The sequence below is a fragment of the Lissotriton helveticus genome, chromosome 7, assembly GCF_964261635.1.
Source record: "Lissotriton helveticus chromosome 7, aLisHel1.1, whole genome shotgun sequence".
Classification (NCBI taxonomy): domain Eukaryota; kingdom Metazoa; phylum Chordata; class Amphibia; order Caudata; family Salamandridae; genus Lissotriton; species Lissotriton helveticus.
Window position 1 is genome coordinate 1,490,939,680 of NC_136068.1, and position 72,089 is coordinate 1,491,011,768.

Genomic DNA, 72,089 nt, shown 5'->3' on the forward strand with positions numbered 1-72,089 from the left:
CAGAACATCATTGGTTCAATGCTCATTTCATTTCAGAGCTTTGTGCTCAATATTGTTATTAGGGATTAATCTAGAAAATATGGTTCAAATTAATTGACTACTTCTAAAATGAGAGATATAGTGTTTGCCTATTGTTCTAAGGTGCGATTAGATGATGGGTAATTAAATTATGGGCTATGTTCCGTATATTAACATCATGAATTCTGTCTGAGAAACCTACTGGAACGATATGGCATGGGAATGTCTGCAATGACTTTGTTCGCTCTTAAGGTAGCCTAGTCATTTGAATATTTCTTTATGTGCCACAGTGTACCTCTTTAGGTGCTGACATGTGAGACATAGATACGCTTAAAAAAGATGCTAAACATGTGGCCTCCCCCGCCCCATTGGAGGCTCAAGAGAAGCTAGTGAGGAGGGGGAGAGGAAGAGGAAGGCAGAGGTTTTGGGCAAAACATCCCATGAATAACTAGAGACACCACAGTAGTAGATCTGTGGGGCAATTCAGGAGCTGTAATGGTACAACCCAGGGCACATTGGAGATACCGCAGAAGAGGGACTGTAGGTCCACCCAGAGGTGGCAGTCAGAGGCTGATTCCAAATGAGTGCCACATGCACCACAGTACTGGAACATGGAGTGTGTGGAAGTAGTTCTGGGAAGGAAATGGTGCTTGGATTTAAGGTGGTGAAGGTGAGGCATGGTGGCAATATGGAGTAAGGCGGGGGGTTTGGACAAAGGTCCTTCCCATCCTATGCACCTACAGCCGCAAACAGGAATGATGATACCGGAAGACATCATTAACCTCTCCACCTGTTACCTGGATGGCCTGAAAGGAGAGATTAAGTGGAGTTGTTTTCCTTAATGAAGTCAGTCAGTTTGACAGAGACCCCTCTCACATTCAGCTCATCCAGGAATAAGCCATTTAAAATTGCTCTATAGTCTGTAAAATGTTTGTAATCTGAGGGACAGCTCTGCAGCCTGTACTTAGACTCTGCATAAACAGAATAGTAGTGGAATCTGAAGAATAGTCCGGCAGAGCTAGCCTATGTTTGTGGTCCCAGTAGTGAAATAGCAGCAGGCGGCAGCGCAGAAGGTTAATGTGCCTGCTGCAAAAAACATGTACCTGATGCAGATCACAAAATGCATATGATGTAAATAGGTCAGTGAGTCACTGCTTTTGTCACAGAGATCCCAACTGCTGTGCAACTTCTTCTACTCTTAGAGCTGAGATTTTCATGAAAGTCTTATAGTCTGAATTCAGCACCTGAGAGTAAAAGGACGGAATGTATGAAGCTCTGTGGGTATACTGAATAAGCAGCTACCTATGTTATGCCATCTATTAATGTAATAACTGCACTTTCACAATTGCTTTATTAACCTTCCTGCTTTCTCAAATTTGCTTGAAAATGCACGATTTTTCTTCTTTTTTTTCAAAATGTTCTTGGGGGGGGGAGTCCCCCCAAACCCCCCTTTTGGGGTTCGGGCTCGCTCTCTGCGCTCGCTCGCTAGGGTGCTCTATGCAAATCACTTTGCGCCTCACCACTTTCAAATGTCACCCAACGCCCCTGCCCAGTTCTGAGTTCAGCACCGTAACGGTAGTTAAAACACCAACACGCAACAGGAAGGAGATGTATCTTCCTAGGAAAGGACATGTGAACCAGGGTGATATTGTTTATGGTAGAGATTTTAATATGTAATAGATAGATGACAATTCAGAGAAATGACTGTAATTCCCAGTGTTTAACAACGTACGAAATGAAGGCAATCTAAATGTTTTACCATGCAATGCGTTTCTCTTATGGAAATATTAATCGAAATATTTGACAGAGAAAAAAAACAAGACCCAAGAGTATAAGAGTGTTTTACAATGGACATTGCAAAATGCAATAGCAGCAAATAAAGTAGTGGTTACATCTTAGTCATCCCATTGGAAAACCAAAACAGTTGCATATCGGACTTTGAACGGATTGGGAGAGGTAGTGGTTAGTGCTCAAGTTATTTCTTCATCAGGAGTTTTAGGTTCCCTTCGAACAATTCAACCAGAGGGTTAGTGTGCATTTCAGGCACAATACATTTCCATATATTGGGAGAATTATCCGACACTGGTATGAGATAGTTCTTTAATTCATGAATCTTGGTGCTGCCAAGAGAAGTAATTCACAGTTTCTGAGGGGCTGGCTACCTACGCAGAGAACACATTTCTATGAAAATATTTTAGTACGCTGCAATGCAGAGCTCAATGGGTGATACAAACCACTTTGAAAATGATTCTAGTCTCTATGGGTAGACAGCTGAGTGTAAACAGCACTTGTGTGATGTGGTTGAAATGTCTTACTCCAGATACCATTCTTGCGGCCGCATTGAGGGTGACTCCACTACTAGGTGCATTTTTGGTGTTCTAATGAATAGCCCATTCTCTAGTTACTGACGATGACTAGTGATTGTACCACATTTCTGAAGATTTGTTCTGAAATTAATAATTGATAAGCTATCGAGTTTGAAATTGTAAGAATCTTCCTTAGCAGAAGCGTTTATAGGGGTGTGTGATTACAAACTCTTGTCCACAATGATCCCAAGGGATTTGGTACATTCAGTAAAGTTTGGCTTTCAAGTGATTTCCCTGAGGCAGTTTTGTGCCAAGAGGCTATGTAGGGGTCAGATGAGGAGGAATTCCATCTTCAGCGTATTCAGCTTCAGGTGGCTGAGGAACAACAACACTTGAATGTAGTTTAGAGTTTGATCCAGTACGAATACAACACTTTCAGATACAATTCTATATCATCAGCATGTAGATGGCAGGATCATTTTAACTGTTTTAGAACTGCTGCCAGGGGTTTCATGTACAAGTTGAAGAGGATTGGGGACTGTAAGGACCCTTGTAGGACTCCTTGCCTTACAGGAACCAGCTTGGATAGTGAGCCATAGAGTTCAATTTGTTGGGAGAGGTTATCCAAATAAAAGCAGACCCAATTTCGGACTGTTCTGATTACCCCCATTCCTTCTTTGAGAGTGGAGCAGGATATCGTGATTGCCTATGTTGAATGCCACTGATACGTTGACGAGTGTTATTAAACTAGTCTCCTTCATCGAAGAATTGGAGAGCATTGTCAACGATATTTAGCAAGGCTGTTTCTGTTCTACAGGCTGGTCTGAAGGGCAGATCGAAAGTCATCAAGTTGGTTGTAGTCTTTGATTATTTATGTTATCTGAGTAGAAACATAGGGGCATATTATCAAGGGATTTATCTCCACTTTTTTGGCTTTAAAAGCCAAGAAAGCAGAGATAAAATGATCTCCCTATCAGCAAAAGGGTGCTGACACGTAAATTCGCATGTTAGCACCCTTTTTCTCTACGCTTCCCCTTGCATCTCTAATGAGACTAATGAGATGCAAAGGGGGCGTTCCAGAGAAAAATAATAGGAGATGTTGTTAAGCGACATTTCTCCTATTATCAAGGATTTCGCTAGCCCTGTTAGTGATAAAAAAAGCAGCGCTAACAGCGGTTAGCAGTGCTTTTTTACACCTGGTATTTTCCTGACTTAGCCATGATATCCTATGGAAGGTGCATATCAGGGCTAAGTTTGTGAACCCCTATCATCAAGCTAACGGCAAACTTCGAGAGATTATCGTTGGTTTTCCAGCGATAATCTCTCATTTGGCAGTTAGCGCGAGGATTTTTATCACTTCTGAGATAAACCTTGCTAATAGCAAGTTATCTCTGCGATAATTTTCGGCGATGCTTAGCGTTAAAAATTCGTTGCTAAACATCATTAGCGATAAATATCGCTAATCGTTGGTAATATGCCCCCTAGTTTTCAAGGATATTTACAAGAAAATGGAAACTAGGCGAAGTTGTTCATATCTTCTTGGTCCATTTCGGTTTTTCAAGCATGGATAGGTTTGTCCTGTTTTCACTTACTTTGGAACTTTTCCCTGGATCAGCAGAGTTGATTAGCTTAGCCCTGCAAGGGGCAATTTGGGTATTGACCTTTTTAATTATTGAGGAGGGCATCAGATCTGAGAGATGCAATTTGTTAGCCAGTGCCTGGTGTGTGCCCTGAAAGTAGAAACCATAATTTTGAGGACAAAATATCGAAACCAAAATATCAACAGTTAAGTTTGGATTTTCTATACCTAACTCCACTGGCTATATAGTTAGGAGCTAGAAATAGTAAATCTAGACTTCCGTATATGCACTTATCTTTCAATTAAGTCCTTTGACATTCTGTCAATGATATTTTAATAGGTCGATATACTAGGGGTCCATATTCAGTAGCATGACCCTACTGTTTAAATACATTCTCTTTCATCAATCATTTTTAACTTACTCCAGTTTGCATTGTTTTTTGGGAAATAAAGAAATGTAAGGTTCCCAGTTGAGTTTATCAGGAACAAAATGTTGATCTCTTTCACCTTCCTAAACAAGAAATCTGATAGTGCTTTGCATCTCCATTACTGGATCAACTCTGTTTATTGTTTTTCATTTGAGTCAAATACAAGACCAACAAAAAAACACCCACAACCTGGAGAATGGCAAGTGGTAAACCCCCCTTCCCCTTCCCCAACCCCCCTTCCCCAATCCTCCTCGACCCCTACATACACAGAACAAAGTTAACTAATGCATGGGAAGGGCCCAGGTGGCGCCGTTCTTGAAAACTAAGCATCCTGTTTCAGGACCCAATCACTGGGCACTATCAAACTGGTGACCCGCTCATTCAACAATCCGTAGAACCTTCAGGTAGTTTGAGCATGAGAGTTCCCTGAATTCAGATGAAAGATATTTTATGAATGGTGTGCATATCTCCTGGAAAGTCTCTTCCTTTTTTCCGAGGTCATTGGTAGCTATTCTATCCTTGAAGGTTCCAGATCTTTCAGAGCCAGTCCCTATGATCTGGGATTTTGTTCGAGCCCCAAAGTGCCAAAATAGTTTGGTGTACCGCACAGAGGGCAAATACGATCTGACAGCCCCTTAATGCAGTATAGTTGGAAGATGTGTGCGTTTGGCAGCCCTAGTACAATGCATGCTGGGCAGTGTGGGATTTCTGGTTTACAGATTTTCTTAATGTTGTCTAGCACTTGGGTCTAGTAGTGAGATAGTCCCTCCAAAGCAAGTGCGACAGGGACCTTGGGCTTCCACAGGCTTGTATCCTGGATAGAGTCAAGTACCATCACAAGGTGATCTTCACCACAGTTTCCCTCTCCACTGCTGACCTGGCTGTGGTAAGCGTTCCGTAAAGGATATCCCCCCACTCTTTATCTGAAAGGTTCTATTCTAGCTCGCATTCCCACCTCCTCTGCTCAGAGGACTTCTCTTTAGGAATAGCTTGTGCCAGAATGAGGTATACGTCAGCCAAAAAAGTATCAACTATTTTAGAAAGTAGACACTTCTCATATTTAGTCAGGTGTCTGCTCACCACAGGTTTCTGTGATTTGCCTAACAGACTGTATCTGATCTGGTTGTAAGGCACCCTTTCATGGTCTGAGAGGCCATAATCTGCCTTTAGTTGTTCGAAAGGGAAAATGTCTGTAGTGTCAGAACAGCTGCCCTGCCATCCTACTACCAACCTCCAAACATGCTCTGAATTCCTCTAGGTCAAGGGAATGGGAGGGTGAGGAGCCTGGGTGTCTGGAAAGCCAGATTTCGAGATAAATTAGGCTGGGGAACGGGAAGGAGGTGAACTTATTGTTAGCAGCCACTGCGTCCCAGACTGTCAGTGTAGTCATGGTCATTAGGGAGGAATACGTCCCCCATGGTCTATGCACTGTTGGTAACCACGGTGCCTTCCGTAAGTGAACACCTGCTACGATAGCCAAGGATGCCCCTATGTTTTTCATTTTCTTTCTACTCTAGTCAACCATACAACGCAGATGAGCATCTTGACAGTATTATTCCACATGGGGAACACCCAGTCCTCCCTCTCTCGACTATCGATAAGCTAAGTTGAGGTGCATTCTTGGGTTTGCCCGTTTCCAGGTATACTTATTGATCGACTGTAAGTGCTTTAAAATGTTAGAGGGTGGCTGAAGTGGCAGGTACTAGAAGACAAAGAGCATTTTCGTCAGTGTGTTAGATTTGATTGCAGCTATCCTGCCAAGCCATGAGAAATTATTTTGGGACCATTTGTCTAAATCTCGTCTGTTTTGCAAAAGTAATGCTTTATATTTAAGGGCTGATGTGGTGTGGAGTGAAGCTACTATGTCTAGGTCTAGTTATACTATAGATGGGGGAGCCCACTGGATAAGGAACTGTAGTGGAGAGGTGTGGCTCACTGGTTAGAGGCGGCAGACCTGTAAGCAGAGAACGGTCTGGGACCAGGATTCAATTCCCGATGCGGCAGGGTCTTGGACCAGGGTCAACGGACTCGATAATTCTCGCCTCAGTGCCTACTCTACCCAGGGAACACACTTGGTAACTCTGGGCATTAAGCTTGCCTCATCTCTACAACGGCCCCCCACAGACGCAGGGGATGCCTGGTTTCACCCTGGAGATACCCAGAAAGGGACCATCTCACAGGGAAAACCAGGACAGGTTCCCCAGCGGTCTACAGCGCCAGCACACTCGGGTAGAGTAACAGTGCGCTTTACAAGTATTTTACATTTACATTTAACAAGATGAATTATTATTGGATTACGGGAAGTTCTGATGATTTTTGTAGATTGAGTGGGAAGCCAAAGGATTTAATTTCATCTACTAAAGCAGGCAGCATCGCAATTGGATGCTCGAGCGTTGCAATGATGTAATCCGCATATAGGCAGAGTCTGTGTGGTCAGGGCCGGGGGAACCAAAACCGGTCCTGGCAAAGTGCTCGGCCGGCCCCCTCCCACCGGGGGTTGTGGGTGCGCCGAGCTCTTTTCGAGGGCCGGTTTTCATACGATTTTGTTACAGGGACGGCTCTGTAAAAAGCCGGACCCCCCCAGGTGCGGCGCACCAGGGGATTGCCCGGTCCCCGCTACGGCCAGCCCGGCCCTGTGTGTGGTGTATGACCCATCAAGGTCCTCTCTAGTGGCCAGGCGGCACCTCAAACACTGAAAAAGGGCTCCATATACAGCACAAAAAGTAGAAGCTATAGAAGGCAACCCTGTTTTGTGCCTTACTGCATGGGGAATGCCATTGAGGCGAGGCCGTTGACTTGCACACTGGCGATGGGCATGCCGTAGCTAAAAGAGATTTGCTGTCAGAATCTATCACAGAAGTTGAAGGCGCAGATTTACAAGGACTGGCGCTTCCCTGCATATCAGCAGGTATGTGCCAGTAGAGATGCGAAATGCAATTCTACCCTTGCGCCACCACAGATGCGCGCATTTATAATGCCTGTAACTGTCTTGATCCAAGGCAAAGACAACTGCCTCTCGCTCTTTGACAGCCTCTTCCCCTCCTTACTCCCTTCCTCTGCAACCGGGTTTCCCCCTGACTCCCCTTCCAGCTCCACGCATTACTCCCTTTCTCCTCCGCCGACCCCACCTCACTCCAATTGGCTGCTCTCTCGAGAAGCACAGGTCGGCCCCCTTCCCTCCCCCTTCTTTGTGACCTCCCCTCCTATTCCTCCCCCTCATAGTATGTCCCTTCACACATCACTTCAGCCTTACCACTAGCCAATACGCTCCTCGTCCCTTCTGCACCATCTCGATTCTCCAATCTCTTCTCCTCCCCCATATTCCTTCCCATCACCCCCCTTTTTAGTCCACCTCTCCTCCAACCCTCTCCCCCTGTGAACTTTCCCTATGCTCCCCTTATCCCTTCCATCCCTCCTCCTCACCCCCTCCTCCCCTTGTTATTCACCCCGTTCCCTCCACAATCCCACTGCATCTCTCTCCTCCCTCCTACTCCTCCAGTAATGCTGCACTACTCCCCTTCCCCGCCCAGTAACTCCTTCCATTTCCCTCCCTCGGGCCCAGCAGAACCACCTCCTTTCCTCAACTTCCCTTTCTCCCAACCCCCCTCACTCTGCCAGCTGCCCGTTCCCTCACAGTCACCTCTCCTAGCTGACAGGTCCTCCACAACCACCGCACCTCTTTTCCTCCCAAACCTCCTATATTCTCATGACTCCACACAGGCCTCCCCTCTCCTTCTACCCTACTGCCGTGTTCCGCACCCTTCTCCCCCTAAATTTGTCCTTAATTCCTCTCCCTCTTGCAACACCAACAAAGACTACTCTCCCTTAACCTCCGATTCACTAACTCCCGCTCTCAACCTCCACCCTTCCCCACTTATGAACCCCACACACCAAATTACCTCCTGTCCTGCCACCTCGCCCTGCCTTCCACCACCAATTCCATCCCCCCTTGTTTCAATCGAGCCACCCAACCTTCCGTGCTCTGCCAAAATTCTCACGGGAAAACACGCTAGGCTCTCTTATCACCTCCATCTCCCAGCTTACAGCTGCCATTTCACTTTTATGCTCTAAGATCGCCACCCCTTCTTGCACCGCTACTCCTTCCCAACTTCCCACGAGATGCACCTCGCCCCCTCACCCCAGTACAGCCAAGCTCAACCTGTCGTCTGAAATCTCTGTTAACTCACTCGAGCCCTTGAATGCCACCCTTCCTCAACCGGTATACCCTAGCAACCCCACTATCTACACCATTCCGACCATCACCTCTGTCAGAACAAAGCATCCACCTAAACCCACCCGAGCACCCCCACATAAGTACAATATCCCGATCACCCTTCAAAGCCCTAGTGCCCCCATCACCAAAACAGTCTTGACAGAGCTGCGCTGCATGCTGCACAACTGCAGATCGGCAGTAAAACACAAACTTGAAATCTCCGATATCATCACCCTTCACAATATTGACATGCTCTTCCTCACAGAGACCTGATTCAAAGATACATCTCACTCTATATTTGATCTCCTATTACCCACAGGTTATTCTTTATTTAGGAATGACAGAACTGACAACACGGGGGGAGGTGTTGCAGTCATCTTTAGAAACGCCCTCCAACTTAAGGCCTCTCCTAACAGCTCCTCCAAAACCTTTGAATGCCTTTCTCTTGAGCTTCAATTGCAACACCGTTCACCCCTAAGATTCCATGTCATTTACCGCCCGCCTCGTAGTGGCCCTTCGTTTATGGATGAACTCACCGACTTCATCAGCGACCAATACTCGCGAAGTGACAATCAGACCTTCATTGGTGACTTCAATCTCCATTGGGGTGTACCGCAAGACTCCTCTGCGAATTCACTGGCCACTTTCCTCTCTGCAAACAATCTTATCCAACACTGCACTGAATCAACACACTCTAAGGGCGCAATCCTGGACCTTGTTATTTCTAAAGCAGGCATGCTTTCTTTCACTACCCCAATTCATGTAGATTGGTCTGACCACCTCCTCATCCCATTCTCTCTTCAACTTTCACACTCTATAACTCTTGGCCAACCCAAGAGGGCCATCTCATGGTTCCGTGATGCCAAAAATATTGATTTCGGTCCCCTCTGTGAATCAGCTTTGTTATCACTTCCAAGGCTAGACCCGAACCTAGATGTTGACAAACTCACCTCCCAATGCCTCATAGTTCTATCAGCTGAAATTAATAACGTCGCTCCACTCAAAAGCAAAAGGTTAAGGCCCACTCCCTCAGCACCTTGGTTCAACAAATCCCTTTATGAGGAAAGGAAGCAGCTAAGATCCCTGGAGAAACAATGGAGGCAAAAGCCCTCCACCGACAATTTGGCCATGCTTCGCTCAGCAAGATCCAAGTACCACAAGCACATCTTCCTTGGGAAAGCGGCGCACTTCAAAACCCTCCTTGACTCCGCCAAAAATAGACCCAAAAAACTATTCGATCTCATCAAAATGCCTAACTTCTCTCCCCCAACCTCCAAGGTGGATGATTCTACAAAGAGAGCAGCGGATTTCTCTATTTTCTTCGATGAAAAAGTGAAATCACTTGTGGATCAGGTCGCTCATCCTACCCCTCCAGAGGAGCGCAAATCCTCAGCCATTTGGCAGAGCTTTGACCCCATATTTGAAGATGCCCTTCATAAGTGCATACGAGAAACGAAGCCCTCCAACCATTCTCTTGACCCTATCCCCAGTGCCATTGACATTGACTTCTATACCCATTCCCTCTCCTATTGGACCACTCTGATCAACCTCTCTCTCTGGCAAGGCTCCCTTCCTGCCTCCTTCAAAACTGGGCAGGTCACCCCTCTTCTTAAAAAACCCACTGCTGATGCGAATGACCTCAACAACTTCCGCCCCATCACTAACCTTCCCTTTCTTGCGAAGATCACAGAAAGATGTGTAGCAAAACAACTCTCTCGTCATATCAAGGACAATGATCTTCTTGACAATTGTCAGTCCGGCTTCATCCAAAACTGCAGCACTGAAACAGCCCTACTGCAAGTGGTTGATGACGCGTTGAGGATACTCGATTCAGGGGGGTCCTGTCTTCTAATTCTCCTTGACCTTTCCGCAGCCTTTGACACTGTCAATCACAACACCCTCCTTAATATTCTTCAACAGAGAATGGGCATGGAGGGCACTGTGCTTAAATGGTTTGAATCCTTCCTTTCTGGCAGATCCCAAATGATCAAAATAGCGAACAGTCTTTCACCTCCTGTGGCGGTAGGTCAAGGTGTTCCCCAAGGCTCGATACTTGCTCCCACATTGTTCAATCTCTATTTAGAACCACTGGGAAATCTCCTAAGTAAATCGGGGATTCACTATCATCTCTATGCTGACGACACTCAACTCTACCTTAAGATTGCCTCTACTCACGATCTCTCCATTCTAAGCTACACTCTCGACTCCATTCAAAACTGGATGTCAACTCATCAACTGATTCTGAATCCCTCCAAAACTGAATTCCTCCTCTTCTCCTCCTCACTCTCTCCTCCCCCGGTTCAATCATGGATGGATCAGATGAATCTACTAAACAATAAACCCATCATTATCGACAGCGCCAAATCCCTTGGTGTCATACTAGACAAAAAACTCAATCTAATTCCCCACATCAATTCCATTGCAAAATCTGCTCGATACCAACTGCGCCTTCTTTGGGGAATCCGTCGCTTCTTCCCGGAGCGGGACCTTATAACCCTGGTGCAATCACTGGTCCTCTCCAGACTCGACTACTGCAATTCTCTTCTTACTGGCGTCCCCAAATCCCACTTGTCCCCACTTAAGTCTGTTTTCCACTCAGCAGCTCGCTTCATTTATGGGGCCAAAAGAAGCGATCACATCACACCGATGTTATCTACCCTCCGCTGGCTTCCCTTTGAGGCTAGAGCTATCTACAAGACCGCTTGTATCACCCACAAAGTCTTGCACTCCTCCTCTCCTCACTACCTGGCGAATAAACTGAAACTCTCTGGAGGCTCTATACCTCACGCAATGCGGAGAATCTACTGCTTGAACCTCCAACTTTCCAGAAGGAAAGAACGATGGCCCAATCCTTTTCAGGCAACGCAGTGAGAATCTGGAACTCATTCCCGCCTCAGCTCTGGACCACCGCCTCCTCCCAGGCCTTTAAAAGGGACCTCAAAGTTCTCCTCCTCCAGAGACACCTCCAAAAGTAACTCATGTCCTCTCTTTTACCTGAAGGTAGACCTCCACTGAAAGGTAGACCACTACTGAAAATGTCTACTTTCCATGACCATGGAAGTGCCTTCCCAGTGTGTTCTTGTGGTTAGAGTGTTTGCCTTTTATTGCAGTATTATCCATGTACTTGTGTTTGGTACCCTCTTGCAACTTGCACTCGCCACTTTGCCCCTGTAACACACGGTTTGCTTCCTCTCACATGTTTTTACCTTTGATACTTTCACAAGTGCCACCTTTGCCTACGTAACGTTTGTTTTTGTGCATGAGTGTCTAGCATATATTGCAGTATTATACCTCAAATTATACTTTGTTTTCTCTTATAGCCTGCACACTTGTCACTTTTTCCTCCTGTGCACTTTTTACTACCTCATGTATTTTTGGTTGCTCACAATTTTTTACTACCTCATGTATTTTTGTTTGGTCACAATTATCACTTTACGGTATGTAACGTAACGTTTGCTTTTGCAATCTGTTGTTCGTGTAATGTTCTCAGTTTGTATCATTTCTGTTCCTATTGTGAAGCGCTCTGACGCCTTCGGGTAAAGTCCGCGCTATATAAAATTGCATAAATAAATAAATAAATAAAACTGTGGTGCAGGTATAGCCAGATGCGTGTTGCATCTGATGGCGTAAGGGTGTCGCATTGCTGGAGTCGTGCGGCAAGCACGACACAACTCCAGCAATGCTCGGGTGTACCCTATGCCTAAAAAGCTGCGTCACTCCTTATGCCTGCTTCAAGCAGGTGCAGGGTTTTGATGCAACATGGACGTAAAAGTGACTCCGTGAAATCTTGTTGATTTCCCAGCATCACTTTTACGGGGCTTCCTTACGACGGAACGCCCACCCTGCACACATTAAACCTGACGCAGGTTTAATGTGGCGCAGGGCTTTACAACAGGACGCATCTCCCTAGATGCGTCACCTTGTAAATAAGTCAGAACGTGGCACATGGTTTATGCCACCGCTGCGTCACAGAAGTAACACAACAGCGGCATTAATGTGTCGTAAGGGGTTTGTAAATCTGCCCCTAAGTGTCTGATCATCTCGAACATGTACGGCCAGTGGAATCTGTTGTACGCCTTTTCAGCATCAAAACTACGAATAAGTGCTGCCAATCATGCCCTCTGAGCTTTATCAATAAGGTGGAGAAGGCGCCTGGTGTTACATGCTCACTTCCTTTCTAACACAAAGCCTGTTTGGTCAGAATCTATCATAACTTGCAATAAGGTTTTGAGTCTGGCTGCCAGGATGCCAGTGAAGAGTTTGGCATCAATGTTTAATAAGAAAATAGGCCTCTAAGACACACACATTGATTTGTCCTTGTATGGTTTAGGAATTAGCGTTATGGAGGCTTCCAACATCGAGGGTTGTCCATCAGTGGCAAAATAATTAAATAGGTGGGCCACAATAGGATCCAATGTTGAGCTAAAGATTTTATAGAAAATAGAATAGAATCCCTTTGGGCCTGGGGATTTATTAGGTTTTAGTCTAACGATAGCTACAGCTACGTCATGTGGAGGGGAACCAGCGTTTACAACGCTGTCATTACATCGCAGTACTATTACAATGCGGTCGTTACAACAACTGCGTTGTTAGTACCGTATGCATTTACATCGCAAACCATCACAACAACTTCCAGTAAGGGGCGCTAAGGTATAGGAAATGAAATCCAACACCTTACCTACTGTTACGCAAACTGGAGTAGGAATAGTAAATAATACTATTCCTAAGTCCAGCGCGTCCCCTACTGGAAGTCGTTGTAATGGTTTGCGATGTAAATGCATTGCGTACTAACAACGTGGCCGTTGTAACGACCGCATTGTAAAAGCAAGGGATGTAATGCATTGCGTAGTAATGTGTTATATTCATGTGGAGAGATCGAGCTATCAAGGCGCTCTACTTGATGTGGGTCTAGGGAGGGCAAAGGGATCTGCGTGAAGAAAGTCTCCACCATGTTATGCAGCAGGTACTGAGATTCAAAATGTTTCTGGTAAAACTTCCCAAACACTGCAGCTCCTCTCCTTGTGTGCTCAGGATGAGTCTTATCTTTAGAGGCCTGATGTCTAAGTCTATAGGCCAGTAGTATCCCATTTTTATTGCCCTCCTTATAATATCTATGATGTAGGCAAACCAGTGATTATGCTGCCTTATCCAGAACAAGTTTTTGTAGCTGGCGGTGTTATGTTGACACCAAACTCTACAGGGCTGCATGGATTTGTAATGAGTTGTAATTCCAGTTAGGGCTTATCCAGTTTTGTCTATTTTCTCGTCTGATTCTATTGTCATTGGTTGCTATGGCAATCAAGTCACCCCTCACCACTGCCTTTAGGGCGTCCCATAAAGTGGATGGGGAAACTGAACCTATATCATTCACTTACATTTAGCAGTCAAGGTCAGTATCGATAGCTGCACGGTGGGTGGGTGTCTGAAGCATGCTGTTTCAGAGTCTTCAGACCGGTGCATGGTCAGAGAGGGAGATCACCCGAATATCTTCCTCATGAACGTTCTTTTAATCGGGGGAAAGGGTTACCTAGAAAGAAGTTTATGTGACCATAGGTTTTGAGAAGGTGTAGTCTTTTTGTATAATGTGAGTTGATCTCCACAGATCCTCTAGATTATTATCTTGAAACCAATCCAGGCTTAGTTTAGTAAGGGCCCCAGATTGGCCGTAGCGCCGCCCTGACCTCTCTAGAGTGTTGACTAGAACCACGTTAAAGTCCCACTCCCCATCCAAGAGAATAACATTGTCAGGAGTGAATCATTTCTGATATTGCAGTTCTTAGAAAATAGTGCTGCCTAGAATTGGGGGTGTAGATTGTTGCCATGGTGAAGGATACATTTTTCACTCTTATTCTGTAGATGAGCAAATGTTAATTTCGGGACTCTTGTCCTCTACTACCCCTTGGAAAGGACAGGAGTTGAAAGTTCCCACACCCTCCTTCCTAAATGGTCTGAAGTTAGGTATTGCCGGGGGAAACCAGCAAGATCTGAGCCTGTGCCTATCTTTGGGAATCAACTGGGTCTCTCGAAGTATGCAAATGTCGTAATCCAGGTGTTTATTCATGAACAGTACGTAGCTAAATGCTTTGCTGGATTATTGAGGCCTCTTGCGTTAAAGCTATTTTGAGTGCGGTGGGGATATGATGGGGCAGATTTACAAGGAAGTGCTGCAGCGCGCCAACGCAAGCCCTTTGGCTGCGCCACGCTGCGGCACTTCCAAAGCACAGGAATGCAACATATTTCCAATAATAAGTTGCATTCCTGTGCTTTCCCCTGCAATGGCGCACAAACTGCTGCCATGCGCCAGCGCAGGCAACCTTGCACCATGGTGCAAGGATGCCTACGTCATGGGAAGATTGTTTTTGTGCACGAAAGGGCACCTTCCTGCATAAAAACAATCACTACAGGCATTTTCGTCTTTCAATGTGTGCTGTACAATGCAGCACACATTGAAAGAGGAAAAAATGAGGAGAAATTAAAACATTTCTCCTCGTTGCGCCTCCCAACACCACCCCTAAGGTGGTGTCGCATTCAGACGCATTTACAGATTTACGATTTCTCGTAAATCTGGAAATGTGTCTTGTTCCATGGGTGTTGCATTGGAACACCCTCAGCAACACCCATGGAACGCCCATTTCACGCAAAGTGTTGCGTGTAAAGGGGCCATATTTACAAGAACAGGAAAAGCCATGCAGGGTAGCTTTTCCTGTCCTGTAAATATGGAGTAACATGAGCCACTAGTACATTACAAAAAGTGATGTACTGGTGGTGCAGGGGCCTTGTAAATCTGCCCCGATATGTTTTGTGGTGATAGAATACACCTCTGCCATACGTTCTCTCATGTGAATAATAGGGACCGCCGTTCCACCTTCCCTTCTATCTGTACAGGTAAACAGGCCCAGGCAGCAGTGTGCCTTATGCCGAATATGCATATCAGTCAAGGTCGGAGTTGAGTCTGCCTCGTTTTCCACCAACTCTCCTTCATTTACTTGCTCTAGTGGAGGGGGACGAGCAGAAGAGGCGAGAACAGGGCAGGGGTGAGTTTTGTTTGTTCGAGGCATCCACGTCATTCCGATTTGCTATTCCGAGAAGTTGCTTAGCTTTGGGAAGGGCCTTAATCTATATTATTCTGTATCAGTTGTTCTTGCCACCTGAAGATGAGCCAGAAAGGATGGACACAGCCATATCTCTATGCGTTTTTCTCAAAATAAATCCACGATTGGCTTGATTTCCCTTTGCTACTGTATGATGAAAGGTCTTCATATAGGGAGATTCTCTCCATGAGGTATGTTGTAGTAGTGCCTGTTTCTCGTGACCGGTAGGATCCTTTCTTTTTGTCTGTAGTCATGGAGACAGGCGCAGATGACAGAGGGTGGCTTATTATGACCACTGCGATAGCCATTCTGTTGACCATATCTATTTTGGATGTCTTATAGGAGAAAGGGGTGGATCCGTTTTTAGGTTTCGCCTGGGGCACGGAGCTTTACCTCCGCACCCAGGAGAAATCTTTAGTTTTCAGTATGGGGGACTTGAATACACCCTCTGTTCCATTGGCTAGCTCCATAAATGGAGGCTAGCCATTGGAACAGAGATCTGTCCGTCAAGGCCGGACCAGATTCGTGGGCGTTCCCACGATTTTTTCGCTCTTCGCCTCTGCGATGTCGTCATTGCAGCGGTGGGCGTTTCCTTTTTTTTTTTTGGGTCGCCATGTTTTTCTCATTCTGAATTGGCTTTTGCAGGAGTCGGCTGGAGCACCGGAGGAAGTCCAGGTGAGTGCTTGCTGTTTAGTGTTTTTTACTTTCACGGGGAGGTATTCCTGCCACCCCCCCGTCCCGCTGTTCGTGTTCCCGCCCCCCTCCCGCTGTCCGTTCCCCGCCCGCAGCTCTCCTCCGTCACTCCCGCATCTTGTTCCCTGCCATGTCTTTTTCCCGCCGTGAAGATCACCGCCGCCAGTCTGGGGATCCTGTAAGGCGCTGTCCCGCCCCCCCAACCCTGCCGTGCCTTTTTCCCGCCTTGAAGATCACCGCCGCCAGCCTGGGGATCCTGTAAGGCGCTGTCCCGCCCCCCCAACCCAGGGCCGCGCTGTCCCGCCCCCCCAACCCAGGGCTGCGCTGCTATTGGCCGCAGCCGTGACCCCGGAAGTCAGGCAGACCGGGGGCGGGACGACAAGACACCCGGAAGTGACCTCTCCACAGTAGCAGAGTCCTGCAGCCGGCGCTGCAGAGAGGTGAGCCTGCGCTGTTTCTGCTTCCCCCAGGCGGGAGGAAGCTGTCTTCAATCTCGCCATCAGTCCTCCCCATCTCCGGGCCCAGGAGAGGACCGGACAAGAGGACAGCACCAAGCGGGGGCTCTCCTGTGTGAAGAAGAGCCCCGCTCCATGCCGCAGCACCAGAGAAGAGCCCCGACACAGAAGACCCGGTGAGTGTGGGCGTCTTGACTCCGGGGGCATTGCTTGTTTTTTTAAGAGAGGGGCTGGGCCCAGAGCGACGCCGAATCCCCACGTCTGAGGAGGCCAAAGGACGTGCCCGGAGACCACCCAGCCCATCGTCCAAGGAGCCACTGGAAGGCCCGAAATCAAGATATCTGGGCAGAGTGGAGACATTGTTCACAAGTGACCCACGTCAGAGCTGAGGCTATCGTCGCATCTTTGAGCCTGGACGGTCAGAGAGCATTTACTGTTCCCCAGTGACCTCCGACGTCATCACTGCAGCTATCGTCATATCTCTGAGTCCAGCCTGCCTCACTGAGGGGGTGCATTGTTCTCCAGTGACCCTAGCTCACAACTGAGGCTATCACCACATCTCCATGTATAGAGTGGGGTCAAGCCGTAAACATTGTCCACGTGCAATCCCTACGTCAGCACTTAGCTTGTTTAATTTGGGCTATCTCAATAGAGTGAACCCTGGTAAATGATGAAGCTGTAAATGTCATTTTACCCCAAGATAAGAACATCATTCTGATACAGCCAAAAATGTAATTTTAAACTCTCGATCACATATATCACTGTGATGAAATTGTGCAACTATTATTTCCAGTATTGAACTAGGCTTGTGCCTTCAGCAAGCTTGTAATTTTGCTAGACTTTTCTTCCATTGCAGCCTAGTAGATATCCTGGTTTGGAACAAGTCCGTTGCTAGCGCAGCCTATGCCTGTTCTTCTCAATCTTTCTATGCGGTTACATCATCTTAGAAGAAACGGAATCCCTCGTGGTTCAGAGTTTCCTGATTCAAATGTAATGGGTTTAGAGAATCTGATTTGTACAACATTTTTCTAAAGCATTATTGCCGGTGACTGGTGCTAGTTACTAGCAGAAGGGATCTGCAAATGGCCGCTTTATTGAGACTTTTGTGTATTTTCCTGAATGCTTCCTGTGTCTGGTAGCTTCATTGTGGATGATTAAGGCTATTGAACAGCGATTAAACTCTTTGCCTCAAATGTCTTCAGGGCAGCAGATTCCCTCTCCATAAACTGCCTTTAAACTGTTTGTCAGCCCTAAATAAGACTTTTTTTTCCTAGGTTGCTTCTCTCAGTTACTACTGTTTCTTAACCAGACTCGACCTAGGTTGGTATCATCGCCAGCTTAGAGTAATGAATTGCATCTACAAAAATACCCCCAGTCATCAATAATGATGTTGTTAGTTAAATGGATTCCAAAGTAATTTTAACCTAATTCTGATCCAGATATCTTTACATGCAGGACCTAAAGTTGAAATAATAATTTGCATTGAAGGTGCTGGCAACTCTCCTGATTAGTCTGAGGCACCTGTTATTAAAGCAGTTTTGATTGTACGTCATCCCTTGCTGTCATTCTTGGTGTATGCTCTTTATTAGACTTGGGAAGGATGGGAAATCGAGTGAACTTGTGGGTGTTTGAACTACTTATCTTTATAATCACACAAACACCAGTATATTGAAGAGACAAGAGAAAGGATGGGGGTGAAAGTGTGGGGATACATGTATAGCGACCGGCACGTGGGAAGGCCTGTGCAGTCAAAACAGTTTGCCCGTCTGTAAGATTTGTCCTGTAGGTATAGGCAAACACAAGTAAAGTGAGGACCAGGTCAAATGAGCTGGTGGGGAATTGGGGCCTTCAGAACCAGTGAGGTTTCCTTCCAAAGGGTAGCAGTGAGATGTAAGCTGTGAGGTCAGTGATAGTTTCATCCTGAATCTGGCGTACTGGATGTACAAGGCCTGTTTGTTTGCTTAATTGTGTTTTGTAACCATCTGTATCTCAAGCTTCGCTGGGGAGGTGCTTTGGATAGAGTTGAGCTCTTCCGACCCTCCAATTTTAATTCCCCCACGCTAATTAGAGCTAAAAATGTTTCTCAAGTTTATTGGAACCAATACACGAGGTAATTGGACGACCTTTTTTCATTGTTTGGCATCACCTATTTTCCAATAACATACACATGAGCAATTATTTGTTCTGGAGCAGGAACATGTGTGTATAGCCTACTCTTACTATACACTTGAAGCTCCCACATATCCCCCAGTACCCTCAAAGTACCTGTGGAAGGGGTTCCCATTTATCGAGAGGCATGCTTTTTGTTGATACCGGACATATTCTCACAGTGAATCACGTCCCAGATCCAGTCTTTGCAGATGGGATTTTCCTATCTCATCCTCACTCTGTGCTTGGTGATCATTAGACCATGGGTTACATATTTACAAGCTGGTCTTTCACTATGCCTGGTAAGGCTATCGGTGTGAAGGTGTGACTCCATGCACTGTCCTCTCCAACAGTGCTTGAACAAAATATGCCTGCCTAGTATGTGAGAAGCATGAGACCGGTCCAAGTCAAGTATATTTAACTTGATAATGGGTGCCCACATCTTACTCAACTTCTATCCACATCAGATCCAAAATATTTCAATGTATTTGTTGTGTAGTAAAGTGTATGCACATTTTTACAGTTCAGCAGTCTGTGCTTATTATTGTAAGTTATGGCATATATGCGAGTATCTAGCCAGCAAGACTCGCACCACTTTTAAATTCTGAGTATGATTGTATGTACAAACAACGAATTGTCGTGTGTCAGCAGATCCAATCACACCTCAGAGAATGGGTATTTCTGGAGGTGTCACCTGTGTTTTACCTCTATTTTCTACATTGTATTGTGCATTCTAAAATAAAGGAAGTGTGTTGGGTGGCCAGGCAGTGCCATGTTCCGCATGGTGTGCATTGGCAGCTGATGCTTCTGATACTTCTTTCGGTGTAAGCCGGGGCGAGAATAGCTGTACTCGGACAGAGCTTGGTGTGCAGGACGGAGGTGGGTGGCAGAGCATGTAGTGTGAAGCTGGGCTTGTGTGATGTTGCTGCAAGCATTGCTGGCTGTGCGGGTTTTAACCCTGATCGTTTTAACACCTTCCCGTAATCCAAAACCTTTCTATGATAGCTTCACAGAGCTCAAAAGGTTGCTGCCAGAGCAATCACTGGCCTTAGATAAGGCGATTGTTTCCACAAGCCTTTAAATCTGTACACTAGTTACAAGAGGCAGATCATATCCAAGTAGTCTACCTCTCCTACAAATAATGTGAACACCTTGCCCCATCTTACCTTGCTTAAAGGTTTCAGCCATATGCGCCAACACATGGCATTTGATGCAAAAACGAAACACTACCACTGGTACCCAAATCCCGCTTTAATTCATGCAGCAAACACATCTCCTTCATTCAGGGCCCTCTAGTTTGGAATGCACTCCGATCTGAGGCTTGGCTCTCACTCTCATGCTCTTCACTCAGGAATGAGCAGAAGGCTAGTCTGTGTGACAAGGCTAGGTATGTAAGACCAGCAGCAAGAGACTCATCAAGGTAGTGGGCACTTTATTACTGATGTCAGTCCGTTAAATAATTTCCTAACAAAGGCTTATCCAGGTAAGCAAGCATTCATGCCTGTAATGCAATCAAATGGCAATAATGGTAAATTACGAGCAAAATATTTAAGAGCTATACAAATGTCTCACATTTGCAAGAGATTAAGCTATTGGCATTGTAAATGACAATGCCATTTATTTATCTGTTTTCAAAACCAACACATAAATAAAAAGTTTGTCATTTACAATGCCAATAGCTCTAACTTTTCCGAAGGCGAAACCGTTGCATTGTAAATGCTTTTTGTACAAAGGCTTCAACGTCATTGCCTTTGTTGTTCATGGGGAGACACTCATTCATACATTTTCAAAAGCAGTTTCTCAAATCTTCTGTGTGTAGCTGGAGATCATGTAAGCCTCCCTCTCAGCGTCAGTATTTTTAGGCGCAGCAGTTCCACTTCTTCATCCTGAGAGAGACCCTAATCCTTGACAATGTTCTGCATTCTGTCCATCACCTGTTGTTTTTGCCCTAGTCCTTCAGGGTCACCACTCTATTGCCAATGTCAGCGAGGTTTTGCCAGATGTCTTGACGTTTACAGCTCTTGGCGTACCCCGTATGATGTTTTAACCCCTTCGGCACTTGAGCTCGTCATGAGTTCTGCCGCTCGCACGCTCATGACCAGCTCAGCTCGTCATGTAACGCGGCTTTTTGAAAAAAGCCACGTAGCGCAAAAATAGCCGCCGCACGCATGCGGTTAATACATTCTCCTCCAATAACCAACTTCATGGCTTCCCATACAAGAGCTCACGTCAAGGTGGTCCCCCAGTTTACAGCAAAGTATCGTTGTAGGGCAGCCAGTAGTGTGGCCGCAAATGGAGCGTCTGATAGGGCTTCAGTCCTAAGCTTCCACAGGGGTATGGCAGAGCGGGCTCTCGTCCCTAAGTCAGTGGAGAGGAACCAATAGTCTAATCGACTAAAGGTTACAGACAAAGGAGAATAGCAGGGAAACTGTCGGGCTGTCTGGTGCTGCTGGCGCCATATAGTCATCAAATGCATGCTATCTATAGTGTCCCCTAGCATCTCGGTCATCCGGGGTTTAGTGCAAGGTCTTGGGGGCTCACGATGCGTGGTGCGGTCCAGAACACAATGAACCTCCCCTACCAGCAGAACAGACGCTCCCAGATAGGGGACTGCCACCCCCAACAGGTTAGGGAAGAAAGATGGACAGTCCTCATTTGGGGCATACACATTTATAATGCATGCTCCTTTGCCATCTAACTTGCCAAACAGGATGGCATACCTCCCCTCCGGGTCCACAGAGATATGTTGATGTTTGAAAGGGACCCCTGAAGCCACCTAGATGAGGACCCCCATGGCAAACCCAGAGTACGAGGTGGCATATAATTGCCCCCTCCATCGTTTCTTCAGGCAGCGTAGGGAATCCCCCCCAGACATGTATTTCCTGCAAACATGCTATGGCTATGTTATAGCACCTCAGATATTCAAATACCCTTCTGCATTTGTCAAAGGTGGCTATTCCACGTACAATCCATGTGATCAGCTTTTTCACGGGGGTTGCCATACCAAGTACGTTCCCTTTCCACCCTTGTTTTGCGACCATGCATTACCATATTTTGCTTGTAGCTAGTGATACTTTGGCATGATGTTATATTCAGTGACTCCATGAGAAGCCGGAAAAAGCAACCCCAACCAAACCCCATCAACAAAAAAAAAAAAAAACACCCCTTGGGTAGTGTTGCACCCCCCACCCTCCAGTCACAGAAGAGACAAGGTAAAGTTGTGTCTTTGCCGACCCATTCCCCTCCAAACATAAAGCATATAGAAACAATTCAACTGTAATATGCCATCTGCATCTTAACTTTCCAAGTGCCTACACTCCCTGTATTAGGCAAGCAGAACTTTCCAACATTTTTCCACAATGCAAGTGGTAGACTCGCTAGCTGGGTGCGAGGGCACACCTGCATTCCCCCACTTACTTAGTTGTCCACCTCTTGGGGGTTAGCCCCCATCAGGCACCTATATCGTGAGGCAAGATTGCTCATTTCCCTATACCAATAACATCATAAGTACTATTACCCTCCTACATGTGATAGGAGAGAGTCTCTGTCATTCCAATCAAAAAGCAGCCATATACTTATCTAGACCAACCATCTATCCGCTGTCTTATTTGTGTGGATGGGATATTCTTTCTTAGTTATCGTCCTCTTCATGTAGATCAGTACTCAGCAGCTATGCTTGGGAGGAATTCCCTGAGTCACGGATGGTGTCCGATATCTGTAGTGTGCCATCCTGACACACCCGTATTTTTCATGGGCTACTCAATCTGGCGCTGGGCTGTCATGTGTTCTGTGTTCCTTTGTCCCTTGGGGAGCATCTTGAACTGACAGCCCGGGATGAGTTCGTTGAGGGAGCTACATCCTTCCCCGGGTGTCCCTGGGAATCCAGCCATTCACTGGCATCCGGAGCCAAAAAGAAAAACAGGGCTTTCCCATTGCTTTCCACCCTAAGTTTAGCTGGAAACAGGAGGCTGTATTTGAGATTTAAATCCCTGAGGCATCGTTTTACCACTAAAAAGCAGTTCCTTTGATCCTGCACCCGTTGTGTGTAGTTTGCGTAGAATTAAATTTTATGTCCTTCAAACAGCAGTGGGCCTTGAGTACGTGTCATTTTCAGGATAGCGTCACGGTCCCTAAAGTTGAAGAGTCTAGCAATAATGGCTCTTGGTGGTGTGCCTGGCTTGGGCGGGGGCATGAGTGTCCTGTGTGCACTCTCAACAGTGAAGAACATAGATAACTTTTTTTGGGCTACTGTGGAGGTGAGCAATTCTTCCAAAAAGAGTTTGGCAGATGGTCCCTCCGCTTTTTCAGGAAATCCTATAAAATGTAAATTATTCCTCCTTGACCTCCATTCTAAGTTCCGATCATCCAGGCCGACCAACTTTTTTTTAAAAATCAATGACCGTATCCCTCAAGATGTGAAACCCCTTCTGCAAGGTGTGCACTGTTTGTTCGTTACTGGTGACTCTGTCCGCGACTTTGCGGAGGTCACAGCGGAGTTGGTTGATCTCGATGGCGATCGTGTCTATTTATGTACCATTTCATCACTAATGGTATGTATAGCTTCCAACACATCTGCTATAGAAGGGGCTGGATTTTCCAGATCTTGCATGTTCTCTTGTTGTTCTGTTTAACACCTGGCGGAGAACTCCGCTCCACCCGCGGAGTGTGTAGAGATTTGCCTCCTCCGCATTCCGTGGAGAACGCGGAGAAGGCAAATCCAAGGAGCGGAGTTGACTAGTACCCGCCGCCACCACCACCCCATTATAAAAAGTTATTAAACATTAATAAAAAATAAATGAACGGGTGCGTGCGCATTCGCAGTTTTCACAAGGATAAGCGAGACGGCGAAAAAGAGTAGGGGGACAGCCCGGGGATCAATGTTTAATTGCTTTTTAGGTCTCACCTACGCTGCATAGGCAAAAGTCCTTTAGCAATTGCTTCGGCTTTTCAGCCAAAAACGTGCACGCGTTCCATTGCCTTCCATGGCAACGCGTGCACATTTAGGGATTCCCTTGCGGGAGAGAGCAGCTAGCGCCATATGTTATCAACTATCGCGCCTTGCTGCTCGCTTCCGCAAGGGAATAGCGCAGGCCCCCTCCTCTCTCGCCTCGCTTGTTAATCTCGCTGCCACACAGCCCCTCCCCAAAACACAAAACTGCACTATTGCAAACTATCAGTCCTGATATCACATGTATAACACCCAACTTTATTAGAGAAACAAATCCAAATTTTCCAGCCAAAAGCTTTAATGTTGTTTTTCATTTCTTTCCACCTTTTCTTCTTAAAACAGAGGCACGGTAATAGCGAAAGGGCATATTAAATGTTCATGTATCTATCTCAAATTGTCTTTTTAAGTACTCCCAGCTGTTGGCACCCATGTAAAAATATAGTGACCGAAAAGTCAGGTGCCATTTAGTCTCATCGGTCAGAACCCTCGCCATCAATCCTCCTCTTCAGCTTCCCCTTTGTTTTCTCGTCACCCTGCATTTCACTCCCTTCCGTTTTCTGCACCTCATACTGTGACGCCCCCTGGGGAGATCCACAGGCACGTCCTGTCAGTTGTCCCTTCCTTATCCAGGGCATTCTTTCATTCCACAGCTTCCCGCCGCATCCACTCACCGACTGGTACGCGTGGTTCGGCTGCACTCTGATGTCGGTTCTCCACACAGCTAACATATCAACCCCTAAACCCTGTGCCTGGCCTGTACTGTACTGCCTGCACAAGCCTCCCTCCTCGGCTGGGTCGCTCCTTTGTTCCTTAGTAACAGGCCGGTGTTCTATAGAGCTCTGTACCCTATCGAGCTCTGTACCCCCACCCGTTTGGCGCATGCGCAAGAATGGTGCGCATGCGCACATTACGGCACATGACGTCCCACGCCCACCATCATTCCGTGTACCGTGTACGTTTTGCATTTGCGCATGCTCTATTCAAACATGCTCTGGCATTGTGTGCTGTGGGTGCAGCTGCGCCGCTGTTCTGCAGAGCCCGCCTCGTGCCCGATGGAAAGTTCAAGGTGCCAGTAAGTTCAAGGTGCCACTGATGAGCTCGGCGCACTGATTCCTAGCACGTGCAGCACGTGCAGCGCGAGCTGCGGAGGCACGGTGTGCAGACCCGCCTGGGACACCCTGGGCTCCTGCATCACTCTGTGCCAAAAAATGCATTTGCGGGTGCTGTAGACGGACGTCCGAGCATTTGGAAACGCACCAAGAAGGTTTTAAAACAGCTATACAAAAACATTTTACTTTGTTATTATTGACAATGGAGGACACACATTGAGGCATCTAACTCTTGTCAGTATCACTCTTTCCTCCTGCCTGAGCATGCTCCGTGGACAGCTCACTTATTTTCCATTCTGAACCTACGGCTTCGATCTGGCTGTTCTCCCTAGGCTTGCCTGCTCTTTTTCTCTTCCCTGCTGCTGCTACGGGGGCTGCAAACCTCGATGGGGGAACGGCGGCAGATAGACCGAACCTGTGGAAATCTCTGAGGTGACAGTGTTGAGCAGCACCCCCGGCGGAAGGGAAGAAACACTACCACTGGTCCATACCTGAAAGACTTTTACGCTTCACGTGCACTTCCGGGAAGCATAGAAGAAGAGGGGAGTGAAGGCTACAGCAACATGTCCACAAGTTCTAAGCTTCCGGACGTTAGTTTAGGTCTCCATTTTAGTCATTTGCAAAATAGCTTTTACGGTAGTTGTATTTTCAGACCTTCTCACCCATGTGGTCAAAGAGGAGTAAAAAAAAAGTAGGGGCACTATGGGCAGAGAATCAGAGGGCGGGAATAGTCCCTGTGGATTGGGTCAGTGGGCGGAGTCAGAGGTGTGGCCAGAATGCGCAAAACATCCCAATTCTATCTAATAAATTGTTTGTAGCCCAAACGGTTTAAAAGTTACTAACAAGCATTGGCATAGAGAATAGGTCTCTCCTTTGGGACCTTATAAGTGTTTTGCCATGCAACAGTTGATGTTGTTGCACCAAGGATATAGTGCTGGATAACTAAACACTTATAAGATCCCAAGGCGAGACCTATTGGCTATGGCAATGCTTGTTATAATGGGGGTGGTTGAGGTGGGCGGCGTAGCGGAACGCAGTTCCATGGAGTTGTTTCCAACTCTGTCGACCATTACATAGCCCTGCTACGCACACCACGCCAGGGGGGTTAGTTCTGTCCCATGAGCCGATGGAAGAGGGTGTGCGTACTTTAAGATTTTGTTAGTTTGGCATGCACGGTTTCCCTTGACCATGCCGTCGGAATTCGCTCATCTTTGCAGTGCTGAGGCTTAGTTTTCCAGATTTTGTCTCACCAAGTGCGCATTGCTCCATACCAGCCAGAAGTACAAACTGAGGCTCCAGAGCCACTACACAACTCTTTTGGTGACCAGCTTGAGGGCATCGTACTGTTCAGATTCCCCTCACACCAATTACATGTTCCCCTATTTCAGTGGGATCTTGGTGAAGGTTCATTAATGCCAGCCACTGTTGGTGACCACTTTGTGGTTAGCATCCCGTTCAGCTTCCCTTCACAGCAAGTATGTGTTCCCCTATGTCAGTGGGGTCTGGATGTAGGTTCGTTAATGCCAGCCTTGGGCCTGTACTGTCTGTACTATTGGAGTATTATTGGGGTGCCACGTGTGCCACAAATACTCTTCTGCTGGCCTGGTGTCCTGTGTGCGTCTTCCTTCACCCAGGACCGCCTGCGGGGTCTCCAAGAATGTGGGGATACAACTCACCCTTCCTGGCTGATACTATGCCCGGAGTCCATAGGGAGCTGCTCAACCCCACCCAACTCCACCCTCCCAGTCTACCCCTTATATGCCCTTCGTGGGGGCCAGGAGCTCACCCAATGTACCTCGGTCATCGCACCCCATCTCCCGGATCGTTGTATGCGAGCCTGTCTGTCGATCGGGTTGATGCCAGCCCCAGGTCGGTCCCGCAGTCGGGCCGCCATCAGTGTCCTGTCACACCCAGGATGTGTGGACTGCACATTTATTCGGGCTTGCTTCCTGGGCTTTAGGTTCCAGCCGCGGACCCCTGGGGCACTTCACAGGTTTCCTCCATGGACCGCAGATTCATCCCTGCCCTCCGGGTTCACAGCAATGCCACACCGGCAGTCTCAGCCCCCGGCCCAATATCCTGGGTCCGCCTCTATGTGCCACACACTTGTGGGAGGTGCTTGTCTTCCAGCGGGCGGGAAGCCATGATGCCATCTCCACTGACATTATCCAGCGCGAGTCACTCTCCTCCCAGAGCCACTCCACAGCCTTCATCTGGGCCTAGTACGGAAGATGGCGGTTGGACCCAGTCTGTTTATTTATCGTCGCTGAGCTCTGCAATGGTTTGTGCATCGAGTCAGCAGGTGAGTGCTGGGGACAAAGCTAAAGGTTTCCTATTGATCAGAAGGGAGGTAATCACTCAAGAAAATCAGGATTTTGACAGATTAGTTATGGGTCTATGGGAGAGGCGAGACAAACGTCTACTTTGCAATATTGCCCGGCCATGACCCCAGAATCATAACTGTCATCGTCATATTAATCGCCTTGAGGATCTTTCTCATACGTGAAAAATAGTTCTTCCACTAAAAGTCTATGAGCCTCTCTTCTTGATCTATGAGGCATCATGGGAAAGCCCTCTGAATGAGGCTTTTATGAAGGTAGTGAGAAAGAATGAAGTGGAGGGAACACATTTTGTGGTATGCTGGTGTCAATGGACGCGGAGCCGGTGGAGTGTCCAGCAGTGCCGATGGAGTAGATTTCGGTGACTGAGAGACATTGGGTTCTGGCGCCGAAGTAGTCAGACTGGGACCTGAGCGGGAGTGGATTCACCCAAAAGACCTGTGGCATTGCGTTAAAAGTTGTGAACGGCATTGGCTTTCCTCCTATGGCATAGGACAGAAGCCCCTTGGACCAACACGCGCACCAGTAGATATCATTGTTCTATGAAACATAAATATAGTATTCAGAAAGGCTGATGAATCTGTCCCCAAAGCTGGGAGAGTCAGGGTATTGGGCTCCCGACTGGGGTCTTGGACACAGCGCTGCAGGAGGAACCTGATCCAAGGCAGGCCTCGGGCCCGATGGAGTAACAGCACCAGGTTTGTGGCAGCCGGTCTATCCTCTTCTTGCAGGAGGTGCTTGACGTCCAAGTCTGGACGAGGTGAAGTCACAGGTCTAGGAGATGGCAACTTGCTTTTCAAAGTTCACTACCAGGGATCCATGCCTACGCTTCTTCTTGTGTTTACTCTGAGACGATTTAGAAGATGGAGGATATGATGAGATTAATCTGGGGTGTGACTTTCTATGATCCTTTCTTTTATCTTGAGCCCTGGCCTCAATCATCTCGGCATTCCTTTCCTTAAGCGCCTTGGTATGCATTTTCTGAAAGGATCCACATTTGCTCACATCATGGTCCAAACCCAGGCACCTGAGGCAGATTTTCCGAGGGTCCGTGAGAGACCTTTATCTCTCACAATTTCTGCACAATTTGAAGCCAAAGCATTTCAGATGAGATGTTTTGACAAGAACTTCACCTAAATATGAACAAAAAAGAGTAAAATCGTCAAATTGTGATTCTCTTTTCCTGTAGAGAATAAGTCTGGGTCACGCCAATAGCAAGTAATCTAGACTAATAGTACTCCACCTGGGGCGCTTTATGACTCCAGTGACGTCACACGGTGCCACGTATGAGGCCGACTAGGAGCCAGTGCCCCTCCCCGTGTGGAAGAGCCAATAGAAAAAAGTTTCAGGATGAAGACTGGTACCTGGGATTTTCAAAAGGTGAGGAATCTGCAGTTAGATGCATCCATCAGAAAAGTCTATAGAGTAAAGGTTTCAAATATTGTGGTCTAATTTTTTAAGAGCTAGATCTAGATGCACAGCAAGCATAGGGGCACTCTGTGGAAGATTAAATGATAACCTTAAGAAGACATTCTCAGACTGTGTTGTAATGGTTAGTCTTGTTTGTCATTTCTTGCAAGAGGTATTTACCAATTTGGGAATGTGCCATCTGGGAGGATTACTATGCTGAGCTTTACGTATGTGCCTGAGATCAGTGAGAGAAAGGCATCTAGTTAGGGCCCTCAGCACACCTTTAAACCCGACCATCTATGGGGTGTTGGTTTTACTGTGTGGTGCTGTAATGGAGTGAATGATATGTTGTTTTATGAAGAGTGGGGTGTTGTTTTCAGGTTGTTATGCTACAACTATGTAGTATCTCCGAGTTGTGTGGAATGTGTGTGCATTGTACTGAATAATGTGTTCTGATAAGCGATTTATTGCTCATTATTATGGCTGGTAAAATTGTGAAATCAGTGACACACAATTATATGGTGCTTCTGAGTTGTACTAAATGTGTGCTTATTTTCCTTAAGATTGGGTTTTGTTTTATGTCAAGTCATGTCTACTATAGTCAGATAGCCTGCCTGTTCTGCAGAATGCGTTTCTCTGTACCATGCAAACACTAGAGACATCTTTGGATGGGATATTCCTTGTGGTGTCATGTGTTGTTAAAAGGACCTGCCATTGCACCATATCCCGTTCAGGCTGTGAACAGCCATTTCCCAACCTCTAGATGCTACCTGCTCTGTGGTCCATACACCAAAGGGCAAGCAGAGTGCTCACAAAACCCACCCTGTAAATGGTTTCACTGTGACTGGACTCGGTGTCACCCAAGTCCATCATGTCAGCTGACGTACAACTAGACTGCTAAATTTATACATTGATGAAAGGACAAACGTCTGGTAGCCACGGGCGCCATGCTGCTGGAATAAATGCTGTGGAATTCACAGCATTTCCTGTGAAGCAGACTGCAGGAAATTAGTGACATGTGGGTCTTTATAATGCTTTGTTCTGTCAAAGCACTTTTTAAAATCTGGTGTCGAATCACATAATGTGCATATGAGCAGTATTAATTTACTGCGTACAGTAAACCCTGTCTTCGAGTGCAAACCAATCATGTATAGTGTTACCTTATCTTCATTTTTAGTAAGGGTCATTTTAGCGCTACCTGCTACGCTAACGTCCAGGCATTGCAATATATTGTTAGCGCTACCGTTGCAGATATGTGGTTTTAAATCTGCATTTGTTAAATATAGATATCTCAAAATATTTTTAAAGCACACCTTGATTTTTAAAGATTAGCAAACAGTAACTACTCATTTTATTTATCTTGAGGTGGCCTCTATTTTAGAACATTCACACGACATTCTATGCTAACAGCACAACTAAATGTCTGAACATGTTTATGCTGGCCTGCATGCTATTTCACGTGGTTCCGATACATAGCTGAAGTAAACTACTTGTGCATTTATAATGTACCTGGGCAGTATGGTTGTAAATATCAAGGTTGTTTTTCTTCACCTAGCTTTGGGTTACCATTTTTTACATGTTTGTTTCCGTTTAATTTTTTCAATGATACTTTTGCTTTTAAGTGGAGAAGTGTGGCTCAATGGTTAAAGCAGGCAAACCTTGATGCAGAGCTCTGGCCAGGGACCAGGGTTCGATTCCCGCCTCGGCGGGTCTCCGGCTCATTAATTCCCCTGACTGGATATTCTCGCCTCAGTGCCTGTTCTGATCATGGGTCCCACGCTGCAACTCTGGGCAATAGCTTGCTTAGTCTCCACAACGGCCCCAAAAGCGCTGGGATACCTGGCTGCACCTGGGGGGTGCCCAGGAGTGGACATTTCCCAGGAAAGCCAGGAAGGGTTCCTAAGCGGTATACGGACAGCGCTGGGACACCTCCGGTGGAGGTAGCTGTGCGCTTTACAAATTCTGACATTTGACTTTTTTTTTTTTTAAGTACCTTTCGAAATGGCATTGCTTGTGAGTTCAGTGTTGGGTACTTCGGTTGTTTCTTTACCTAATAAAGTACTGCTGGTACCAATGAACAATATCTTACATGATGCAATATCTTGCTAGCATCGAGCATAATTTGCATCTATCGCATTATATTTCTTCCAACAGAAAAGTTAATCTAATCCTTACTGTACAGTATAATACGAACTTGCCACTGGTACAAAAACTGCTAAATTTGTTTTCACTATTGTTGGTAATCCCGTAGTAAGAAATAGAACACGTTGTAGTTACTATTTAATGTTGCTTGTAAAGTGTGGAATCGCTTATAAAAGAGTCTCTAATCACTTGAGTAAATATTTACAAGGGGATTACGCCACCGGAACTTCACTGTTTACAACGTTCCTGTGGTGCAATGCCCTGCACCATATTTACAAAGTGGCGTTAAGGCACTTTGTGTGGCTGAACGCAGCTTTGTAAATATGGTCCCCTTTCACACCGTTTTCTGCATAAAAGCAGAAGGCAATAGGTGTTGCTGTGTGCGTTCCACCGCAACACCCATTGCGTTTTGACGATACCCTAGATTTTCAAATGCCAAGCAAAGGCATGCACTAGATTAGTGCAACGAGAAGAATACTTTTATTTCTCCTCGCTTTTGTTTTTCTATTTGTGCTGCATTCTGCTGAGATCCAGAGGCGTGGGTCCTTAATCCGGAAATCTCTGCCACCCCAGGATTGTAAATTCAATTAAGAGAATGTGAACAAGTGGGAATGTGAGTATTTTAATGCTCAGGCTGGATGGTATGCCGTAAACTTATTTCATAAGATGGTAAGGGGATGCAATAAAAGGCCTTGTGCATGAAGCAGGCCGATTTGAACAGAATCAGTTTCCTGACAGGAAGCCTGTGGAGGGATTGACAGCAGATGGAATTTTAAGGTTGAAGATGAGACTGATGGCAATGTTTTGAAGACACTGTATTCTTTTAAGGTTGTTTTGAAGTAAGTGCAACTGAAGGCTTTATCGACATCAGTGAGACTCGATGAAAGGAAGGCATTAGCTACAGTGACTGCACAGAAAAGTGAGGAATGGAAAAATCATCCTTTTCTCAGCATATAAAAGCACAGTTTAAGAACCGTTGTGATCTGGGTATCCAAATCTTGTTTGGCTGGCCTAATATGAGGGGGCCATGGTGGGAGGTGGCATCCCTGGAAACTTGGGCCATAAAGATTGGCCCCACTTATTACTTTGCTCAAATGTGGGCCTTAAACTGTTAATACTGAAAATACGATATCAATGCACATCACAATATATGTACGTACAATAAAAAACTCGCATCACAGTTGCTGAATTCACCTGATATGACCTCTTCTTCAAACGCAAGTCAGAAGTATGTGGTCAGGCCGGCCCTGTGACCATAGAGTAGTGGTAAACATCACCCGGTATGAAACCAACACCACAGCACAACATCTTTTTTCCAAGCCTAGCAACATTCAAACTGAACTAGACAGCATGCGCAGCGCAGATGAGGCACTATAGAGGAGGACACCATTTGTCCCCAAGAGTTTCCGGAGAATAGTTTTTTTAAGGTAGCAAGGCCACGCACCAATGCCCAAACATGTCCGTTTCTGCCTCTTTCTGCGGTGCCAGGATGGCGCTTAGCATATCTGGGCAGTATTTGTTTATTAATAAATGGACACAGACATGGAGTTCGAGTGCAAAGCCATTCACCCAGATGATACAAGGTGAAATAATAAACAAAGAGGAATCCACTAGGTGGAAGGTGGTTGTTACCACAATGGTGGGGAGCAACCAGTGTTGTTAAAATACCCCTCACACACCAACAGGCCCCTTGGTGTCATGCTTCATCATCGGGGTCTTCGCAAACCTCTACGGGATGCGGCGTGCTACGACTTCACGACTACGCAGGAGCACTTTAATGGTGAACTATGTGTTTGGTGTGTGTGGGTAAACAAGTGGATTCCTCTTTGTTTATGATACTCGCTAGGGGAGACAGAATCCACTACTCCCTCTCCCTCCCTCTTATGTTAAGGATTACAAGGTGAAATAAGTCTAGAAGGGAAGGGTTAAATGCCAGTATAGATAACCCATGTCAGGAATCCGGGGACACTGAGATAGATAGATAGATACACGGGGCTAGAAGGGAAGGGGCAACTCCTAATTGTATGGAAACTTACACTGCATTCTTTATGCTTCAGATGCAAAGGAAGGATACCGCTTGGCATGAATAAGAATTGTGAAGCAATACTGCATGTACCCGATATGCAATGGGGCACCTCCGAATTGATGGATACCTACTGGCAATGTGGGGAGTTTGTCTACTCTCAGCTCATCCCCGGATGGCGGGACCTCTGTACCCTCGTAACCATGCACACCAAAACCCTGGTCATTGCTGGAGAAGATCTGTCTGAGTTGTTCCAACATCCGCTACAGAAGAAAACAACTCTATTGCAACAGGCTCGAGAAAAACAAACTGCTGATTACTTTGGTTGGGCTCACTGCAAGGACTTTTGAAAGAATTCAGACTGTTTTCTGAAACTAAAGAAAACGCAGGAGGGTCCATACCATTCTTCACCTTTCAAACAAAGGCAAACGCCCACTGGTGATCAACGATACTGAGTTCGGCCTAAACGCTATCAAAGAAGAACCAAGAGTCATCCACCTTATGGTGATGCAACATTGGTATGTGTTGGATTTGATGACTGCAATGGAGGGTGGGGTGTGTACTAAAATCGGTGCATCCTGATGTACTTTCATCACCAGAAAATACCTAGACAATGAGACACTAACCTCTGCCTTCCACCAACTACATCGTCTAGAAGCTGACATGAAGGAGGGAGGAGCCCCTGAGCAGAACAGCTTGATAGACTTATTTTCCTGGTTTCCCAGATGGGTGACCAGACTGCCTGTCATTGCTTCCAATTGCTCTTCTTGTGCTTTGTTTGTGTGGTTTCCTACAAATGGGGGTCTCCTGCTGTAAAAACGCAGACCTCAAGTTAGGTAGAATGCAATTTAATAGGGAATTAGTAATAGACACAACAAAAACACAGCAAACCTCGAATAATGTGACAGTCATGAAGTATGAGGTAACTGATGTAGTTGAAAATGCAATTAGAGGGGGAATATTAATTTTGAAAGATATTATATCAATGCACGCCACAATATATGTATGTATGTATAATAACAAACTGGCATCACTGTTGAATTCACCAATATGACCTCCCCCTCAAACCCCGAGTCAGAAGTACGTGGTAAGGCAGGCCCTGAGACCTAGGCCTGAAGCAGCTCATGGACAGATCACAGGTGTAGTGACACGTAACCCTTAGACGAACGTGCAAACAGAGAAATCCAGATCTATCCCACATATAGCAGGCAAAATGACAATGGTCTTAGGAGACTGTCCCTAATAAAACACATTTGGCCAGAGGAGCACACATTCCCAAAGCACCATGAAGTTAAATGCCACACCAAGTTAGGAGTCCTCAGCAAATAAGAACACAGCATGAACACTACACTCAGTGATCATGCACTTTCCAGGACGCACATCTGGACGTGTACCCACAGGACCCACATTGTGTCCTTGCTATATCCAGACACACCTGCAATTCTTATCAAATGACCAGATTTATGGCTCCGTGACTAGGTCCAGATTTCAGTCTCCAAAGGAATGTACAAATTACTTTATGAAGCTTCGTGTAATGTATAAAATGATGGCCGAAACCAATTTGCTTTGAGACAGACTTCATACCCCGACTCTGTTGCCTGCTCTCTTGGCCGCTGAGTTTAATTAAACCAACTGTTCCTGTTTTGTCAAATGCCACTTGTCTTTTATTTTGTCGAGGTAAATTCCCATTCAAGCAATATAACTTTAAGAAGTTAGCTTGCATTCATATTTGGGTTATTGATAAATACAGGTACCAGTGCTGAAGACACAGTTGGCTAGCATGGGAGGTGACAGACCAGTTGTGTATTGTCTGCATAAAAATACATTTAATGTTACATTTGTTTAAGAGAAATGCAAGGAACATGTAGCTCATTGAGGCACCCCCAAAGGAAGATCCCCGGATGGCGGGACCTCTGTACCCTCGTAACCATGCACACCAAAACCCTGGTCATTGCTGGAGAAGATCTGTCTGAGTTGTTCCAACATCCGCTACAGAAGAAAACAAGTCTATTGCAACAGGCTCGAGAAAAACAAACTGCTGATTACTTTGGTTGGGCTCACTGCAAGGACTTTTGAAAGAATTCAGACTGTTTTCTGAAACTAAAGAAAACGCAGGAGGGTCCATACCATTCTTCACCTTTCAAACAAAGGCAAACGCCCACTGGTGATCAACGATACTGAGTTCGGCCTAAACGCTATCAAAGAAGAACCAAGAGTCATCCACCTTATGGTGATGCAACATTGGTATGTGTTGGATTTGATGACTGCAATGGAGGGTGGGGTGTGTACTAAAATCGGTGCATCCTGATGTACTTTCATCACCAGAAAATACCTAGACAATGAGACACTAACCTCTGCCTTCCACCAACTACATCGTCTAGAAGCTGACATGAAGGAGGGAGGAGCCCCTGAGCAGAACAGCTTGATAGACTTATTTTCCTGGTTCCCCAGATGGGTGACCAGACTGCCTGTCATTGCTTCCAATTGCTCTTCTTGTGCTTTGTTTGTGTGGTTTCCTACAAATGGGGGTCTCCTGCTGTAAAAACGCAGACCTCAAGTTAGGTAGAATGCAATTTAATAGGGAATTAGTAATAGACACAACAAAAACACAGCAAACCTCGAATAATGTGACAGTCATGAAGTATGAGGTAACTGATGTAGTTGAAAATGCAATTAGAGGGGGAATATTAATTTTGAAAGATATTATATCAATGCACGCCACAATATATGTATGTATGTATAATAACAAACTGGCATCACTGTTGAATTCACCAATATGACCTCCCCCTCAAACCCCGAGTCAGAAGTACGTGGTAAGGCAGGCCCTGAGACCTAGGCCTGAAGCAGCTCATGGACAGATCACAGGTGTAGTGACACGTAACCCTTAGACGAACGTGCAAACAGAGAAATCCAGATCTATCCCACATATAGCAGGCAAAATGACAATGGTCTTAGGAGACTGTCCCTAATAAAACACATTTGGCCAGAGGAGCACACATTCCCAAAGCACCATGAAGTTAAATGCCACACCAAGTTAGGAGCCCTCAGCAAATAAGAACACAGCATGAACACTACACTCAGTGATCATGCACTTTCCAGGACGCACATCTGGACGTGTACCCACAGGACCCACATTGTGTCCTTGCTATATCCAGACACACCTGCAATTCTTATCAAATGACCAGATTTATGGCTCCGTGACTAGGTCCAGATTTCAGTCTCCAAAGGAATGTACAAATTACTTTATGAAGCTTCGTGTAATGTATAAAATGATGGCTGAAACCAATTTGCTTTGAGACAGACTTCATACCCCGACTCTGTTGCCTGCTCTCTTGGCCGCTGAGTTTAATTAAACCAACTGTTCCTGTTTTGTCAAATGCCACTTGTCTTTTATTTTGTCGAGGTAAATTCCCATTCAAGCAATATAACTTTAAGAAGTTAGCTTGCATTCATATTTGGGTTATTGTTAAATACAGGTACCAGTGCTGAAGACACAGTTGGCTAGCATGGGAGGTGACAGACCAGTTGTGTATTGTCTGCATAAAAATACATTTAATGTTACATTTGTTTAAGAGAAATGCAAGGAACATGTAGCTCATTGAGGCACCCCCAAAGGAAGATATTTGGTTTCAGGTAAGTAGAAGGCCAGTTGATTGACTTGTGGCCAGCCAGAGAGGAAGGAAGCAATACAAGCAAGGGCTGAACCACAATGGAAAAAAGCAAGACACTCTAATAAGCCTGAGTAAGCAGTAAGGTCCAATAAAATCAGTATGCCTCCAGCGCCCTTGGTCACCATGATTCTTCACAAACAACTTTTTTCATTTGTGGGGAGCCGTAGGATTTCAGACAATCTCAGTTTACATTGATAAGATTCAAGAAAAATTAATTTTTATATTTTTATTTGGATAAGCAAATTACTTCTATCAACAACAGTTTATTTAAAAACAACGTACATTCTGAACCAAAATCACTTTTAATACAAAGAATCACGAAGAACGTGATCCAAATACAAATCTTCCATCATACTCAATTAATTGATACTGAAGGTAAGATTTTTCAGTGCTGTCCAAGCAAATGATCTTGTGTAGTAATTTTCCTGCACATTTAAAACCACCATTGCTTATACAGTCTACATGCGTTTCGCTGTGGTGAACTCCTTCGTTAGTGCTGTAATAAAACATATATTACATAAACACAGTGCTTTAAGTGAGCTAGGTCCCTCCAGGTCTCAGGCTCAGTAGTTATTTAAAAAGGATATTGAAATGTGTCCCTTTTGGGCCTTGTATTCATGCACATTTAAAACCACCATTGCTAATACAGTCTACATGTGTTTCGCTGTGGTGAACTCCTTCGTTAGTGCTGTAATAAAACATATATTACATAAACACAGTGCTTTAAGTGAGCTAGGTCCCTCCAGGTCTCAGGCTCAGTAGTTATTTAAAAAGGATATTGAAACGTGTCCCTTTTGGGCATTGTATTCATGTCCTTAACTCTTCATGCAAAAACATTGATCGATTTCTGAACAATGAGTTTAAAAAACATTGAGGTAATCCATGTAGTTCCTGCTTATATTTACGATGCTTTGTTTATTCTTGCATTCCCTATGAGTATTTGCTTTTTCAGGAGGCTGTGTTATGTTTTATTTTCAGGCAGCATATTATTTTTGTCTAGTGCATAATTTGAACTGAGTTGCATTCAGGTGTTTACAGTGGGGCACAATTGAGTTGTGTTGCAGGCAGTGCGAGTTTTTCACAGTGCCTGTCAGAGGGGCAAATATTGTGTCAGAATACGTGGTCATCCGATCCATGGCCTGTTTGCAAAGCGCAAAAACAATGGTCACGTATGCCAGTTGCAGTTGTTGTGCTATGCAAACGTGTGGGTAAGTTGGCGCTCTACTTAAATGTTAGTGTATATGTTTAAGCAATGTCCTTAATTATATTTCGCCCAACCCTTTCAGGGACCTCACGCCCCATTTTTTCATTCCACTTGAAGCCCTGTATACAGATTAACGTTACAGAAACATCAATAACCTGAGTAACCTCACCTACGTAAATAAAACAACACACAAGTTCAACATTTCATAACTGATGTAGTTGGATATCAAAAATAAATGCTGAACAATTGTAAAAGAAAAAAATACATAATTCCATCTCTTATCACTTACGGTGCGCTAACTGTCCATAATGTACTAGGAACTCCCTCAATATTTAATCACTAAGGGCCTTATTCTAATGCAGTTAGGAAGGCCTCCTAACGGGATTTGCGCCGTCCAAATCAGACCGGGAATGTGTCTTTCCAACTGAGGGCCCGATTCTGATGCAATTTGGAAAGCTTCCCGACCTAATCGGTTTGGGAATGGTTTCTAACCTAATCGGTTTGGGAATGGTTTCTAACCTAATCGGATCGGGAGAGTCCAACTGACCGAGTACGATGCATCCGGATGCTTCCAGATACGATTTGGTTGGAATCTCGTTGACATCAATGGTAGCCTTTGTCTTGACCGAATGCATAGGCTCCCATTGAAGAAAGGGGTGGCTGGGGAAAATCGGACACCCTGTGGTGGGCACGCCCTGGTGCCTGCCACACTGTGCATGGCTGATAAGGGAATACCCATGAGTACCCCCACGGGCCCTTATTTTTCCAAGAACTGCAAAACACCTGCTGCGACATGAGCCTGGGCCAAGTGTCTACATATCACTATGTGTAGGTCAAATAAGAACACGTCCAGACATATAGTCAGAATAATGTAGTCTGAATTGATGTCCTCTTATGTCAGAGATTTCAAACTCTGATAAGAGTTACTATATAAGGACCACCATTTGACCACTTAATTGAGGTCTTTCACCCAGATTATCGCCTGAGATTCTGCCAGAAGATGATCTCACCTACTGCTCGCGCACACTTAAGATGCAACATCTTGCTCAGTGTTGATAGGGCCAAGTCCCAGAGGAAGGCTGCCTCCCCAGCAAGTGTGTACCCTTCGAGGTAACACTGCCTTCATGCCTTCTCTGAGTACAATAGCTAAAGTGAACAACAAAGAAGAAAGAAGAAGAATTTCTTGCCAATTATTTATGTTTGTACTTACTAAACACGTTACGTACCTGTGTTACTCTGAAAATTGATATATGTGTGCTAAGGAGTGTTATTCGTTTATGAGCTCTTTCAGGGCCGCCCCGCCCACCCGGGGAAGGGTGGGGGGAACAAGCAAAGGGCAAAATAGCCAAGGAAGGGCATGTTGGGAATAAAATAAAGGGCTGTGTACAAGGGAACTTTGTAAGTTCTGACATGAGTGCTCGAGGTGAGGTGGTAGACACGCATTTGATACCTGCTTTGGGACAGGTGGGACTGGTTACTCCACTGACTACGGAAAGCAACACAGGGCCATGGGCGGACAACAAGGGGTTGCACCAGGGCAACAACAGGGACAGGCCACAGGCTTTTGGTTAGGAAGAGGTGGGCAGGGATCTGGAGGGAAGTGCTTGCATGCAAAGACTCGCATTTTGGCTATCTTTCCATGACAACAAGGATGATGCTAGGCTACAGCTAAAAGGCTTTTCAGATGGTTTTAGACTGGGCTCGAAGGCCCAAGGGAGCGACGATGGGCACCGAATTTAAGTCCGCAAAGGAACATGGCCAAGTGATGAGGGAAAAGATAAACAAGGAGATTCTGGAAGGTAGGATGGTGGCCCCTTTGAGGACTGGCCTATGAAACACCTCATTGTGTCCCCAATCGGGGTGGTCCTCAAAAAGGAACAAGGACAGTTTAGGCTAATCCAACACTTGTTATGTCCGTGAATGACTTCAGTCCAGCTGAGCAAGTGTTAATGAAATATACATCTAGGGATGTGGCATTGGCATTAGTAGAGATTTGAGAAAGGGGCATCAAGTCTGCCTTATGTTTGCTGTGGTACACCCTGCTGACTTTCAGCTGCTGGGCACCCAATCTGAAGGACAATGGTAAATTGACATAGAGCTCCATTTCCTGCACATTATTCAAATGCTTTATCACATTTCTGGAGTGGCTCTTCATTTGGCACATAGAACACAACTTTATGACGCACTACTTAGACAATTTCTTCTTTGTAGGTGCTCCCGGTTCTGGAGACTGCCAGTGCTTGTTGGCCAACTTCCAGGAACTCCTGGATGACTTAGGCGTTCCATTAGCCCTAGAGAAGACAGTGGGCCCTCATGCGGTCTTGTCCTTTCTGGGTATTAAGATTGATCCAGAGGCCATGGAGGCACATTTACTTGAGGATAAGAAGCTTCATATGCAGAACTTGCTGAACACAATGCTGGGCAAGACAAAGGTGGTGCTTAAGGAGGTGCAGGTTTTGTTAGATCACTTTAACTTTGCATGCAGGGTAATGAGAGCAGGGAGAACCTTTTGTAGATGTCTATGATTGACACTCGCAGAGCTGCCCTCCCCTCATCATCATATCAGGCTGATGGCGGGTGTCAAGGAGGTTCTGCGACTGTGGAAGGCCTTCTTGCACTCCTTTAACAGGATCCCACCGGCAGCTTTGACTGACGTGGATTGGGATGCACAAATCTTCTCAGATGCAGTGGGAGGTTGTGGCTTTGACTCCTACTGGCAAGGTCATTGGTGTGCAGAAAACTGACCTGAGACATGTAAAGAAGGTAGTCATAGCATTGCCTTCTTAGCTTTTTCCCCTGGTAGTGGCACTGGTGCTATGGAGGGGATCAGCTGGCACACGAGAGTTCTTTTCCGGATAGACAATATGGCAGTCATCCATGTAGTAAACAGGCAGTCCGCCAGGGAGCTACAGCAGTGGCAACTGCTGAGAGTTTTTGTATTGCACTGCTTGAGACTAGATATTTTTAGAGCCTGTCACATGCCCAGTGTGGACAATGACATTCATGATGCTTTGTCTCATTCACAGGCTGGCCATGGAGGCGGACCATGGGAAGACACGGATGCCGCCGGAGCTGTGGGCCGTTGGAGAGAGAAGATGCTGCAATTGGTAGCTGAGTCCTTAGCTGTTTCCATGAGAAGGGCATATTTGCAGGCTTGGTTTGAGTTTTTAGTGGGGGGCAACATGGAGTCGGCGGGAATGGGAGAGAGTGGAGGATGCTGTACAGTTCACTTGATCCCTCAAAGCCAGACGGAAATAACCATTCTGGACAAGTTATCAGGCATTGCATTTAAGGGCAAGCTGTTCTGGGGCTCAGCTCCCGCAGCCAACAAACTGGGAAGGAGGATTTTGGAAGGTTGGGTAAGGGAAGCAGGACAGGGTGGCCACATTAGAAGGCCTCTGACACTGGTTATTCCGAATGACGTTCTCAAGTCACTGCACAGAGTTTGTTCTGACACAAGTGAGACAGTTCTATTCTCCACACTCATGTCATGGACGTTTTTTGGGGCATTTTATGTCTAGGAACTACTAGGGTGTACAGGAGTAGGAGTGTGCGGTGGGAAGAGGTGCGCTGGGGTGAAGAAGGTATGCAGGTTTGGCTGTATAAGTCTAAGACCGACCAAAGGAGAGAAGGAAGAAGTATCACACTAAGATGTTACCCTATGGTGGGAACTGCCCAGTTCATTTGGTTACTGCCCTCCAGCAAGAGTCAAGTATTGAGGGAAGAGTATTTAAGCACAAGGATGGTAGGCCAGTTACTCAATTTCAACTGTTGTCCATTCTGCGCAAGGTACTGGGGCTTATTGGATTAGATCCTAGCAGATTTGGGACACATTCATTTAGGATCAGTGTGGCTACAGAAGCAGGGTGGTGGAGTTGAAATCAAGGGAGAATCATGGATCTGGGTAGATAGTCGTCTAATTGTTTTCGGATATATATCAGGGGGCAGTTGATGAAGGGCAGTAGTGTGCAGTTTGTCAACTTTGTTTCTATTTCAGGTTCTGTTCCCAGACAGCAGACTTCAGGGTTGAAAATCGGGGACCACTCCTTTGTGACGTGGGTGGAGCGGCAGGCTAGGGCCAGCGGCCACGGTGCAAACCTGGGTTTTAACTCAGCATTTTATTCCATTACGTGGGTGGGGAAAGGAGGGAAGCATTGGAGGGAGCTTCTTCTGTGTCTGTATAGGCTTCTAGTGGGAGGGAAATGTGTGGATGTGCTTCTCCTTTACCTAGGGGAAATGGCTTAGTAGTTCAGAAAGGCCTGGGGCTTAGTAAAGCCATGAAGGAGGCCCTGAGAGAGATCCACAGGTTGTGGGTGGGTTGTCTCATACTTTGGACTGAGTTCATTCCCAGGAGAGTTTGGCGTGGAGTTGTCAAGCCATCAGCTATAGACAAGGCACAGAAGAATTCAAATAAAGAGATGTGGCATTTTGCAGGGACACAGGTATTGGTAGGGTAGAAAATCCAGGCCACATGTGTTTTAGAATGTTGCATTTTCTAGAGGACATGGTTTGTTTTATCCTTTATGGGAATGGAGATGTACTTGCTGCAGACAAAATTGGTCTTGGTAAAGGTACTGGGTCTTTAAGCTGGGGACACTTAGTTTAGGGGCATAGAAAATGTTACGGGTGGGGTGGTGGTAGAAAAAACGGGGCAGGGTATCATTCCTTCCTCTCCTCCTTTTTTCTGGGTGGCGGTGGGCTGAGAAGTTGCAGAGATTTACAGAAGTTTATTGTTTGTCAGAGGCAGTTCAGGCTAAAAGGGAACGGGTAGGCAAGTTTGCGCCTGGACGACATAGGAAGTTCAAGGTTAGGTAGGAAGTTGAATAGGTTCAAAGGTTATTAGCGGTTGGAAAGGGGAAGGTGTTTTAGAGGTCCCAGTTATAGTTGATCAGCTCTGATGAAATTATGTTATTGATGATTAAAGGTGTGGGGCGGGATATTTTAGGGGTGAGAGCAGATTTTAATATGTGAATAAAGATTTATAGTGAGATATACTTTTGTAAGGCAAAGGAGCAGGCTATGTTGTAATGTGCACCTGTTTCAATAAAGCAGCATTTTTCACACAAACCTGGTGTCAGTGGTATTTGCTTCCCCCCCTCTTCCCCAATTATCTCGCCTGACATGCTGTAGCCCACTGTGGCCTTCACTCCCTCTATGAACAGCCACAAATCAATCAATCAATCATGTCATTTGTATAGCGCACTACTCACCCGGGAGGGTCTCAAGGCGCTTGGGGGGAGGGGTATGCTACTGCTCGAACAGCCAGGTCTTGAGTTGTTTCCTGAAGGCGAGATGGTCCTGGGTCAGCCGAAGGTGGATGGGGAGGGAGTTCCAAGTCTTGGCAGCCAGGTAAGAGAAGGATCTTCCTCCGGCGGTGGCTCTTCGGATGCGTGGTACGGCTGCGAGGGCGAGGCTGGTGGACCGTAGCTGGCGGGTGGGCGTGTAGAAGGTCAGGCGGTCGTTGAGGTACTTGGGGCCCAGGTCGTGGAGAGACTTGTGTGCGTGGGTGAGGAGCCGGAACGTGATCCTCTTGTCGACGGGGAGCCAGTGCAGGTTCCTCAGGTGGCTGGAGATGTGGCTGCGTCGGGGGACATCCAGGATGAGTCGGGCGGAGGCGTTCTGGATGCGCTGGAGTCTTTTCTGTAGCTTGGCTGTGGTTCCGGCGTAGAGGGCGTTTCCGTAAAAAGAACCTAGGGGACACCAATGGCCTAAATCTGTGGTTTTTAACCCATGGGCTGCATATTCCTGTTGGACTGCAGCTTTTTAGAAGATTAAATAATAGTAGCAGATTATTCAGTACATACACATTAAAAAAAGAAATATTTAAATTTTTTAAACATTTTAAAATGGTAAGGAATTTGTAGCACAAAAAATAAGTTGGTATCAGCTTAGTTTGCAGAAGCAGCGCAAGTACAGCAAGCAATAGTATGGCTAATTGGTGGCTGCAATTGAATTACTTCTAGGCTCTGGCAAAAAGAGAGTATGTATTAGGAGCAAAAATGCCAAAGGGGTATGCTAAAATCTTGAATACTGATTTGTTAATATGGAGTACATTTCGAAAAACTCTAACCTTCTCATTATTCTTGAAATTCCGACTTTCGTATACATTTTTGTTGTGAATATTTTATAATTTGTGCATTTGTTTTATGAATAGTTGCTTAGGATGTTGTGTGTATTTTGTTGAGGTTCAAATTGTACATTTGTTTAAGAGGGGTTCCCCGGCTTCCACTAGTGATTCAGTGGGGTCCACTAATGTCAAAACTTAAAATGTTACGAACCTCTGGCCTAAACATCTTTTACTCAGGATGTAAACATTTGCCCTACTGTATCCACAATGTGGTTCTCATTGGATAGAACAGTCAAACTACTACACATTTCTCGAGTGCTTCATTCAGGAGCAGCATGATTAGAATGCATGAATGCATGATTGTAGCCACAGTTTGAGATTTACAGGGCATTCTGCATAGGAAAACATCATGAGATTCACATAAGTCACACCACCCTGTACTCCTCTGATTGTCTAGTCTTCAGAAATATCTAGGTTTGGTATGTTTCCATGGGCCCAAATATATAAATTCCTACACACATTGCCAAAATTAGTCGATTATGCCTCTATGTTGAATTGTGAGGTCTCTTGTGTCACGGAAACCAGGAACAGCCACACAACTGGAGTGCAGTTTTCACCGAGCAAAGTATAGGTACACAGAATACTAAAACATTTGTTATTATTTCCACAGACTTTCTCACCATTTTTGGCTACCAGATGTAAGCCAGTATGCAAGAAATAACGCATTTTGTTAAATCACACAATAGTAACAGTAACCCTAAATTTGGAGTTGTACAAATCACCACCATTCTTAAACTTAGTATTTTGGGCACATTTTAAAAATGCATAGGTTTCCTTCATACTCCTTTTACATACATGACTCCTGCATTTCTGGATTGATTTTCTTCTGCCCTCCTGTCGGAGTCAGAGGGATTGGACCTGCACCTGAACCCAGGACTCCCAGAGTGGCACCAAGTACTAGTCTGCTACCTTTCTGTGCAGAGCCACAGGGACATAACAGGCTCACAACCTAGATCCAGATTTTACCATGTGGATTGAACAATAGATGGTACACAAGGAAACATCATTATTAACTGCAGCTAAGTTGTTGGCTCTGGGTATCGCCTGTTTTTCGACAACCAACAAGTACTATTGTCCCTTTCTGGAAAGCAAGGGTTCTAATCCTGTGGTCCAGAGACCCCCGGGGGTCCGCAAAACCTACTTAGAGGGTCTGCAACAGCTTAGAAAATTGAACAGTATTAATAGACTAATAAAATGTATTTAAAAAAGTAAAATTTACAAGTGACATTTTTCAAACGTTCTGTAAAGGCAGAACCCACTTACTCCTGAGGCAAATTAGCCGGGAGCTCTGTTGTTTTACTGAATTTTTAAAAATTGTCACAAATACCTGTATTTCTAAAGCACGCCGCTCTTGGCAGTCAGGAAACCTTTAAGAAATCAAGCGCTGAACAGCTGACTGATCGCTGTTGCAGCACCTCGCTTTCCCTGACCACTCCGGCCGCCATCGACCGCGAGGCGACAGGCCACGCCCACTCAAGGCCACGCCCCCCTCCTAGCACTTAAAAGCGCTGAATCTCAAGCGCTAAAGGCAGAACCCACTTACTCCTGAGGCAAAATAGCCGAGAGCTCTGTTGTTTTACTGAATTTTTAAAAATTATCACAAATACCTGTATTTCTAAAGCACGCCGCTCTTGGCAGTCAGGAAACCTTTAAGAAATCAAGCGCTGAACAGCTGACTGATCGCTGTTGCAGCACCTCGCTTTCCCTGACCACTCCGGCCGCCATCGACCGCGAGGCGACAGGCCACGCCCACTCAAGGCCACGCCCCCCTCCTAGCACTTAAAAGCGCTGAATCTCAAGCGCTAAAGGCAGAACCCACTTACTCCTGAGGAAAAATAGCCGGGAGCTCTGTTGTTTTACTGAATTTTTAAAAATTGTCACAAATACCTGTATTTCTAAAGCACGCCGCTCTTGGCAGTCAGGAAACCTTTAAGAAATCAAGCGCTGAACAGCTGACTGATCGCTGTTGCAGCACCTCGCTTTCCCTGACCACTCCGGCCGCCATCGACCGCGAGGCGACAGGCCACGCCCACTCAAGGCCACGCCCCCCTCCTAGCACTTAAAAGCGCTGAATCTCAAGCGCTAAAGGCAGAACCCACTTACTCCTGAGGCAAAATAGCCGGGAGCTCTGTTGTTTTACTGAATTTTTAAAAATTGTCACAAATACCTGTATTTCTAAAGCACGCCACTCTTGGCAGTCAGGAAACCTTTAAGAAATCAAGCGCTGAACAGCTGACTGATCGCTGTTGCAGCACCTCGCTTTCCCTGACCACTCCGGCCGCCATCGACCGCGAGGCGACAGGCCACGCCCACTCAAGGCCACGCCCCCCTCCTAGCACTTAAAAGCGCCGAATCTCAAGCGCTAAAGGCAGAACCCACTTACTCCTGAGGCAAAATAGCCGGGAGCTCTGTTGTTTTACTGAATTTTAAAAAATTATCACAAATACCTGTATTTCTAAAGCACGCCGCTCTTGGCAGTCAGGAAAACTTTAAATAATCAAGCGCTGAACAGCTGACTGATCGCTGTTGCAGCACCTCGCTTTCCCTGACCACTCCGGCCGCCATCGACCGCGAGGCGACAGGCCACGCCCACTCAAGGCCACGCCCCCCTCCTAGCACTTAAAAGCGCTGAATCTCAAGCGCTAAAGGCAGAACCCACTTACTCCTGAGGCAAAATAGCCGGGAGCTCTGTTGTTTTACTGAATTTTTAAAAATTGTCACAAATACCTGTATTTCTAAAGCACGCCGCTCTTGGCAGTCAGGAAACCTTTAAGAAATCAAGCGCTGAACAGCTGACTGATCGCTGTTGCAGCACCTCGCTTTCCCTGACCACTCCGGCCGCCATCGACCGCGAGGCGACAGGCCACGCCCACTCAAGGCCACGCCCCCTAAACCTTGATCTCCCTGATAAAACATGTGCTTACACCGGACGCGCAGCGGACGGGCGCAGCGGGCGCGCCGTCAGCGCGCCGAAGGCGCGCCAAAGGCAAGCCCGTCCGGGCCCAGACGGCCTCAGGCCTAGATACTCTGCCCAACTCACAGGAACGTATCACTTACACTCGAGAAACACTGCTCGCCCGGAACCCTAAAAAACATCTCCAGTGCAAATACATCCTCAAGGAAGACACTCCCTTTGGAGGTTGTAGCCTCTGTAACAAACCTGAGGTAACGGAAGGTCACCAAGGACTTCGCCTTGGCCTTCTGAACTGCAGGTCCTTGGTAAAACACGCCCACGAAACTAACATTCTCGTCCAGGACCTGATGCTAGACATTTTGTTTCTGACCGAAACATGGCTGACCCCGCACAGTGACTTTGACATGGTCAATGCAACACCCCCCGGTTACCAAATATGCAGCCTAAATAGACCGAGCGGGAGAGGTGGTGGCCTAGCCATAATCCACAAAAACAATCTTAAGTGCAAAATGGAACGTGGATCCATCAGAGACTGTGAAAGTTGCAATTTCACTATTCAGATCTCTCCATCAATCTCCCTCTCGGGAGTTTTAGTGTACCGTCCGCCGGGCGCACTTGGAGAATTCACCAGTACCCTGATGGAGCACATCGCACTAAAAACTATTTCAGTCTCTAACTTCCTCCTCCTAGGGGACTTTAACCTGCACTTTCTGGATCATGCGGACAATGCAGCAGTTAATTTACTTGCTGATCTCACCACAGCCGACCTCCATCTTCAAAATAATAAAGCCACCCATGAGAAAGGCCAACTCTTGGATCCAATTTTCACCAACATTAAGAACCTGAATACCCAGGATCCCACCCCTCTGCCTTGGACAGACCATATGCTGATCCCTATGCATTGGTCACTCAAAACAACTTATGCTCCTAAACAGAAAACTAGGATACGTACCAGACGGTGGTATAAACTAGTACCAGAGGAATGGGAAGCTAAACTACGTGAAACCACTGGCCCTCTGCCCACGGACCCTAACTCCGCTGACAGAGAATTCAATGATTGGCTAGCTAATCCCCTAGACAGTCTTGTCCCTCTTACCAGTACATTAAAACACGTTAAAAGAACTAATCCCGCTCCCTGGTACACTCCCGCCCTCAATGCCCTTAAGAAGGAGTGCAAAAAGGCAGAACGCTCCTGGAGAAAAAGCAAGTTGACACCAGATAAAAATGCGTATCAGTCCGCTATGAAAGCATACAAACGAGCCCTTCACGCTGCAAAAAGTGCCTTCTACGAGGAAAAAATAAAAAGTTCCTCTTGTTCAGCCAAAGAGACCTTCTCCATCCTTAAAGAGCTCCTCCAAGTCCCTGACCCCCCACAGAAACCCATGGACCCCAAGGCAGCGGAAGAAAAATGCGTCAATCTGGCCACCTTCTTTGACGAAAAAATCAAAAAAATCATCACCTCCCTTCCTGCCTTTAATCCTAACACTATAATGAGAGCCAAGGAGTCGTCGTCTCCACTCAATAAGCCACAGCTAGCGGCGCTCGGTCCAGTTACAGAAGAGGAAGTGATGGCTACACTCATCTCAACTAAGAGTGGAGCCCCCAGTGACCCAGTTCCCATACGGTTCTTCAAAACCATCCCTCAGACCATAGTCCCTCAATTGACGGCCCTCATTAACATATCGCTGGCACTAGGAGAAGTCCCCTCAAACTGGAAGGAGGCCGTCGTTAAAGGGCTTCTCAAAAAACCATCGCTAGATCCGGCAGACCTATCCAACTACAGACCTATCTCCCTCCTCCCCTGGATAGGCAAGGTCGCCGAAAAATTAGCAAACAAAAAACTATCACATTTCCTGGAGTCAAACCATCTCCTTAACGACTCACAGACGGGCTTCAGACCAGGTCAGGGTACGGACACCGCCCTTCTAGCAGCAGTAGAAAAGACCAGGGAAATTATCGACACAGGAGGATCAGTGGCAGTGGTCCTCCTAGACCTGAGTGCGGCCTTTGACACGGTCAGTCACCAGGTCTTAATCCATCGTCTCGATAACATCGGGGTGAAAGACAAGGCGCTAAAATGGCTCTCGTCCTTTCTCTCCCGACGCTCCTTCCAAGTATGGGAAGGTGAAAGCCGCTCCCCCTCCATTCCCCTCCAGTGTGGTGTGCCACAGGGCTCATCCCTGAGCCCCACGCTGTTCAACGTGTACATGGCCCCACTGGAGGAACTGGTGTCCCCATTTGGTATCTCTATAGTTAGCTACGCCGACGACACACAGCTGGTGGTAACGCTTTCCCACCCCAAGCTAGAGCCCTCCAATCTCCACGACTGCCTAGCCAGTGTACATCAGTGGATGAGTGACTCTGCCCTGAAATTAAACGGCTCCAAAACAGAGATCCTGCTCCTAGGACATAACGGCCCGAACCTCCCCCCTAACATCTGGCCCGCTTGCATGGGTGAACCACCCACCCCCAAGACTGAGGTCAAAAGTCTTGGAGTATGGCTGGAGACCGATCTCACTTTCAGGACAAAGGCAAGAAAGACTGCCGGCATTTGCTATGGACTTCTGAGATCCTGCAGGAAGGTACTTCCTCTACTACCCTTCCAATCGCGTCTCTTGCTGATCCAAGGCCTAATCTTATCTAGGCTGGACTACAGCAACGCCATTTACCTAGGAGCTCCAGAATCCACCCTCCAAACGCTTCAAAAAGCCCAGAATGCCGCAGCCCGACTCCTAACAAACACCCCGGCCAGAACATCTGCCAAGCCCGCACTGAGGACGCTGCACTGGCTCCCCATTAGGGAAAGGGTAACTTTCAAGGCCCTCTGTCTGACCCACAAGGTACTGCACAATGTTGGCCCCCCTATCCTAGGTAAGTGGATTACACCGTACAGACCGACGAGAGCGCTCCGTTCCGAACATGGGAACTACATCACGATCCCCAAGGTGAAGAAGGCCCGGTTCGGTGGCCGTCGTTTTTCGGTCAACACGGGGAAAAAATGGAACACACTCCCCCTGAGCCTCAGAACAGAACCAAATCTCCTTCGGTTCAGGAAGTCCCTCAAAACCCTACTCTTTCCCTGAGCCATTCTCTCCCCCCCGGCTTTCTCCCCTTTGTGAGTAAGAGGTTCAGCGCTGGGATACCCTCTGGGTGACTACGCGCTTTAGAAATCTTTTAAATAAATAAATAAAATAAATAAATATGAAGGGGTTTATAATTGATGGATAAACAATAGTTAGTATTCTCAGATTGATTCATTAGAGCAGTGCAAGTGCATTAAACATAATCAAGTGTGGATGATGAGTGGCCTTAATTGAATTTAAAGAAGCTCCAATTTTCCTACTAAAATTTAACTTTGTTTTTTATCAACTTAAATTAAATATTTTATCATTTGTGTCATTTGTTTGATGAATGCTTGTTTCTGTATTTTTTTTGTATATCGTTTTATGGTTCAAAAAATTGACAATGGTTAGGCCAGGGGTCCTGGCATCCAGGAATGACTTAGGTAAAGTCCCCAGATTCTAATAATCTTACAGTGGGGAATCCCTGGGTTCCAGTAATGATTAAATGGGGGGTCCACAGAAGTCAAAAGGTTAAGAACCACTGTTGTAGATTCATCCCCAAACATTTTGACTTCACTCCTCCTATTTCTGCTGAAATCGGTTTGTTTGACCTTAGGACTCTGGCACTTTACCACTGCTAACCAGTCCCAAAGTGCTTGTGCTCTCGACTTAAAACATTGGGGAATTGGCTTATACCCAATTAACATATTTAATGTACTTGAATGTCCCTATTAAAGTGGCACTGCCTGTGCTTAGGAACTGTAAATTAAATGCTACTAGTGCACCTGCAGCACTGATTGTGTCACTCACTTGCGTAGCCCTTTAAGTATGTCTCAGGTGTGCCATTGCAGCCTGTGTGTGCAGTTTTAAACTGCCATTTCACCTGGCAAAAGACATTTTTTTTCAGGCCCAGACATTCCTTTTGAATACATATAAGTCACCCGTAGGGTAGATCCTTGACAGCCCAGAGGGAATGGTGCAGTCCATTAAAAAAAAGTTAGACATGTTCTTTTAAGTTTTACTTATGTCCTGGTAGTGAAAACCTCTTAATTTGTCTTTCACTACTACAAGGCCTATCTCTCCCATGGGATTCCATTGGAGTCACCTTATTACATTTATAAAGCTGCCCAGCCTGACTTCTGCCTTGCTGGGTTACTGTTCTGCTGCCCTCCTGCCTGAGTCAGAGGGATTGGACCTGCACCTGAACCCAGGACGCCCAGAGTGATTCCAATGGCTAGTCTGTTGGCCTCCTTTATACAGCCTCAGGGAAATGATAGGATTATATCCACCTGAATTAGCACCCAGATTAAGCTGGAGCAAGCCCCTGATGCCAAAGTGGTGCTCCTTAGACCCTAAACCCTTTGTGTGGCCTCAGAGCAGCAGAATGTAAGTTTTTGGGCTTTTTGTAACTACAATCAGGCCCACTGGCACCAGAACCTTGTTGTTCGCACAGCCTGCCAACTTCCGCCTGCTTGCACGACAACAGGATCATTGTGCTTCAACGACCCACATCTGCGACGCAAGGTCTGCTCTTTGGGCTACATCGAACATCCATGACGCTTTTCAGCCCCTCGCTGCCTCCGCCACCATCGACGGGACTCTCTGTGCTGGACTGAGAAGGTAACTTTTCAGCTGGGCTAACCTGGTCCCTGTATCCGACCTATGCTCCATCGCAGTTGGCCTGCACTTGTAACTTTCTCCCAATCTCACACAAACATATAGCCGTGAGTGGGGCTTTTTCCACAATTTTCACTTAAATCTTTAAAACTGCATATCTCCAGTTCTACTGATTGGAACATTTTGGTCTTGATTTATTTATGTATTACATTTTGCTCTATTTTTAGAATTTGGTGTGAGATTTTTCTTGTGTTGTACTTTCACTTTATTACTGTTTGAAGTGCTGCAAAAATACTTTACACATTGCCTCTAAGCTTAGCCTGACTACTCCGTGCCAAGCTACCTGAGGGTTGTGCACAAGTTAATTTGGAGTTTGCTTGTGCCTCACCCTCCCAAGGATTGTGGTTACTGTTTGAGTAGGGTTTCACCCCCCTCAACCAGTAACTCAATTTCTCACAACTGTACGTCCCAGTGACCAGAAGGATCAGATAGATGAAATAGGATATTACTCTAGCAAATTGCCTATTAGAGCAAAAACTTACAGATGAAAACGTTGTTAGCTATTTATATTTATTTCCTAATTTTATTTACATTATTTTTTATGTCATCAATTAGTTTCTTAGGGTGAATCATTGAGCGGTTTACACAAATGATCCCTTGCTGGATTCATACTTATGTCTAGTTCTTAGAAATATTTAAACTTTCTGAGTACCCCCAAAGGTTCCACCACAAAGAGCAAGAAGGTTTGAACCACAAAAATCGGAAAAATTGACTACCTTTTGAGACAATGCAAAACATTTGGGGCCAGATGTAGGTAATTCATATTTACCGACTCTTAAATACCGAATTTTAACGATTCGGTATTTAAGAGTCGGTAAATATGAAGGGGGGAGATGTAGGTATTACAGAATCTGTAAATACCGAATCTTTAAGATTCGGTATTTACCAATTCTGTAAATACCGAATCGGTATTGCCCATTGATTCCTAGGGGCCTTGAAGCCCATAGGAATCAATGGGCAATACTGATTCTGTAATTACAGAATCGGTAAATACCGATTTTAGCAAGGGTGCAGGGGGTGTCACTTTGACACCCTCTAGCACCCCAAAGACGGGCATGTTTGCCATGTGGCACACAGACATGCCCTAAGGGCATGTCTGTCTGTCACATGGCTAGGTGTGCATGCACACATGTGCATGCACACCTGGAATCGGTATTTTATGGGTGGTAAAATACAGATTCTGTAAGGCCTTAGGGACTCTGAAGAGTCCCACCTACATCTGAAAGGTACCGAATCGGTAAAAATACCGATTCGGTATTTTACAGATTCTGTAAATTTACCGATTCGGTAAATTTACAGAATCTGTAAAATATGGCCCCCTACATCTCAAGATGCCAAATACCGTTTGGAAACGGCCGAATTCGGCCGTTTCCGACCGGTATTTGCCATCTACATCGGGCCCCTAGATGCCAAAAAATAGTTCATTGTGCCTGAAAGCTTGAATGATAGTGATAATAGCACAACCAACCTTTTGTTGATGCAAATTTTAGAAATAAAAAGAAACCACAAGAAATGTGTACTCCTCCAGGCTCCCCTGTGGGCTCCCTCAGAACCAAAGCAGCGCGACACAACTTGGCACAGTGCAATGCAGGACTTTGCATTGCAGCCCCTCACAGCTCCTGATCGGTGGCCGCATCGGAACCAATGCCTCATGATGCAGCACCTTGTATCAAGGGCTGAAGGCACAATCGTCATTGGGACTAACCTGGTCTGTGACTCGGGCACGCACTCCTTTGCGTTCGGCATGAACTTGTGAATATCTCCTAGTCCAGCACAACCAGATAACCACAGATTTTGCTTTGTGCTTTTAGGTGCTATACTTACCTTAAGACTATGAAATTGTATATCTCTGCTTCTACTGATTGGATGTTTGACATTTTGGTCTCAAATAATTTATTACATTTTACTTAATTTTTCTAAATTGGTTTGGGATTTGTCTTGTGTTATGTTTTTACACTATTGCTGTTTGCGGTCTGCATAAATACTTTAAATACTGCTTCTAAGTTAAACCTGACTTCTTTTGTGGCAAGCTACCAGAGGGTCAAGCACAAGTTAATTTAGTGACTGGTGGTGGTTTACCCTGACAACGATTATAGCTGTTGCTTGAAAAGGGCTCATACCTCCTGCCACCAACAACCCAATTTCTCCCAGGGAACAATATCAAAAGGAGCCTGATCCCCAAAGGAATCATCATCCCTTGCTTAGTGATAGGAGTTGCCAAGTAGTCAATGACAGGAATCCCACCGGGACCCACTACATCAGAAACCCTTCAGAGTTTCAAGCTGACCTACTTCTACTTCTGAAGCATAGCTTGAGAGTCGTCACTCACAGAAGGTACTCAAAATTACTCAACCCTTGACAGTGTGATGCCTCTATATAATGGTTCATTTCAGCTGTACCTTTCTCACCTCTTGTTACACTAGGTGGTTGCCCATAGATTGCCACAGTACTCTGGCTGTTCTCTAACGGACACATGGTCAAAAAACGATATGCTGGTCAAATGGACCTGCAATGGCGATATCTCTGACGTCATGCATTGGGTGCATTGCAATGTTAGCTGCTGAAAAGACCACATTGTGAACATTAACTCTGGACATGAGGCCTAGGGATCTCTTGTCCTTTCAAAGGCTTGACGTCCTCCTTCTTTCCCAAAGGAGTCTGTAGAAGGCTGTGCAGAGCCCACTTTGGTCAGTCGCAAACTCTACTTATTCGAACTACTTTTATCTGTACCTTCCATATCACATCAACTGTTAAGCATAGATATGCTGCAATATGGTGAGCAGCTCTAATGAGGTCAAACAGAGGAAATAAAAACAAACCAAAACTTGCAAATTCACTTGGGAAGATTCAGATACATTTTACGGCTGAACGATCTTCAGTTATCCACCTCGTTTAAATTCTCAAATTATATAAATCCAACCAGCACTGAAATGTCCTACAATGAAACTATACAAATATTGTTTTGCAACTAAACCACATTACAATCAGAGAATCCACAACCCTGATGCTGGTCAAAATGCTTAAAATTCTGAGAAATCTATCTCCAAAGCTTCAACATTGCCGCCTCCTTTTTAAAAAGTGAAAGGCATGCATGAAGAGCAAAAAAAGCACGTCTCACACGCACACATAGGGTACAAACAACAGGTAGCCTCGAAGGCTAGGGAGCTGTCAGTGCTGCCACACCAGAGAAAAGCCCAATTACCTGTGCGTTTAACCGACCTGCAGAGGTTTCTGGCTGTGGTCAGAAACGGAAACGGTGCTGGCATTTCTAACGGACGTCTTCATAAGAGAGGGAATCCCCAAAGGGATCCTCAGCGACAATGGACCCCAATTCTCCTCAGAAAAATGGGCAGTGTTCATGGAAAGAAATGGCATAGTGGTCAGACACACCCCAGTATATCACCCGGCGTGCAACGGACTAGTCAAAAGATTTAACCGGGTGATCATGGGCTCCATTCAGGCAGCGATCAGCCAAGGGAAAGATTGGGAAAAAGAGCTGAAGCAACTGATGTGGGCATACCGTATAACACCGACAGCAATGGGGTACAGCCCTTTCAGGATATTGAGAGGGCGAGAACCATTCACAAAAGATAACGTTGCTTGGAAACGTCTAACTATTCAGAGTCAATGGTCACCAGCTGTAGTACGAAGGAACTTGGAGAGAGCCCAAGCAGTATACACCGAAAGTTACAATGGGAGGCATAACACCCACGAGACCAGTCTGAAGAAAGGAGAATGGGTGAGGATCAAACGACCAGTACTGAAGAAAAAGGGAGATAGCACATTCACCCCTCCACTCCGAGTCGTGGAACCTTACTCCCGTTCAGCGTTGCTCAGTGATGGGAAATATGGTCACAGGACCGTATGGCAAAATGTAATCGAGTAGAGAACTGGGAGGTGGCGAAAGCGAGTGAGCAAGGGACGCCCAGAGCTGGGAGGACAACGGGAAGTCCCACAGGAGACAAGGAGAAGATCGGACACGGAGGATCGCCAAGCGGGGAAAGGAGCGAAAGAGAAAAGGGAAGTCGGCGACCAGAGAGGCAGGAGCAAGAAGGAGAAGGATTGACAAATGTGGAGAGCAACGAGGCTATGCTCAGCCCGGGAACTGTGGGTGTATCGCCTGCCAGCATCCAGCTGGTACCGCAGACTCGGAGGGGCAGGAAGATCATGTTGCCCAGGAGGTTCGAAGAATTCGATATGGACAACAAGTAAGACTGTTCTTGTTATGTGTGATATGGTGTTGCGGTCTAGTTTTGTCACCGCGAGGGTGACGTAATCGGACGTCCGGCGGCGGCCATGTTTCGGCATTGGCACCCGGACGGAGCAACAGAGAGGAGCCTGTTCCGGCGCTCCCGAAGTTATCGTATTACCTAGTTATCGTTTATGCACAATAAAACCTTCACAAATATAGCGGTGATCTCGACTTTGCTTTATTCATAAAGGTGCAAGATCTATACCTTTACACCGGCGATGCGGAGTCATACAAAAGGCCATATATTGAGATTTCCCCTAGTGCACCACTACATGCATGAGGATGTGAATATACATGACAAGGTCTGTGTGTCTGAGTATATTAAGTAGCCTAGTAGGCTTTAGACTAAGGCCTACAAATGATTGTGTTTGACTCCTTGCTTTGGCGTGTGCATAGTAATAATAATTCTTTAGTTTATGTGTGCAAGAATGACACACCCATTAATTACCATTTCTACTCTGCTCAACAGTTAAGAGGTAAAACCTTTACTGACGAATGACATTTCAAAACGATGTTTTCTGCAATAATATGTTCCTAAATGTAATATGTAGTAATACTTGAGAATGCACCAAATGAAACAATTATTTTCAGCTAAATGTCGCTATTTACCTAACAAGTTCTGAGCGACAGGTCAGTGGCACCACAAGCTCCATACAGATGCAATGTTGATAAAGGTATATAAACGCTTTTCAATTGGGGAGAGATGAAAGAGAAACCAAATGCTGAAGAACATGATGCCCATCATGACCAAAGACTGAAAACCATGAGGTCCAAAACAGATATTCAAGGTTTATTTCCATGGCTCGGCAACTAGGCAGCTTAATAATGTAATGCCTAAAGTCATGCTCGGAGTTTCTTAAACTAATTGATTTGGGGTATCTGGTAACCAATGTTTGTAGTTTTTGTTTTATTATTTCTAATAATATTCATTATTGTCGAGGTATCTATTACTATGTTGATAGTTATAATTTATTTGATGTATATTCGATTAGGACATTAACATTCATTATTATAAAATAGCAAAGTTTGTATGTGAACTGTTTTGCCAGGATGGGAGAGGGCCAGGATGCAATTTCTTATTTATATATTGCAAGAACATTTCTAACAGGTATGTCAAATTTCAAATATCCCAATATTTCTATGAGTAAAGCCCAAAGGAGGAAGGCGGAAATAGCTGCAATTTTCTCCAGGGAGGACAAAGCTATGCAAATGTCTCTTGGGGCTAGGAATTCCAATAGGAAGGGTTCACAACACCTCTCAACACTAGAACATCTTCATGTAGCATCATACAGAAAAAGTCCTACACACTACTGAGGAATGCCACAGAAGCCCAGACATGGGGACACAGTGCAATGGGATAAAGTACAGGACGTATGTCAGAAAGCACATACCTTGTGATCAGATCCGCATCCACAGTCAACCAAACATAATTACAACATGTAGAATAACCATAAACACAAGGACAGCTAATGGGAACTATCTAAAGGCAAAAAGAACATTTAGATTCTGATCATCATAGTGCATTGCCTGTCCCTTTCTATGGAACTGATATACTTTAAAAAAAATCTCTATTTTTCAGATTTTGAGGTGGAACACTGGTAGTACTGAAAAGCGGAATTTAAATAATATCTCTGCAATCTACTTTAAACCACCTTGAGTTTAAACCCACTTTCTCTGTTGTTGTGAGTACATACTCCCAGCTGCTCTAATAAATTGAAGATTATATTTGACAAAATTGTAATGCAGCACATACTCAACAATATTATAGAGCTCATGTTGAATGTGCTGGATGTATCCCTTTCTGCAGATTTATTTCCAAACTTGTTGCCTTCACATTCCTGTATTCTGAACCAATTTTTGTTGGCTTTTAAGGCTCCATGCACTTTACCACTACTAGCCAGAGCTAAAGTGCTTGTGCTGTCTCCTTTAAACATGGATGAATTTGCTTATACCAATTGACCTATTTAATGTTCTTGTAAGTCCCTAGTAAAGTGGTACTACATAAGCCCAGGGCCTGTAAATGAAATGCGTGCAGCACCTATTGTGTCACCCACTAAAGTAGCCCTGAAGACATGTCTCACTCCTGCCAGTGCCATTTCACAAATTACTTTTCAGCCTGGCAAATTAAAGCTTTTGTCAGGCCCAACCCTTCCTTTTTAATACATATAGGTCCCCCCTAGGGTAGGTCTTGCCAGCCCAGATGGCATGGTGCAGTTCATTTAAAAAGTTTGACATGCATTTTTAAGTTTTACATACATTGGTAGTAAAAAAAAATCCTAAAGTCATTTTTCACTTCTGCAAAGCCTGCCCCTCTCAAATGATAACATTGGAGTTACCTTATTACATTTAATAGGCTGAAACTTCAAACTGGGCGCAGGTGAACAAGTCGAGTTTGGTGTCTAAAGAATTGTAATTAACCCCTTCGGCGCTGATGACAAAGCCAGCTCGTCATCAGCGTTACCTGCGCTGCGCGGATGACGAGCTGGCTTTGCCACGATCAAGCCATTTTTTAAATTCCCGCGCACAGCAGGAAAACGCGGTAGCGTGGTAGGGGTTAAAAGCCTTCTTTAATGGTAAATTTGGGTTTTCAGTCACAATTCTCAAAATGCCACTTTTAGAAAGTTGACATTAACTTGTCCCAACATTAGGTGCGTGCAGCCTGTTCCTGGGTCACGAGACTAGATGTAGCTGGCAGCTGGTCTTTGTGCATTTCTTCCAGACAGTGAGACAAAAGGAAGATAGGTGTTGGCAGGATGGCCACTCTGATTTCATGAGCACTCTTGCAAAGGGTTTGACACAGGTCTTTTGTGACCCCAGACAAGCTGAGGCCAGGGCAGGAAGGAAAGGGATACCTGACACCTCAGGGGGTGGAAACCTCTAGATGTTTCTTCTACTTCAAAGTGGGCACCAGGTCTAACAATTGGATCCTTACACCCAATTGTTTTCTACATATTTGGACCTGTGGACTCTGCCATGAAAAAGGACTGCCGTGCTGCTGAAAGGACAGCCACACTTTTGGACTGCTGCCCGAAGGACTGTAGCCCTGCTGTGCTGACCTATCGCCCTCTGGCCTAGGTAAGATGGACTGGGAAGGCTTTTCTAAGCCCAGGACATATGAGTCACTCCAAGGGCTAGCTGGCTGGCCTCATGATCAGGAGCGTTAGGGACAGAACAGAATTCCAACAACCTTGAACCCAGCACATGCACTCTTCTATCTGTGAGTCCTGCCCACATAAGTTGTGCCACCCCAGTCCTGGACCATTGGAAGCAGGCCTGAAGGTGCTCTGCCAGCCCATCTTTGGACTCAGGGAAGCAGACGCATATCCTACACAGCGCAACCTCTGCAGAACCGGTGCATCGTCTCTGCTGCTCGACGCATTGCCTCAGAACTGACTCATCACATCTGTTACGCAGACTTTGCCAATGCAAGGATTCCGCATCACCTACTATTGGAACAGCTCCTGTGAGATGCATCTCCATGCAAGGACATTGCCTCGCCAATCACAACACTATAGGAACCCCCGCTGTGGCATGCATCTCCACACAAGGACATTACTTTGTCCATCACAGCCCATCTGAACCGCCACTGTGCCGCACATCTCCACACAAGGACATCGCATTGCACTTTGCAGCTTCCCAGAACTGCTGCTGCGTGACGCATCTCCTCGCCCTGACCTCACATCTCAATCAATCAATTAGTGGTTTATAAAGTGCGCTACTCACCCGTGAGGGTTTCAAGGTGCTGGCAGGGGGGGGCAGAGGGGGCGGGTTAGGGAGCAGTTCTGGATCAGCCGAAAAGCCAGGTCTTGAGGTCCTTCCTGAACGTGTGCTGGGTTGGGGATTGTCTGATGTTCACGAGGAGCTTGTTCCAGGTCCTGGCTGCGATGTAGGCGAAGGATCTCCCACCAGTTTTGTTTCTGCGGATGCAGGGGACCTCTGCTAGGGCGAGGTCGGCAGAGCGGAGGTTCCTCTTGGATGCGTGTAAGGATACTCTCTCGTTGAGGTATTTGGGTCCGATGTTGAGGGATTTGTAGGTGTGGGTGAGGAGTATCAAGGTGATCGTCTTTTCGACGGGGAGCCAGTGGAGGTCTCGTAGGTGTTGGGTCATGTGTTCGTGGCGCCCAATACATCATCAACGCGGAACTCCGCATCTCTTCAAAACCTAGTTTAAGATACTGTGTTCAGCAGACCTAAGTGGGCGTCTGTGGCCGGTCAACCCTCCATCACAGTCAGCCTGTACTTGTGACTTTGTCTCGGTCCGCCACGACCAGATAATCACAATTGGCATTTTGAGGTTCTTGGTGCTATTTTCACTGACATATTTAAACTTGCATATCTCCAGTTCGACTGATTAGACGTTGGTTGTTTTGGTCTTGATTTGTTTATTAAACGTTACTCTATTTTTCTAATTTTGTATGGGATTTTTCTTGTGTTCTCTTTTCACTTTATTACTGTTCGAAGTGCTGCACACATAAATACTTAATACAATGCCTCTAAGTTAAGCCTGACTGCTTTGTGTCAAGCTACCAGAGGGTTAAATAAATGTTAATTTGGGTTTTGCTTGTGGTTGCTGCATGAGTAGGGTTTCACCCCCCTCAACCAGTAACACAGTTTCTTAAAGAATGCCAATTAATCTCTTAGATAAACATCACTATTAACTTTAATACATTATGGGGTCGATTGCGATCCGGTAAAATCTCCGCCCGTACAAATTGTATCGGGAGCCGTTTCCGTACGACTCGTACACACACCGTACAACTCGGCGAGTACGATCCAGACCGGGTGGTTAGGACGCTATTCGTATGGTCCACGTCAGGTAAGGGCGTTTCGTAAGGAAAAGCGCACAATCACATACACACCGTACGGCGTGTACCCCCCATGATCGCAGGGGTACGGCGCATACACCTGCGATCAGGGGGGGTACGTGCCGTACACCCAGCGTACATGGGGAACGCACCGTACACCCACCATACATGGGGTACGGTGCGTACCCCATGTACGCTGGGTGTACGACACGTACCCCCCATGATCGCAGGGGTACGCGCCGTACCCGTGCAATCATGGGGGGTACCTGGGGCGGTCGTTCCGTACCTGTTTCAGTGCGAACTCTGCGTTTACGACTGTTTTCATCTCCCATAGGAAAAGGGTCATACGGTGCGTACTCGACACGAATCGTACTTGCTGGGTCGTAAAAACCAGCCGCGAACCGTATTGATGTCGCGTACAGCGGGTTCCGAGTGAGACTCGTACGGAGATTTGAGTCGTACGGAGTCCTGTACGACTCGTACGGAGTTCGGCTCCTGGTACGGATCGTACTTCGTCATACGTACGGGACGTTTACGGGTACGATTCGTACGGGGAAAAAACGCTCCGTACGACGATTCGGAGCGCATTTTACCGGATCGGAATCGACCCCTATGTGAATTATGAATACTGCAAAATATTTTAATTTGAAAAACATCTGTGACAACATTTACAGGAGCCCCTAAGCCATTGGGCTTACTGGGGTCAGACTGTATCAACCAGATCTGTTTACCCCTGGCATCCAACGACTTTACCCTATTGCTGCACCTGGCTCTCAGTCAAAGGCTTTCTCAAGGAGACAGCGTGGGCCTAGAGGTTTTGCACTAAAATCGTCTAACAGTCAATAATATACAGTCCAGTCATTACCTAAGGTCAAGAAAATAAAAAGTACGTTGACATTACACACAAGTAACTTTTCATTCTGATGGATACATCCATCTACAGATTCCTCACCTGTAGCAGAATAGATTGCCAAGCGGTACTCTAACTTGGAGGAGGGTAGGTGGATAGTTATATAAGAAAATACAGTAAGACGGATTTGGGACAGTAGCCGTCTCAATGCGCTTCAGAATCCAGGCAATGATGCTTGGCAACGGTGTGCAGTGATGACCGCCTGGCTGCCTTGCATATGCCTGCAATTGGAACTCTTCTTGACAGAGAAGTACTAGTGGATTAAGCCCTTGTTGAATGGGCCCTGATTATTTCTGGAGGGTCCTTCTCCACCAAGGTATAGCGGGTGTTGATGCAGAGAATGATACACCTGGAAAGGGACAGTTTCTACACCATTTTGCCCTTATCACCACAGTATCCCACAAAGAGTTGGTCACCCAGTCCTATGTCCTTAGTGTGGCCCAAGTAGTAATTGACCAACTGCTTAGCATGCAGCCTATGCAAATGTTCCTCCTCATTTGTGTGATAAGGCAAAGGTTAAATGGTTGGAAGGGTAATCAACTTACCCAGGCATGAGGAAGTGACCACCTCTGGCAGGAAAGCAACCGTGGTTCACATCACTAACTTTCCAAAGGAAAAGGATAGTGAAGGGAGGAAAAAACTCAGAGCTTACAGCTCACTTAATCTTCTGGCTTAGGAAATGGGTACCAAAAAGACCGTTTTCAATATCAACATCCGTAAAGGGCAACTATAAATTTGCTCAAATGGGGAAACAATCTTTACAACGCAGTCATCACATCGCACAACATTTACAACGCGGTCATTACATCGCGACATCCTTTACAACGCATGTTACTACAACGCAGCCATTACATTGCATGTCACTACAACGCATGACACTACAACACATGTCACTACAATGCAGGCATTACATCGCATGTCATTACAACACATACCATTACAAAGCATAGTACCCCTACACTATCCAACACTTACCCTACTGTTGGACCCCCTGGAGTTAGAATAGTAATTTTTACCCCTACACTATCCAACACTTACCCTACTGTTGCACCCCCTGAAGTTAGAATAGTAATTTTTACCCCTACACTCTCCAACACTTACCTTCCTGTTGCACCCCCTGGAGTTACAATAGTAATTTTTACGCCTACACTATCCAACACTTACCTTAAATGCAATGTAATGGTATTCGTTGTAATGGTATGCGTTATAAAGGTATAATGCGATGTCTGGAATGCGTTGTAAATGTCGTTTTACAAAATTTGTTGTAATGGCATGCGATGTATATGTATGCGCTGTAAGGGATGTTGTGGTGTAAAAACTGTGTTGTAAAGGCATGCATTGTAACGTCGTACATTCCTCAAATGGAGTAACAATAAGAAAGGCTAAAACTAGATTAAGCTCCCACTAGGGCACCATAAAGGGAGTTGGAAGATACAGATTTGTCAACCCCTTTAAAAAGAAGAACAATTGCAGACTTAGAAAGTGATGCAAGTCTGGCAGACAGAGGAACGTAAACAGCACTGCTAAATATCCTTTGATAGTGTCCATAGCATAACCCTGCTGCGTAAGGAATAGGACCTACTAAAGAACCTGAGAAAACTAGGCCCGCAAGGTTTGAACCCTCTGTCCGCACACCACCCATCTGCCAGAGTAGACAGACATTGTGGAAGGGCGACGCGCTGAAAGAATGACCTCCATCTCCTCGGGTGGCAGTTGAATAGAGCTCCGATTTCTCTAGGTAAAGGGTTCAGAGACTGGGAAGCAGCACCATCCTTTCTGAATGGGAGAGGAGGTCTGGGCTGAGTGGCTGCTTGAGCGAGTACACGGGGAGAAAGGCCTAAGGTTTGCGTACCACACTCTTCTTGGCCTATCTGGGACAATGAGAATGACTTGGGCCCAGTCTTGGCGAATCTTCCTCAGAACCCGAGGAATCAGGCGTATATGGGGAAACAAGCAGTGCAGCTGAAAATTCCACCTCAACTTTAACACGTCCCCCAATGATCCCCTTAACAGATACATGAGGGCACAGAACTGCTGGCACTGAGCATTCTCATTCAAGCTGAACGAGTCCACTTGTTGGGATGCACCACTGGGTGCAGATGTGCTGGACTACCTCTGATAGAGGATACCACTCCTGGCTAGCAAGATAAGGGCATCTCAGACTGTTGACTCTGACATTTAAAGACTCTGATAGGTGATTGGTGGTGAACCATATCCATTGGTGGTGTGCCCAAAACCACAGTCTCAGTGCTTCCAGGTAAAGGAGGTGAGAACCTACCGCTTCTTGCTTGTTGATGTATCACAGTAGGGGCATTCCACTTGATCCCACCTTGCGATGGCGCTCTATTCGGGGGCATTTCGAGGCCGGGGTGTCTATTGAAAGGACGGGCCAGGACAACGCCTGAATTTAAGATGGTGCCTGCGCCCTGACTCTGTACAGCCCGCAGTCTTCTTTGGTTCTCTGGCGGCTGCCACTCCCAGACGCCGAACTTCCGGCTGATTGCACCTTGATAACACCGAAACAAAGATCCCTATTCTCACCTGGGTTTAGATCTGAATGTGGTTCTCATCTCTCCTTTTTCCCTAGTTTCAATTTGCCTTTTCCAGACTAATCTCTGTTCATTACCGTGATAGCGGAGTCCAACCAATATGGCTGATGCCCTGTGGAGCTGCCTAGACAGCTATAGAGGAGATCGGCCCTGGTTCACCCCCTCGACCGTCACCTACCCAGCCGGATATTGGACACAGCTTCTCCCCGTCTCACTGCGTTGTCTCCGTCCTCCCCCTACCCCCGGTGTATTTCAGTATCATTGTTTTTTTTGTCCTATGTTTTACCCTGATCTTTATCCTGACAGCAGATTTGGGGCAATATGGCCGATTCCCAGTGGAGCTACTTAGACAGTTATAGAATAGATCGGCCCTGGTTCACTCCCTCGGCCGTCATCTACCCAGCCAGACATTGGGCATAGTTCCTCCCGTCTCCCTGCTATGTCTACCCCCACCCCCCTCCGACGAAATACCGTAACTTTGCTTTTTTTGTCCTATGTTTGGCTATGCTAATGTAACAGATGTAACCTGTAACTTGTAACTCACTGATCCACATGTAAAGTGCTCTGATACTTCCAGGTCTACCCAGCGCTATATAAAGCTCTTCAAATAAATAAACATTGCTGTTGAGTTGTCCGTCAAGATCTGGACAGACCAGCACTGAAGGAAGGGAAGAAAGCCTTGAGCACCAGTCTACCTGCCCCCATTTCGCGCAGGTTAATGTGAGGAATATGCAAAAAATAATATGTCTCTCTACTCCGTCAAGGTATTTCAGCAAATAGGACAATATATCCTTAGTATACTTCTCTGTATTCAGATTCCAGTTTCCCAAATATGCATGAAGGAAAAAGTAAACAGTCTCTAGGATATCTATTAGAACTGCAATCAAGGTCCTGGATGCAGTGACAAAGTATATTGATTGCATAGTAAGGACACCCTGAATCAGAATGAAACGTATAAAACCTCAAAATGGCTACCACCATTTCCTAACAATGTGAGAGTTCAATGGTATAATAGAAATGTAGTTTCTGCCCAGAATGCCAAAGCATAGTGTGCCCAGAGATGTGAATCCATGTGCGAAGCAGCTCTGACAAGTTGTGGCCACGTTTAGCTTTTTTTTCCCATGAGTTATGTTATGTTATGTTATGTTATACTTGGTTTTGTATAGCGCACGGCTACTCAGAGAGTGTCCCGGCGCTTTGGTTTGCACACCTATCTCATAACATAACAAGAAAAGACAACAGAAAAACAAAGAATCCAGAAAGAAGAGAAAAAAAACCCCCAAAGAAGCAGCTAAGAAGTAAAAAGCCAAGTTTTGAGCCCCTTCCTGAAGGCCAGTAGGTTTGAAGTACTGCGCAAGGCCACTGGCAGCGCATTCCATAGCTGGGGAGCCAGCAATCTAAAAGAGCGGCCTCCAATACGCGCCCTTTTGACCCGAGGGACTGCGGCGAGGAACAAGGATCCTGACCTCAAGGGCCTGGCTGGATGGTAAAAAGCCAACCTTTTTTGAAGGTATTTCGCTCCGGAGGCATGCAAAGCTTTATGCGCCAAAGTCAAGGTCTTAAAGATAACCCGCTTCCGGACGGGAAGCCAGTGCAGTGCCTGCAGGAGGCCCGAGGCTCTGGCACGGCGAGATAGTCCAAAAATTGCCCGTGCTGCCGAGTTCTGGACCACCTGCAACCGTTGAAGCAGATATTCTGGCAGGCCGAGATAAAGAATGTTCGAGTAGTCAATTCTCGAGCCAATTATCGCCTGCACTGTAATCTTCCTGTGCTGCTCCGATAGTAAAGGGAGAAACTTACGCAGCATCCGGAGCAGGCCAAAACAAGTGCCAGTGAGGCCGATTATCTGAGAGCGCAGTGTTAGGCCGTTGTCAATTTTAATCCCTAGGTTTTTAGCCACCTGGGACGAACTTGCTGGTGGAAACATGTTCTCTGGCCACCACACCTTCCAGTCCGGATCTGAACTGCACCCGAAGAAGAGGACCTCGGATTTGTCCGAGTTGCACTTGAGGCTGTTATGTTGGAACCACTGAAAAACAGCCTCAAGGCAACCCCGGATCTTCCCTCCATCGAAGTCTGCACCACTCTCACAGGTGAAGAGGAGCTGGGTGTCATCAGCGTAGGAAACAATCTGAGCCCCGAAAGACTCCGCCAGAGCCGCCAGAGGGGTCATGAAGATGTTAAATAGAGTCGGGCTCAAAACTGAGCCCTGAGGGACTCCGACACCCAATGGCGACATCTCGGCGGAGCAAGCAGAGGCCCAGACCGTTTGTCGACGGTCCGCCAGGGACGAACGAAACCAGTTGAACACCGTCCCCCTCAGACCGATCTCAAAGAGTCTTACGAGGAGACCCTCGTGGGGGACGGTGTCGAAGGCCGCCGACAGATCTAACATCACCAGCATCGCCCTGCCACCTGAATCCAGCACCTCCTTAATAGCCTCCGAAACTTCCAGGAGTGCTGTTTCGGTGCTGAGATTAGAGCCGAATCCAGACTGAGTGGGGTGCAGTAAATCATGGGACTCCAGATAATCGGCGAGCACCTTATGCACATGTTTTTCAATAATCTTAGCGAAAGCAGGCAAAAGCGAAATAGGCCTGTAATTCGCCAGCACCTCCACGTCCGGGCTTTTTGAGCAGGGGAATAATCATCGCCTGCTTCCATGACTGAGGAACCACACCCTGTGCAAGAGAGCAGTTCAGCAGGGGGTTCACATATGGATTAATGGCTGCTGCCATTTTCGCCATAAACTTGGCGGGACAGGCATCCCGCGGGGAACCTGATTTTAGACAGGCCATCAAATCCAACGAAGAGGCCGTAGAGAGAGGAGGAAAAACTGCCAGAACCGGACCTGCACTAGACGGGATAGCCGAGACATTCTCCGCCAGGCAGGGCACCTCGGGCTCCTGCACAGGGAAAGAGTCCTGGATCAGTCGGATCTTAGAAGTAAAGAAATCAGCAATTGCGCTGACCCAAGGCTCAAGGGGGGGAGTCTGAGTCGACGCAGCGCGTGAAGTCGTAAACTCCCGCACAATGGCAAAAAGCTCCTTACAAGAGTTAGAAGCAGCTTTGATTTTCCTCGCGAAATATCCCTTCTTCTCAGAGAGGATATCTCGATGATAAGCTTTCACTAAAGACCTGTAAGCAAGTTTAGCCGTCGGGTCATATTTCGCGCGCCATACTCTCTCCGCTACCTTGCATTGTCGACGTGAAGCCACCAGCGCTTCGGTGAACCAAGGGGCAGAGGCACGTTTATCTAACTTGCGAGGGGGCCTCACAGGAGCAAGATCATCAAGCCTCTCCAGGAGCCATGCCTGCAACCGCTCTACATCCCCGTCTAGATCCCCTGTCAGAATACAGGGATGGGCCGCACATGCCTGTGCCAGTAATTCCGGGGTGACCCGATGGAGTGCCCTGAATCCCTGGGAAACCTGCCGAGGGGCACAGGGAGGTTTCCTGACCTCCAGAATAAAGAATTTAATCAGCCTGTGATCCGACCATAGCACCTGGATAGGTGCATGGATCTCTATGGGGGTTGTAGAGAAAGTCAGATCCAGGGTATGTCCCTTCTCATGGGTCGGTCCATCATGATAGGGCACCAGGCCAAGAGGGGCTGTAACATCCAACATTTTTATAGAGTCGACATCCATTTCGTCGTCCATGTGGACATTAAAGTCACCAGCGACTATACAATGCTCCGCCGTAAGTAGCAAAGACGAGATTACCGACTGGAACTCTTCAAAGAAAGTGCCAGTGGGCCCTGGGGGGCGATACACGAGAAGACCTTTCATAGATTGGTGCGGTGATAAAACGATAGAAAAGGCGAGGGATTCGCAACCCTTAATCGCGTCCGAGGGAAAGATGGTGCAAGTGGCAATTTTATTTACTATCAATGCCACCCCACCTCCGCGGCCCTTCAGTCTATCCTGCCTGAAGATGTTATAATTCGGAGGGATAGCTGCGGCAATATCTGGGTTTGAGGACTCGCCGAGCCAAGTCTCGGTGAGCATCAAAAACAACGGTTTTTCTATGTCCAGCAGATCATAAATGTCCAGTGCATGACAACCGAGAGATCTAGTATTAAGCAGCAAGCACAGGTGTTTGACACTAACTGCCTCCTTCCGCGGCACGCAGGCCAGATGTTTCTGCGGGCGCCAACCACACTCAGGGCAGCGACTCTTACCCTTGTGACGCGCAGGGAATACCGTGCGGCAGGAGCCACTAGTCTGTTGCCACGAGCGAAGCTCCTGACCCGAGTAGTGCAGCATGTTAATCAACACATTCGAGGGAGCGTGCTACCAGATCCCAGTCCGGCCCGTCACCTCGGACGCCTCCGGGACGCTGACGGGCGCAGACGGGCAGGACTCTGGCACGACTCAGGCACAGGGAGAGGCACGACCGCTGCGCGAAACCGCTGCGCTCCCCAGGGAGCTTTAAGTAGGCATCCCTCTGGCTGTACAGAGCGCTAGAGCGCTCGCAGCTGGCGTCCCCTACGCCTCAGCACCAGTCCAATATGGCGCCCAAAGTTCCCCACAACCACCCGTGAACCAAATCCGTCAAACCAGCGGTGCGGGAAACCAATTAGTATGCAGGTAAGGGGCCAGAAGTCTGTCCGTTAAAAACAAGGGCTAACAAAATAAAACAAAAGAAAATACCAAATAGGTACAGTTAAAATATAGCAGCGCGATGGTCAAGCGCCCAGCGCGATGTGGTGTGCAAATAAAAAAATGAGTTTGGAGTATGGTGCTCGCACATCTGCCAAGAACTGTATGGTGAGCCACAGACCATGTTCAAACACATAATATCTGGCGTTCTCGGGCACCACTCATCTATTTTGCATAGAACTGGTATAGGGGATACTTTTTATCTTCACCCAAACTCAGCAGCTCAATTATACAGTCTGACCTGGTCCTCTGTGCCCATATCTCTAATGTTTTTCAAAAAAGGAAATAAATTGTCAGTCAAGTCACTTATTAAAAAACATACCCTCTATATTTAAGTGTATGTATACCACAAAGAAAAATGTGTGGAGAAATGAGAAAGTACTTCATGTGCGCACCACCAGAGGAGCTACTGGCAGGTTCTCACCAGCTTGCCCACGTTTTTGTCTTCATCGGTAACTTTCTCATATAGAAAAGAAATTGTGTGTCCAGTGAAAAAGAAGGTGTCAAAAAATACAGTGTGATCAACATATCATTAAAGAAGACAAACAGAAAGTAGAGACCCCTTGAAAAAAGGGAAACAAAGTGTCTCAAATAAAATTGAGCTAAACTCACGTGTATAATTATACCCTTTTAATCCGAAGTGTGAGTTTGCTCAACATTAAAAACACAGCATGATGTAAACCACTTCAAGGACGGCCAACATGTTTCATTGCCTTTATATAATGGTGGCAAATTCGTCAGGGCAATCGAGGTCAGCAATCACTTCCCTGGACATCTAACATTAAATCAAGAGTGAGTAATGAGAGCAATGGGCCCACGTACCAGCTCCCACTCAGTTGCGAGGGTGTATATCTTTTACACTTTGATCTCTCTCAAACAGCACAGCCATTGCTTAAAGGTTCATCGCTACCCGGTGACCTTTGCGCGGAATCTCAACCAGACCATGACAGCGAAACACCACCGAAGAATACGGTGAATGCTTCAACAGAGTGTTGGAGTGCTCAGAGAGCCCCATGTTTCAAAATATCAAGAAAGCTGAACTGAAGCCCATTGTGAAATGTAGGCACATAAATATATATCACAGCATGTAGGAAAACTAATAAAGGCACCTATCTGCAAGAGCAGAAAAGAAGAGAAGATTTACAGGCATGGTGGAGTAGTTATAGGGTTGACTGCTCTTTTATGTGTGGACCTAAGATGACCTCACAAGGACGTGGAATACTAGAGTGTTGCAGTGGTTTTCTATGTACAACTTTAACATTAATGTTTGATGTATGTCTCAACGTTTTCTTTGCAGCTAGAGCCACTGTCTTATTTATTTAATTATAACATTTATAGAGCGCACTGTTACCAAACGGTGTCCTGGCGCTTGTATTGTAACAGAATCCAATACAACAGGAAGGCTGAGAAAAATAAATATAAAAGAGTAGCATGGCATTCATTCTATCATGTTAAAAAGAGGTCCTTAACTGGCAGTACTACAATGCAGCCTCCCTTAATTCCATTAAGTTCTAACAACACAGGTTCTTATTCCTACTCACATTAGTCAGACAAAACAAAACCCAAGCAGGCTATTGTACCGATGATCACTTGATATTCTCCAACAACTATTGACCAAGTCAGTGAAACGTGCTAACTTCAATTGCGTCCTTTATCCTTGTATGATGCAGAACTGGCACAGAACTGGATTTACGCCTATACAGTGCAAGGTCTTTCAATGTTCCTGCATACGTACCCACTACACTTTTAACAAACTTACCTCAACAGACGCTCTCCTGTTCCTTACCCCTCATACCAAATACCACATTTATATCTCCATCCTTTGGGGTCAAACAATATCTAATGTTGACTTTCCACACACATCTTTTCATAGCTTTATCGTATGTTCTTTCCATCTTTTGTTCCTTAGCATCTCGAAAACAAACTATTTCACTTTAGTTTTGCTATTAAATCTATGAACATTTGAGAAAAGACCCGCTGGAGTGTGCGGGGACGAAGGAAGCCCATATGCGAGCATAAATAAGGGACAAAAGGGTGGCAGATGATTTGCTTTCCTGGGGAGCTATAACGTAGGCGTAGGCGGCACCGTTTCAGGATGCTGCACCCGGCTAAATACATGCTGCCCAGCATTGTGCAGATCGTGTTCTCTTGGCCCGGCTGCAAGTGGTGCAGAACACTGCGGCCAGTATTATTTGTAATCTACCACTGTGGTCTCCACCTGCGCCCATCCTGGAAAAACTACACTGAGGCTGCCTATTAGGAAACGTACTCTTTTCAAACTGTGCTGCCTGACCCACAAGGCTTTCCACAGCTCAGTCGGCCCTGCTGTATTCCAGGCTGAGACACTACCAGGGTCTAGGCAGCTTCGGTCATCTAATAAGGTGCGTCTCCATCCATCGCATGTCCGTCCTGCCAGACATGGAGACAGATCTTTTTCCTACCTAGGCCGCTAGCATTGGAATGAACTTCCTTTTCAAACCTGCTCCTGCTCCAACTTCCAGATTTTTAAGAAGAGGTTGAAAACTTGACTGTTCAGATTCACCTGTGTCTGGCATCGCAAGCTCCGAGATACTCCTTGGAGTGAGTCCTTACACCATACCAAGTACGGAAAATAAATCAAATAAATGTGGTGGTGTCAAAAGGTGGAAGGGCCCTGTAGGCACAACTGTACCAAAAGCTACTATGATTGGGTTACATAATGGAAGTCCTATGGATGCATTAGAATAATGTTCCTGTATATGGGGACCAGTTCATGTATGGAAGCATGAGGGGAGGGAGAGGGTGAGAGGAGTTCCAATATGAATCTTAAAATGCCTATTATATTATTGGTGATCAATGATTGTTACTTCAACCCATTACCTGACAAATTATAATGTATTATTATGTCTGTAGTTGAAGCAGAGGTATGATGTATAATGTTTGGACTGTTTTATTCTGGAAAACTGTATCTACTTTGTTCTGGAATACTGTATGTGCAGTCATGCTTGTCGGAATGGCAATAAAACAAATATTTAAAAAAATCTGTGAATATAACCTGTGCCCACTCAGTAGCCTTCCACGTACCCTTTGTCATTTGCTTTTTCTTTTCATATCCCTCTACTCCAAATGCCTCACTTTAATATATATTAGGGAGGGTCTGTCTTCACCATGCATTCACCATATTCTCTCTCCTTTTCTCTCCCTCACTACAGGCAACACCTTCAGATGGTGATCAGTGTGAGATCAGAACTGTCACTGTGGTTCTCTATGCTGGGGCTCTGCACTTACAGCTGCCATCTTTCTCAGAAAACAAACACCATCTATTTCTTATACAGCCAACAGTTGGTACTCAAATTAGATGGTGTAAGCCCCT